Raw genomic sequence first — 72,089 nt, forward strand, 5'->3', positions numbered from 1 at the left:
ACCTAATTCTCTTTTATTGTCTGCTAGTGTTTAGAGTGGTGTGTGGGGTATGGAGGTGGCAGTGTCAAGTCCATCACTCAGGCTTCTGTTTGGGTTCGTTTTATTTTAAGCTCCTCCCCGAGCCTGTGCGACCTCTGCCTCAGGGCATCTGTTCACGTTGCACCTTTGCTAGTGGTTCTTCACGGCATATCATGCACAGAATGCACATGGCCATTTCTTTATTTCCTTGAAAATAGTCTTTTCTTCCATTCTTTTTCTTTTCTTTTGTTCAGAGAATGAAACAGATTGTTTGAAATTCTCTCTTAAAAATATAATATTAAAAAAAGTGTTATGTTAGCTCCACATATCATGGCAAGGTGATTCCTAGGCAGGACTCCTGATTTCCCCTAGAATGGAGTGAGATTATTTCACTGACAATGGATTACGTTGTCCTTCCAGACTCCTCTGATTAAAGAGAGAAAAGTGGCTGTGTGACCATCGGCAGGTAAGAGGGAGCTCTGAGTCCACATGAAGCTGCACGGCATCCTGCCGGAAACTTGCAGACTGTGGGTCAGATACACACCAACACTCTTCATACTGGAGCTCATTTGCTATCAAAATGTGTTTTAATTTCCGCTCTACCCTTTTTGTCTAAGACTGTCAATAATGAATAGAGAAAGAAGATTCGGTTTGTGTGGACAAAGGAAGTCTGCTGGAGCCTATTTGTATTGTCCTTGCTTCCACTGGTGAAAGTAGCATCTGTCTCAAAGTCATTTCAACAAAGCTGCCTTCAAAGCTTAGATCTGTTTAAATTAATGTCGGGGCTGGTTTGCAAAGGAGATTTGCAATGAAAACAAAGACCCATCTAAAGGGTCTACTTTCATTGTCAGAAATTTAAATGCCCTTACATTTTTATAGACTTACCTGCCTTTCTTTGGAAGATGCAAATGTACATCCTCTAATCCATTCCATACCCTGGAACAAGTTAACATGTGTGTAGCTATAGAAATTTGTAACTTATTTTATTTTATTTTATTTTCCTGAGGAAGATTTGCCCTGAGCTAACACCCATGCCAATCTCCCTCCATCTTTTAGTACACATGTTGCCAGCATAGCATGGCTGCTAACAGAGCAGTGTAGGTCCACACCTGGGAACCAAATCCAGGCCACCAAAGTGGATCACACTGAACTTAACCACTAGGCCACGGGGGCTGGCCCTGGAACTTATTTTGTACTTTTCATGGTTGAATAGTAACAAAGAATATCATTAGCATGATCATTTTACCCCTGTATAAATTCCCAACACTCAACAAAAATAATAACAGCAAATAAAGCCAACAAACTTTTCTCTCTAGAATACAGCACTTACATATTTACTCCCTTTCCTGTTAGTATTTTACTTTCTTGGAGGATCACTGTAAAATGGCTTTCTTTAAGGTGGCTTCATCAATGAAAAGCATCAGTGACAGTTACCTGGCTGGTAGGAGTGTCTTCAAGCCCGTGTGTCAGCCATATGATGATTCTTTTGTCCCCAAGCACTTGGCTTTTCCAATACCGGAATGATCAGTGCAGGGCATTTTTGGGAATCCTACACTTCATTGACTCTGGGTCATTCTGAGATGGATCACCAATTGCTGGGCCAGCTGAAGAACCATATCAACTTACAATTACTGACTTCACTCTGTGTAACTCACCCTTGGAACATACTGAATGAGATCCTGGGATTGACCCGTTCCCATCTCAGTACTTGAGATCTAGGGAACTCACTTTAGGCAAAATCTGACATCACTGGCTCTCTCCATTCGAACAGAAATTTTGGAGATTTTTGAGTACTAGGAAAATTTTAGAATATAAGAGAATACTGGGTTGAACCCAGGATCTCAGAAATCTCTCTTACTAACAGGTGTTGGTTTTCCAACATCAATTAGTGTTGCTAACATTTGTGTAGTTGCTATTTGATCAGGAGCCCTCCTATGGTAAGTTTATTAAGTAAATCTTATGAATGGTATAAATTCCTCAAGCATTAATAATGATGTAAGCATTCAATAAAATAAGCTTTAATGAACCTGCCTTTTGTGGCAAATTCTGTTATGTGTGGGGCACAGAATGATCATTTTTGTTCCCTCATCCCTTGACTTACTCAGAGTGTGGTAAATGTTCCATCAACATTGAGGAATCTCAGGGTTGAATAAGTAGCTTCCTTAAACATAACAATGTGGCATCAATATCCTTGTTATAGTTCCTCAGTTTAGGGACTGACATTATCTTGATTCTGGAGAGACAGCAGCATCTAGGAAGTGAAAGCAATCTTGCACTGGGCTGGAATCTGAGGGGTTAGAACTTAAAGAAGGGATGATCCATGAGGATGTGGATCTTGTTCTGAAGACGGTTAGAGCAAAGGAAAGTCAACCTGAAGCCCAGCCAGGAAACATGCGAGAAGGTGTTTAATCACTTGGAGCAGATTTTGTGGAGGTACTATTTTCATTCATTTTATACTAAAACTCTATTGAAAAATCAAAACTGAAAAAGAAGATAAGGGAATTTTTTAGCCAAAGTATTTTCTCTTTTCTATACTCCTTGGTTACTGTCCCCAAAACTGAAAGTGACATGTGACTCCAATAGCCAAGACTGGCCCCTGCCATTGCCTGGAAGTATGATGGAGTTTGTTTTCTGGTGGCAAACAGTTGCAGCTGTGATTCACAAAGGGCTATTTCTATTACCGACAGAGAAAGGAGCAGAGATGGTAGTTAACCATCTTTTATTTCAGTTTGTTTCCTTCATATTTTTATTGAATTAAAATCTACATACAACAAATTACACAACTTGATATATTTGATGAGTTTGGGAAAACGTATACACTCATTTAATCAGCACCACAATCAAGATACATAATGTCTCACTACCCTAAAAAGTTGTGTTTTGGCTTTTCCCAGAAAACACAACTCTCAGTGTTAACCCTTGTTCTCAATGTATCACTGTAGATTCATTTGCCTGCTTTGAGATTTCATATGGATGGAATGTGTTTGCGTGTGTTCATGTCTATGTGCATGCTCGTGGGTGTGCGTGTGAGTGTGTGAGTATGTGTATGTGCGTTTGCATGTTTTAACTTTATAGTATTGGGTACTTTCCTACATGTTTCATGGTTATTGACTCATAGGAATTCCTTTATAGTCAGAGAGCATACAATGTACTTCTCCAGCCTTTTCAAATTTACTGAGACATTTTATTGCCCAGCACATGGTCTATTTGGGGAACATTCCATTTTTACTTTAATAGAATGAGTATTCTACAGTTTTGCATGAGATGTTCTAAATATTTCAATTAGGTCAAGGTGATTGATAGTCTTGTTCATGTATTTTGTGCCCTCACTGAATTTTGTCTGTGTGTTCCATTAATTACTGAGACAGGGCTGTTGGCATTGCCCTCTGTGACATGTATTTGTCTATTTCAACCTTTGTCATGACAGTTTTTGCATCACATATGTTGAAGCTCCATTAGTAGGTGCACACACACGTTTAAGATTTGTATGTTTTCCTGGTGAATTGATGGTTCATCATCATTAGATATGTCTCTGTCTCCAGCAATACTCTTGTGTTGAAGTCTGTTTTGTCTGATATCGACACTGCTGACCAGCTTTCTTGTGCCTACTGTGTGCCCGGTGTATCTGTCCCATTCTCTCTTTTTCAACCTTTGTCTTAGTATTTAAAATGGGTAGGATATAGTTGTGTCTTTCTTTTCTGTTCCTTCTCACAATATAGCTCTTAATTAAAGAGATTATACCATTTACTTTAAATGAATTATTGATATGACTGGACTAGTTTGTTATGTGTTACAATTCAACACATCTAATTTTTTTTCCACTTCTCTTTCTTAGCATTTTGGGTATTTTTTAAAAATTCTGTTTCAGTTCCTCCAAAACCTATTACCTACAACCTTTTAAATTGTGTTTGCTACCTAGAGTTATTAATATACTATTCAATGTAAACTTAAGAATTTTGCAATGGTGAATTCTATTTGTTCTGTGCTATAGTTGTCATCTGTTCTATATATGCATATGTTATAAATCGTGTGATATGATTATATTTGCATAAACAGAAATTTGACTTTAAAGAAATTAAGAGAATGTTTATTTATATGTTTTCTATATTTAACATTTGGGTGCTTCTCTTTCCTACTTGCAGATCCCAGTTTCCACTGGGATTCATTTCCCTTAAGCCTTCTTCTAGAATGCACACAGAATTTTTACTGGATACAGAATTTCACATTTTCAATTTTGCTTTTATTTTCTTTCATCACTTGAACGTGTGCTCCTTTGCCCTCTGCTGTCATCATGGTTCTTGTTTGTGATGGTCTTTTTATTCCAGCAGCTTTCATATGCCCCCTTTTTATCTGATTTTCCACTACTTGACTACCATGTGCCAGGCATGGTGTTCTCTTTATTAAACCTGCATGGGTTTTGCTGAGGAGTTTCTGGAATCTATAAGTTGATATTTTTCACTGAAACTGGAAAATGTTCAAACATTATTTAAAAAAAATTATTTGCCCAAATCTCTCTTCTCTTCTGGAACTCCAAGAATATGCATGGCAACCACATGATAGTGTCCTACAGGTCACTCATGCTCTGCTTGTGATTCTTCCTTGTTCTGTCTTCTTCAGGTTGTATAATTTCTCTTGATCTGCTTCAATTCACTGTCAATTTCACCTGTCACCTCCAAGTGGTTTTTGAGTTTGTAATTTATTTTTAATTTGTTATATGCAACTTTTTTCTAAAATCTCCATTGGGTTGTTTATTAATTTTTTTATTTCTGTGCTGAGATTCCTCATCTGAGCATTCATCATGACATCTTGTCTGTTAAGTCCTTTAAAATACTTCGAATAGCCGCTTAGCCTTAGTACATGCTAACTGCAGATCAGAGACATCTCATGGCTTGTTTTACTTGACCATTTTTTCTCTTGACATGGGCCATTTTTTCCCTGTGTCTATTTATGTCTAACAATTGTTTTTACTGTAAGCTAACCATTGTGGATGGTTTGATGAAGAAACTCAATTGTGTTATCGCCCTCAGAAGAGCGATGAGGCATTGTTTTATTATAGCTGGCACTTAAGTTTCTGTCTGATCACCTTGGACTTAAAAAAGATAAGGATCATTTTTTTCTTGAATTTTAGCTTCATGCTCCTCAGTTCCATCAGTGTTTCATCCAAAGCTGGGTTGTTACTCATCATTCTAACTTGGCAGGATTCAAACTCCAATTTCCACCCTTCTGTGGTGGGCACCAGCTGAAATCTCAGCTCAGATGGCCTAGGCCTCCAGATCTTGCTTTGCACCCAGGTTTCAGACTCAGCCTCATGTGTTTAAAGTTCAGAGGTCAGCTAAGGATTTGTGGGAAGCCTATAGAAAATTTGAAGCCCCCAAATATGGTTTTCCTTTTCCCCCTCAGGTTCCAGCCACTCTAGCAAGTCAAAACTTCATTCTCAGACATCTCCAGGTGAGAAAACTGGGTTTTGCTCATGTTCTGGCTACTCCACACCTTAAAACTTTGGAGGAATCTAAGAGGAAGCCACCTAAAGGGACACCTGCCCCACGTGGCCTTCTTCTTCCGCAGGGTGACACTCTAGCTTCTGCCTGCTTTTGTCCTCATCTGCCTGCAAATTGTTCTCTTAAAAATATTTTCCAGAATTTATAATTATTCTCTTTGGGATGCATGTCATTGCCTGAGCTGCAGTTCAACCTTATTCTAAGCAGTAGCATTGCTTCTCGCCTCTCCTGTGCTTGATAAGGCCTGGTTTCCCAGGCTGATTAACAGCAAGGGAGCATCTCCTGTGTGCTTCCAATTAATGTGAGGAGAGCCTCCACATGCTGGACTATTCGGATGTGCAGATGACCCTTAGGCTACTCTTGGTGTGCTGATTATTAAATAACTGTGGGGTCTTAGTCGAATTTCTCTTCTCACTTCAAATGGCCTAAGCTACAACATTTAAATGATTGAACCAGTACTGCAGTAAGCACTGAGATTTGGCTTCACTGCAGATGCTTCAGCCATGTGTCATGGTGGCTGATGCTCCTTTCACTCTATAAGGTCTCCTCACTCCTCATGTCATCCACTCAGCCCTTAAACATATTTAATGATGGTTTGCATCCCCAGATGGCAATAAATAGACAGGACAAGAAGCAAAGTTCCTGTCCTCCTGCACTCTAGTGAATTCAAGAGGCTGTCAATAAATAAATAAACACAGAAAGACAATAATGGGAAAAATAGTCTGGCTTGATGGAGAGTAACTGGTAGAAGGCCTTGTAGTTTAAAAGAGGGACTTGCAAAGTTTTCTAAACAGAGAGAAAAACAATTTTAAATATCAGCTATTGGAGCTGGCCCCATTTCCTAGTGGTTAGCTTCAGCACACTGCTTCAGTGGCTGGTTTTCGTTTCCCAGCCTGAACCTATACCACTTGTCAGCAGCCATGCTGTGGCAGTGACCCACATACAAACTAGAGGAAGATTGGTACAGATGTTAAGTCAGGGGGAATCTTCCTCAGGAAAAAAAAATCAGCTTTCCATTTTTATTTAAACAAAGTTGTTTAAGTGAGAATGAACTGAAATGGATACCTTCTTAGAATTATTTGAAACATACACAGGAATGAAAAGCTGATGTTGAGACATCAGTTGTGTCACCACCAAACTTGGCAACAAAATAAGAATGTCCATTATTATCCCTGTTATGAAATAGCTTGTGGGAGATCTAGCCAATGACATTAGAAAAAACATTTAAAATGATAATAAACATTGCAAAGGAAGAAGCAAAACTATACTTATTAGCAGAAAATATCACTGTTTACCCAGAAGTTCAGTGAAACTAAAGTGATACAGTGAACTGTCTCTTTCACACATCAGCTCAGCAAAGGCCACACACCTCAACACAGCATTGTGTGGGTGAACCCTATGGGCTGACTTGTGCCCCTCAGTTTCATGTGTGGAAGTCATAGCCCCAAGGACCTCAGAATGTGACCTTATTGGGATGCAAGGTCATTGCAGATGTAATTAGTTAAGATGAGATCATCCAGTCTCATCTAACATGACAGATGTCCTTATAAAAAGGCAAACTTGTGCACAAACGCACAAGGGGAGGGAATGCCACTTGAAGCCAAAGAGCACACTGAGGGTACTCAGCCACTCTGAAACCCACTAGACAGACTTACCCCATGACCCTGAGAATGTGTTCTGGACAGTCCCACAGAGAGACTCGTAAGAGAAGCCAACCTGCACAAGGGTGTTGGGTGTTGGGTCCTTTTGTCTCTCACAGCCTGGGACTCATGTCCTCACACACATGCAGCCTTTGTAGACTCCCCGGTCACTCCATGACCTACAGGCCAACCTCAGACTTCCAAGGGACCCCAAAGCACAAAGTCATCACCACGTTTGTTAGAGGTCAGTTATTGGATACACCACCACACTTCCCTGCCTCACCTGGCCTTTATGCCACAGAAACAGGACCATGATCAGTAATACCTCCTCCTAAATGTTTATGAAACTCAGGAGCCCATGCAACTGACATTCCTCAAAGAAGTCATTCAACCCAAAGTGAATTTAAAGCCGTATCTCTGGTGAGTAGGAACTCCTGGAAACTGTTGAAATACAACTTCCCTTCCCCTCTGTAATCCTAAAGCTTTCTTTCAGCTCACTTAACAGTAGGCCTACATTGTCTGCTTGTTATGGATGATTTTCTATGAATTCATTTTTCATTAGTGCTAAGCTCTGTCTATTTCCGTGAGCATTTGTGCTCTTTAAACTCAAAAGCAAGTTGAGTTTACCAGAAGAGAAAGGTAAGCAGATAGATTGCATACTGTTCAAACTAGTGTTTTTTAATCGACATAATTCTAGTCATCTTGACAAAGAATTGACCCTTCATAAGTTTCTCTTCTGAGTGTAGGATTGGGACATACCCACTGGGAAGGAGGCTGGGTGCTGGGAAGCTGTCTTTCCTTCTTTCTGAAGGGGCATCTCTGGTCAGGCCACAGACTTGCTGCCTCTAACTCTTATTTCCTTCTGTTGTCAAGCAGCATTTGGTGAAAACTGCAAATTCAGAGAACTAGCCTTGTCCCAGGCTGCTGTTGGGTTGGCCTGCTTTTCTATGCAGTGTATCAGATACAAGGATTAACTGGTGGGGGTTGCAACTGATGGCATTTTCAGGAATCTCCAGGAAATACAACTCTACAACATGCAGATAGGGTGTATTTGAGAGGGTTGCTATAATTACAGAATTTTAATGCAACTCTGCTAGGATCCTGAGCTATTTTTCATGCACTTGTGGAGATCAGCCCCATCCAGGGTGTAAATCTTCTCAGAGACACCTCCTCCAAGTCAAGAGACTCTCCAGATGTCCCTTTAAGGATTCATCAGACCTTACATTACACCCCTGATCTGGATTTACTGAAAATCTGCTTCACCTACATGGGGTGCTGCACATCAGTTCATGGACAGGTTGCAAATTTATGGAGCAACTGTGGCCAAGTGGCTGCCTCCTGACTCCTGCGGCTGCTGGAGATTAACTGCTCTCCTCTGTCAGGCAGAAAGGAGTTATGGTCAGTCCACAGGGCCTCAATAATTTTCCCTATATAGGATTGAATCTCAGTTAGGAAAAGTGGCAGCCATACCACCATTTCTTGTAACAAAAGGGGTTGGGAGAACTTTGATGTTGCCATGACAGTTGGATGTGATGCAGAATCCAGAGATGACTGTCACTGTCTGTTCTCTGAACAGACACATCACTTGTCATTTTAGACCTGCTGTCAGTGTGACATGTACCTGGCCTGGCCTCAGGCTGAGTGTAACATCCCACAGAGCCTCCTGGTACCCCATGGATGGGAGCCTCTGCTTCCACGAAGAGGGAGGAGATGGTCATGGTTTATAAATGGAGGCTACCATCGCCTACCAAGTGCCCCAACAAAATCTGGGATGTGGGTGAGCCCACACATGAGCTCATTGTGTGACTTTTACAGTTGCCCTGAGACAGAAAGAAGGATCAGAGCTCAGGGTCTGCTGTTGATGAACCAAAGTTAAACATCAGGTCAATGGAAGCAGCTCTGAAGCTTCTCTGAGACCTGCAGCTGCTGCTAAGGGCAGAGCAGGCACTGGATTTCAGATCACCAGAGACTGCCTTCCTGTTGGAGGACATCTGGATCTTGGGTGAGAGGAAACAAAGCTGAGACACAAGGGGGTGGCAAAGCGGATCTAACACACACATCAGTGAGTGTCCACTGTGCCTGCTGTGTGGGAATAAATGGCTCCTGAAAGAGTGTAGTTTGACAAATGTGCTCCACACAGCCTCACAGTTCACAAGCATCTGGGTGCCTTGTCAGGCCCTAAAGCAGGCCTAGTATATTCTGTTGTAGGTCCCGATTTGCAGAGGAAGGACCTTCACAGAGTGGCCTGCAGAGATCCAGGGTTTTCTAAGAAAATTTAGGTGAGACACTTTTTCTCAGGCATGGTGTCCACCACCACCTTGTCTTCTCTCTGCCACCTGCACTTTGTCAACAAGGAAACTTAGCTAATGAATTTTAAATAGCCTTTTAAACTCCCCCATCCTTTCTCCTTGTGAAATGCGGTATTAATTTTTAGACCTGAAAACCCCTGTAAGCAGATTTGTTTTACGAGTCATCTGTGGTAAAGATTTGACACTGTGAAGTCAGGGGGACTTGAACTGTGAAATATTGATCTGGTTTCCATGACCCTTGGAGCACTGTGCCTGATGCACATGGAGAAGTGAGTAGATGTTTGATTAATTCAGGGAAAGTCATAACTATCGATCTGACCATGGTCAAGACTGCAGGTTCAATTGCTAAATCTCCAAGCTCATCAGAGGAATACACAACATCACCTCCTAGGATTTTAAGGCTGATTCCAAACCTAACCATCATGCAAAGAGAAAGGAGGATAGAGGCCTTTCAGAGGTTGATCATAGCAGAATATATTGCAAGAAAGGCAAAATGCTGAAGCACAGGAAAATAAAGAAGAATGAAAGAATGGGAGGACATGGTAATAAAACCCTAAAATGCGCATTTTTCTTAAATTCTTTATAGCATAATACTTTGGATATAAAAGAAAACAATCTGGACTAGAATCCCCAGATTATTTCAAAATGGTAAATAATGTGGAGTCAAATCATGCAGAAGTGATTCTGTAGCTCAGGGGATATAGTGGCAATTACCCAATCTTGGTTGTGAAAGATATTTGTTTACAATATACCTGGTTTTAGACACTTAGAATAACCAGAGGAAGAAAAAGCCTGGAATGTACACATTTCAACCACAAGAGAAACAGAAACACATGGAACAACACCAAGGAGAAACAAGACCTTGGTCAAGTCACCTCAAGAGGAAAAAGAGAAGCAAAGAGAAGGGACAAACAGACCTAGCAAATGGAACAAGTGTTTGATTAGGAATTAGGACCAAGAAACTGACTGAAGGGACATGGGAACCTTACCCAGGAAATTGAAAGTTAAATTCTTTCTGTTGTTGTTGCTGTTGAGGAAGATTGGCCCTGGGCTAACACCCGGGCCAATCTTCCTCTGTTTTTCATGTGTGCCGCTGCCACAACATGGCTTGATGACTGGTGTGTAGGTGTGTAGGTCTGCACCTGGGATTCAAACCCATGAACCCTGAGCTGCCAAAGCTGAGCATGTGAACTCAACCACTATGCCACCGGGTTGCCCCTTAAATTGTTTTTAAAGAAAAATAAAATAGACACACTTTCACTAAGAAGTGGCACAAAGGATTAATATTTAGATGTTCAAAAAATCTTTGTATTTCAATAAGAAACACACAAGCACTCCAAGAGGAAATTGAATAAAGTATATTTTTGTGTAACTCAGAGTAAAGGGAATAGAAATGTCCAATTAACGTGTGAAGGGGCTCAGCCTCACTAATCAATTTATAAACAATGATAAAAGAGATATAGTTTCTCATTTCATATTAAAACATCACAAATGTATAGGAAATGCATGTGCTCATATTTTTTGACTGGACTATGGATTGTTTTAAACTGTTTTGAAAGACAACTGGTGATATTGGTCAAAATCTGAAGTGGCCTTTTTCATTATACGCCAAAATACGGGCCAGCCTGTGAACTCCCGAGGAAGTCTGTGATGTCCTCCACATTTGTAAAACCTCAGAAAGGCAGGATGGACAGGGATCAGGGCAGTCTTAGACCACAGTGACCTCCAGCTGTATCTACACATGAAATTTAAGAAATGATCCTTAACAAATACAACTTGAAAATGCAGCCAGATATGCACCTCATCGACTGTGACCCCTCCTCGTGCAGGTAGAACATCCTTAAACAGGCACCAGCTGTGATGTCTGGAACATGTCTGAGCAAGTTTCATGGCCCTTGAGAAGAAGACTGAGTTGGTCCTCAGCAGGGAGTGGGGATGACAGACTGGGGGCTGGGAATGTGCCGGGCAGACCCAGGCTGATGTCACACACTCAACACCAGAAGGAGACTGTGTCAAGAGTCTTCACTGAGGAAACAACAGAGCCCAGGGCTCTGTCTTGCATTTTTTCAAACGCAGCTAACCTGGGGGCATCACACCACATGTGTGCTCTCCATCAGCTTTTCTTAGGAAACAAGAAGAATTGTGGTGGAGGAAGCTCTCTGAACCTCTGCTTCTCGCCTCTGGCACACCCTCTCTGCCCCTCCCAGTGATCAAGTGGCCTCAGCTGGGTAGGGCCTCAAATGCAGGCTCATCTCTCTCTGTCGAACAGAGTGGACACATTGTCTGCAGAGGACACTCACTGTCCAGCAAGTCCATCAGCCTCAGGATATGCTGGGTAATGCATCTGTAGTAGTCAGGCCTTTCAACCTTGACCCCGTGACCCTGGGCTGCAGGTACACAATGGGGGTTGTGGGAGGGCCCCAAGGAGGGAACCTGGTGTCAGCTCACATGAGTGCAATGGTCTGTGGTGCAGCAAGATGCTGGGTTGAAGTCTTGCAGAGCCCGTGGTGGCCAAGGCTCTGCAGCAGCTGTGGGCAGCTGTTCCTGGTGTTTTGAGTCTCTGCACTGACACCAGGGAGGGAAACTGAGTCACGGTGGGGCCCAGAGCAGAGGAGGGCCTGGGAGGGTGGCCCCGAGGACAGCAAGGGAAGGATTTTGGAGGACTCCCTGGGCCTCGGTGGCCTCACATTAACACCTGGATTGTGGAGTTGTCTGCTTTACACGGAAATCCTACTGCCTTCTTAGAACTTTCCAGAACCCTCTGGAAGCATCAGATGGCCCCTCCACCAGAGTACTTTCTCTGGAGATGCCTTGATCCTACGTTATCCCCATTTCTGGTTCAGTCCCAGGACCTTCACACTGACCATGACCTCAGGCTCAGAATGAACAATAAACTATTTTTAGAAGTTGCAGATTTTTTAAATAAAAAATAGCATATGCTTATTGCAAGAAAACTGGAAAAATTTTTAAAAATCAACATAATCCTCCCATTACCCACTAGACACATTTTTCCGTGTCTCCCAGAATTTTCTACATTTAAGTAAACATTCATAAATACACATAGACATAGACTTATGTTTAGATAAATACATATTCAAATTTTCTTAATTGAAATATTGATTTTCCTGATCTTACTTTTATCAATTAGGAACAGTCTGAAAAGCTTTTATAATTGATGATTTTTTACTTCAATTCAAGTATTTTAGAGCATGAAGCAGCCATAGACTCCATCAGCAGCCCCAGTGAGTCCCACCACTGGCCCAGACCTACAGGACCGTGAACAGGACCTCCCGTGCCCAGAACCACCTGTGTTCAGGTAAGTGGTTGGGAAACTTGCCCAGGTGCTGATGACGATTTATTAAAAAGAAGTTAAAGTTGAAAACAAGTGTTTCATTTCATGTCCAGTAAACACTAATTGAGAATCTATATATGAAGCTTTACTTCCTAAAGATGCCAACACTTTTATTTAATTTTTACTTTTTACTAAATTTGCCCCAACTATAATACACCAGATTATCTTTTTAATATTCTCAAATGAAACTGTAAATACTGAGTATTAATAGATCTTTTCTTATCACTATCATTAAACACCAATGAATATAACTGCAAATTAATTACCTATTAACTCTTAATTATTTCATTTCTAGAGAAATTAACATAGTTTCAAATTAAGCTGATAGTACTCAGGAGGAACTCAAATTGTATTATTTTGTAAAATCTAGTTTTTGTGAATTGAGGCCTTCCAAATTTTTCATTTTTTACTTATCTAGTCTTGCAGAAATGCACATATATGGCTAAATAAATTAGATGAAACTAAAAGAAGTCAAGTTGTTTAATAAGTTTTTGCAACTATAGAGGTAATTTATACTTGAAAGAATAAAGAATTCAATATACAAATGCACATTTTTGAAGGATGTCAAAGTTCATTTACAAAGCTTGTGCAAAGCTTATGGCAATTCTTCAATCTATATTACAATTGGACAAGGTCTAAAGCAAAAATTTGAAACTGGAAACTTGCTGATCAGGTGTGAGCTTGTGGAAAGTGGCCTCCTGAGAACTGGATAGAACTGGCTTGCGTCTCCTCCAGCCCGTCCTGGGTCAGCCTTGCAGCCTGAGGGTAGCTGCTCTGTGAATCACACGTTTTCTTTTCACACGTTCATCAGCATCAGGATAATAAAGGTCCAGTTCTTGTCCACAGATGTGCAGTGGGGACCGTCACTGCAGCAAAAACCTGGAAAACTGAAATGCACGAGAAATTTCCAGTCTTGCAGCTCCATTTCACCACCAGTGGCCATCTCTGCAGGTGTTGACCCTGGTTTTATTAACCTCCTTCTGTATCCTCTGGTTAATGAATGAAAAGGGAGTCCACAATCAACCCATTAAAGATGAAGCATAATGGGATTTGGGCATGAATCACAGATGCTGAGGAAGGACACACTTCCTCCTTTCCACAAGGCAGGTGCATCATGCCGTGCTTCCTACAGCTCTCTCTGTGGTTAGCAGATGCTGGGGAGATGCCAATGGGCTCATCTTTTACACAAGAAAAGGGATCACTACCACTTTGTGCCCCTAGGTATCCAGGTTGGAAGAGCTTCACATTTTATTTTCTTTTTCTGACTCACCCAGGTTATTCTACTTATGGTAGAAAGTCTGAACATAATTTGAAAAAAGAAATATTTGATGGTTTTGAGAGCTACTTTGGCAGCAAGAGCCTCTAGGTCAGCACCTGGGGAGGAGAACAGCCAAGCCATGGGCCTGGAGATGGATCCACATTTGCCTTTTGGTAGCAGCTAGTTCTGAAAGGACCATCTGAGAAGGCTTCTTGTGAGTTTGGCAGGGGGCGTCCATCAGAGGGAAGGTCTTGAGAGCACCTGAAGCTTTCATGGGGACCCTGACATCCTACAAGTAATTGTCCCAGAAATAAGCCAGTTCCAATAGGGGTGGGACCATTAAGTCACACCATCAGAATACCTTGTTGGTTTAATATTTGCCTACCACAGGCAAGGAAATCCTGGGGGAAGACGAGACTTTCCTGGAGCCTCACATTTTTCCTTACGTTTTCACCACAGTGCCCTGCACTCATCAAAAATAACCAGGTGAACAAAGAAAAAGAATTGTACAAAAACAAAGACAAGAAAAAAAAGCTAGAGTAGATCTAGATATTACATTTACAAGTCGTTATAAGACACTGGTTTTAAAATAATTACAACTTATTTGTTCAAGGAATTAACTTTTTTGAGAATTTTGTCAGACAATTTTGGAAACTATGAAAAATAATTTGGAAACTATGAAAAATTCTAAGAGAATTTAGAACAAAATATATTAACTGGAAATAGGAACATGATAGGTGGATTGTAAAACAAATTCTGTGCATCTGAAGAGATAATTAGTGAACAGGAAAACAGAGCAGAGGAAATACTGAGACTGATGCATGAGAAACCCAAGGATGGGTGGTGATGGAAAGAGCCTCCCACACATAGGGCATGAGGGAATATCAGGGGTGGTGTAACTGGATCCCCAGAAAAAGGAGAGAGAGGAAACAGGCCACATGTCAGAAGAAGCCTTGAATGTTCTCAAACAAGAAAAAAAACACCAAGTGAATGATTTCAGAAGCATTAAGAACATGACACAGGATGGATCCAAAGAAAGGCCCATCAACTACCTCAGTGCTTTGAAACACAAAGATAAATCTTAGAGCATGATGAGAGCAGAGACAGTTCGTGTCAAAGAACAGAAGTTGACGACCCCCAACTTCTTACCAAGTAGAATGAAGCGCAGAAGAAAATGTACACAAAAGTGCTGACACTGGGAACTGCCAACCTGGACTACTGTCTCCACGCAGATAACTAAGAGAATTTGTCACCTGAGTACCAACAACAAAAGGCAGATGTTGACCACAGGTGGCAGCTCAGTGTTGCCAGTAGAGCACAGACTGAAGGAAAAGATAAATATGAGGGCACATCTAAATACCTATTGAAAGTATAAAGCAATATGGTAATGCTTTGGGGGTTTATGCTCATATGAAATTTAAAAAGACATCAATAATAACACCAATGGCAGGAAAAATAAAGGGGCTTCTAAGGTCCACACATTGTCCATGAAGGGGTCCAAGGAAAATGATATGGACTTTATAAAACAAGAGAGCATGCTATAAAGGCTGCATAAACAGTGAAAGAATATTAATCAGATGCTCATGAGGGAGGGGGGAGGAAGAGAATCATTATGGATGAATAAACCCAAAGAAGGCAACAAGGAAGCACAGAACAGGCAGAATAAAGAGCAAACAGTGGCAAACAGTGATAATGGTGCCTAGATGTCCAATATCAGTGATTTTGTGACATGTAAATGGAATAAATACTCCATTAGAAGGCAAAGTTTCTTAGAATAAAAATAAAACCAAAATATGCGCTCTTAGGTTGATCTTAAAGTATCCGTACAAGTTGAAAGGATAATGTATATGTTGTATAAGTAATGCTAAAAAGAAAACTGGAGTAGTACACCAATTTCAGACAACGCTGGCTGACGGGAGAAAAATTCAATGGGAACAAGGACATTGCGGAGTGATAAATGGGCCATTCCACCAGCAGGGTGTAAGGATCCTAAACTTGTGTGCAGAGAACTGGGGAGAGATTCTTGGGAAGTGGCCCAGGACAGGTATTTGTACCTGTGCTATTAGTTAAATAGTCTAATTTAACAAAACATTAGTGATGGTTCCTATCACATGGCTTTACATTCTCAGTCGCCACTATCAAGTGTTAGGGATCTAACATCTTGTATTTTAACTGGGTCCTATTTACATGTGTTCTGGAAATTACTACATGTTTATTTACCCTTGGGAAACTGGCCATCAGTAGATGGTAAAAACTCTGTCCCCAGAGACCTTATTGGTGGTGGCAGGGGTATGTCTACACTTTTAGATAAGGCAGAACGTGACTGACATGTTTACACAACATAAGAATGGTCTTTGGTTCATCTAAAGACACTCACAAACACTGTCTGTATAGGTAAATTTGGTTAAATCATCTTGAAGCCCTTAATTTAGAGAAGCTAACAAGCGAAACATTTGTTCTCCTCTCCAGGTTAAGAGCACACAATTTTCAAGAGTGACTAATTTGTACTTACTATCATGGTTAATGTGTCCCTTCTCCTCATTCTCCCTTAAATGATCATTTCCTTGCAAACTTTGATTTACTTAAAAACAAAATTCTTTAGAGATGAACATGACATTTGAATTGAAACTATGGAAGGATGTTAATGCAATAGCCCAACATATTTTTGTTGAGCAATTAATAATTTCATTAATTGACCAAGTAAACAAATAGTTCTTTGAAGAAAATAGCAATCACAAAAGTTTTTTTTTATAATTTGTTTTATAAACATTGCTGTAATATCAAAGGTAATAATATTAATATCAGGCAGTAAGTAAGCTCATTTCCAGTGTTTAAATATAACAAATGGTTGACAATTATTTATTTATGCTGTTTTCATTGATTCAAGAATCAGTATTTTAAAATAATCTTTATTTACCATTCATTAGGAAAATGTGCAGCACTATCTGTGCAGATGTTACAGAAGAGACTAAGAATATCAATATTAAATAAAAAATAATAACATAGAGATTAGTTGAAATATATAAAGAGAATGTTTCACTATCGTATACACAGTTAAAGTGGACGACTTTAGAGGGATATCTATAGGACTGGCTTCCTTCTTTTCCAATTGTATGTAAAGATGGTTCAGTCTCACTAGCCGAACTTTCTGAATATTGCTCAATGTCTGCTAGTTTGCCATTCCTGATATACTTGAATTATTAATAAAACCCCACAACATTAGCTAACATATTAACCATTTCAAATAAGACACATGTGTGATGGTCAAATATATCAGGTATACTGAACGAGGCTAAATAATGAGTTAAAAAAGATAACAGCTTTAAATTTGTATTCTTTGTGGGGCTGGCCCAGTGGCACAGTAGTTAAGTTCACACGTTCTGTTTTGACGGCCCGGGGTTCGCTGGTTTGAATCCTGGGTGCAGACCCGACGTCGCTTGGCAAGCCGTGTAGTGGTACGCGCCCCACATATAAAAGTAGAGGAAGATGTGCAAGGGTGTAAGTTCAGGGCCAGTCTTCCTCAGCAAAAAGAGGAGGATTGGCAGCAGATGTTGGCTCAGGACTAATCTTCCTCAAAAAAATAAAAATTGTGTTCTTTGATTTCTGCCAACTATCATTTGATTCCAAGGGATAATTGAAATTAAATTCTTAAATTGTTCTATTATAGACCCAAAATAAAGGATTCAAAGTACCTGTGTTTATTGGCATCACCTTTAGATAACTCAATACATTCATCACTTACAGGATATTAATAAAGAGGACACATAGCCTCTAGTATTTAAAGACGAAGGATTTATACATAAAGGTATATACCCAAACTAAAAATAAAGTGCTGGATTATGGGTTATTCTTATAAAAAGTGGCTTGATCATTCTGTCAAGATTGAGCATTAAAGCAGTTAAATATATTGTATGTAAATAGATTAATATGCAATAAATAGTTCCTTAGTAAATAATCAGTGACTGATATTTAAAACAAATTTGTCACAAATGTAGTAATGTTAAATATCACTGTATTTATTAAATATTGCTCACCCATATTTATTTGTCACCTATATTAATAATTTAGCTATCAGCCTTTGCTAAGATTTCTCAATATGTATAGAAAATAGTTTTTACCTTAACGTTTATATAGCTTTTTTACTCATAATTTGTAAGAAATATAATTTACTCTCACTTGAATATTAGTCTGCTCCCTTGCCAATGTAAAAAATGATGTTACTTCTTATGAATCAAATGCTGTCTAACCACACTATGACTAGCAGTTTTGTGTTGTGGCACTGAGCAAATTGAGGAATACAAAATAAATCAATTAATCTTACTTTTTGTTCTAGCATCCTTATTTTTTTAATCCCTTTCGCATTTTTATACCAAACAATAAACACACATGTACCATTTTACTTAGAGTAGTATAGTTATAGAGAGGTGATGAGAGATAGATAGGTAGATAGAGCTATAAATATAAATATAAATATATGAGTATCTGTAATAATTTAAGTACATGCAAATATGAATGTTTAACTTTAGGAAGTAGATTTAGAATTCAATGATATAACTAAGTTTACTTCAACGTTTCCCAAAGGTTTTATAAATAACACTTGGATAACATTTTTAAGGCGTAATATGATTTTGAAAGTAAATTATAATTTGTAATCCCGCAACTAAAACAATTATTTTCAATTTTTAAGAGATGCATATTTTCTTTTTTTAAAACAATTGGCAGCATAATATAAAGTAAGTAACCCACCTATCTTATGAGTCTTTCATTTCTAGTTAATGTTTTATTTGTAATTCCATAATATTTTTCACTTGTAAATTTTCCAATAGGGATTTGTCATATCTTACATCTGAGGTGGTTTGAGATTAGACTCACTCCAAAAATTTTATAGTAAAAACTTTTCAAAAATGTGTCAGCCATATTTATGTGTTCGTTTGTTTTAAAGAACACCTGGGTTTATTCAGAAATAACTTTTCTAAAATTTGCAGAAGCGGTCTTCATTTCTAACTAAGAATCAAGTGGTCTTATCTATGTTTGTTTACTTCCAGTACATGACTGTGGTTTAAACTCCATAATTAAAATTTCCTTATAAGAAAATTGTCTTGTCTTATAAATTCCTTATAAGACTTGTACATTAAGAAAAACAAATTAAAAAAGAAAATTTCAAAATTATAATTTCATCACATAAAGGGAAGAGTCTATTTATCTAGTTCAATCAACACAAACCAGCTAGTGCAAACTTTACTAAGTTATTTTGGAGATACCAAACAAGTAGGTAGTTTAGTATGAAAAAAGATAAGGTGTCTCAAGTGTTAAGACACCTTCTGATTTTTAATACCACGTCTTATCTTTCCATCTAATATTTGGAGAAAGAGATAAGTATTACAGATTTCTCTCTTCTAATTTATTTTAAGACAAATTACTTTCTGGACTCTCTATTTGTTTGTATTTTTATGTAATGAGATGTTTCCTCACTGGAATCAGACACCAAAAAAAGCAATATTGCTTTCTTTCACTAAAACCCCAGTGCCTGGTATAGCTTATGGGTGATTAACTTTTGATGACAATCAGACCAAATGAATTATGATTTGAAAAACTACCATTGGGTATGGTCGTATAATAATGGTAAAAACAATTATGTTCAAGCATTAGAAAAAATGAAATCAAACACCAACTTAAAGATTAAGAAGTAAAAAGATCATTTGTTAGGGAGAAGTAGAGGTGAATAATAAATCAGTTGTGCTTAGCAGGTAAAACTCAGTTTGTTGTCTTCTGGGAGGTAAATTTTTGAGTGTAAACATTTATTTGAAAGATTAAATAAGACTTTAGCACGTACCAGTCACATGTTGGAGAAAGGTAATTTATGACAGAAACAGTGTAGCCAATTTTTTTTCCAGGTAATTTTATTGGGATTATAGTGATTTGTAACTGTGCAATTTCAGGTGTACCTTGTTGTTTATCAATTCCTGAATACTCTCCATCATACTCACGCCCAGTAGTCCAGTTTTTCTCCATCACCACACATATGTGCCCCTTTATCCCTTTCGTCCACCCCCCAACCCCCTTCTACTCTGGTAACCACTAATCTATTCTCTTTATCCATGTATTTCTTATCTTCTACATACTCGTGAAATCATGCAGTGTTTGTCTTTCTCTGTCTGGCTTATTTCCCTTAACATCATACCCTCAAATTCCATCAATGTTGTTGCAAATAGGATGATTTTGTCTTTTTTATGGCTGAGTAGTATACCAGTGTATATATATACCACATTTTCTTTATCCATTCATCTATAGATGGGAAGTTGGGTTGCTTTCACACCTTAGCTATTGTGAATAATGCTTCAATGAATATAGTAGTGTATAAGTCTCTTTGGATCTTTGATTTCCAGTTCTTTGGATAAATACCCAGTAGTAGGATAGATGGATCATATGCTATTTCTATTTTTAATTTTTTGAGAAATCTCCATACTGTTTTCCATAGTAGCTGCACCAGTTTGCATTCCCACCAGCAGTGTATGCAACGTTCCCCTTTCTCCACATGCTCTACAACATTTGCTGTTTTTTACCTTGGTAATTTTAGCCACTCTGATCAGTGGAATGTGATATCTCATTGTAGTTTTGATTTGCATTTCCCTAATAATTAGTGATGTTGAGCATCATTTCATGTGTCTGTTGGCCATCTATCTATCTTCCTTGAAAAAATGTCTGTTCATATCCTCTCTCCATTTTTTGATTGGGTTGTTTGGGGGTTTTTTTTGTTGAGTTGCATGACTTCTTTATATATTTTGGAGACCAACCCCTTGTCTGATAAATTATTTGCAAATATTTTCTCTCAGTTGATGGGTTGTCTTTCCATTTTGTTCCTGATTTTCTTTGCTTTGAAGAAGCTTTTTAGTCTGATGTAGTCCCATTTGTTAACCTCTTCTTTTGTTTCCCTTGGCTGAGTAGACATGGTATTTGAAAAGATGAGTCTAAGACAAATGTCAAAGACTGTTTTGCCTATATTTTATTCTAGGAGTTTTATGGTTTCAGGTCTTACATTCAAACCTTTAATACATTTAGAATTAATTTTTGTGTATGGTGCAAGATAATGGTCTACTTTCATTCTTTTGCATGTAGCTGTCCAGTTTTCCCAAAACCATTTATTGAAGAGACTTTATTTTCTCCATTGTATGTTCTTGGCTCATTTGTCAAAGATTAATTGTCCATAGATGTGTGATTTTATTTCTGGGTTTCCCATTCTTATCCATTGATCTGTTTGTTTGTTTTGAATACTACAGCTTTGTAGTATGTTTTGAAGTCAGGGGTTGTGATGCCTCCAGCTATTTTCTTTTTTCTCAGGATTGCTTTGGCTATTTGGAGTCTTCTGTTGTTCCCTATAAATTTTTGGATTTTTTTGTACTATTTCTGTGAAGAATGTCAATGGGATTTTGATTGGGATTGCATTGAATCTGTAGGTTGCTTTAGGTAGTATGGACATTTAACTATGTTTATTCTTTTGACCCATGGACATGGCATATCTTTCCATTTCTTTATATCTTCTATAATTTCTTCCAATAATGTCTTATAGTTTTCACTGTACAGGTCTTTTACCTCTTTGATTAAGTTTATTCATAGGTCTTTTATTCTTTGTGTTGTAATTTTCAATGGGATTGTATTCTTGATTTCTCTTTCTGCTAGTTCACTGTTAATGTATAGGAATGCAACTGATTTTTTAAAATTGATTTTGTACCTTGCAACTTTGCTGTAGTTATTTATAATAGTTTTCTGGTGGATATTTTAGGGTTTTCTATATATAGGATAATATAATCTGCAAATAACAAAAGTTTCACTTTTTCCTTTCCAATCTGGATTCTTTTTATTTATTTTTCTTGCCTAATTGCTCTGGCCAATACTTCCGGTAGTATGTTGAATAAGAGTGGCAAGAGTGGCACCTTGTCTTGTTCCTGTTCTCAGAGCGGTGGCTTTCAGTTTTTCACCATTAAGGATTATGTTGGCTGTGGGTTTATCATATATGGCCTTTATTATGTTGTACTTTCCTCCTATACTCATTTTATTGATAGTTTTTTTATCATAAATGGATGTTGGATCTTGTCAAATGCTTTCTGTGAATTTATTGCAATGATCATGTGATTCTTATTCCTCATTTTGTTAATGTGGTGTATTACATTGATTGATTTGGAGATGTTGAACCATCCTAGCAGCCCTGGAATAAATCCCACTTGATCATGGTGTACGATCCTTGTTATTTATTGCTGTATTGGGTTTGCCAATATTTTGTTGAGGATTTTTGCATTTATGTTCATCAGCAATATTGGCCTGTAGTTCTCCTTCTTTGTGTTGCCATTGTCTGCTTTTGGTATCAGGGCGATTTTTGCCTCATAGAATGTGTTAGGAAGCATTCCATCTTCTTCAATTTTTTTCTATAGTTTGAGAGGGAGAGATACGAACCTTCTTTGAATGTTTGGTAGCATTCTCCAGAGAAGTCATCTGGCCCTGGACTCCTGTTTTGTGGGAAGTTTTCAATTACTGCTTCAACCTCTGTACTTGTGATCGGTCTACTCAGATACCCTATTTCTTCTTGATTCAGTTTTGGGAGTGTGTATGAGTGTAGGAATTCATCCATTTCTTTTACATTATCGAACTTGTGGGCATATACTTTTTCATAGTATCCTCTTATAATCCTTTGTATTTCTACAATATCTGTTGTAGTTTCCCCTCTTTAATTTCATATTTTATTTATTTGGCCTTCTCTCTTTTTGTTTGGTGTGTCTGGCTAAGAGTTTGTCAATTTTGTTTATCTTCTCAAAGAACCATCTCTTAGTTTCAGTCATCATTTCTATCCTTTTTTTTGGTCTCTATTTCATTTTTTCTGCTCTGATTTTTATTATTTCCCTACTTTTTCTGACATTGACCTTCATCTATTCTTCTTTTTCTAGCTCTGTTAGGCGCATTTTAGATTACTTATTTGAGATTTTTCTTGTTTGTTGTGGTGGGCCTGTACTGGTATGAATTTCCCTCTTATGACTGCATTTATTGCATCCCATAAGAGTTAGTATGTTGTATTTTCATTTTTGTTTGCCTCTAATCATTTTGTAATTTCCCCTTTGACTTATTCAGTGATCCAATAGTTGTTAAATAGCATATTGTTTAGTCTCCAGATATTTCTTACTTTCTCACTTTTGTTCGCATGGTCGATGTCCATCTTCATAGTACTGTGATTGGAAAAGATGGTTAGCATGATTTCAATCTCCTTAAATTTACTGAGGCTTGCCCTTTGTCCAAGCATATACTCTATCTTTGATAATGTTCCATGTGTACTTGAGATGAATGTGTATTCTGCTGTTTGAGGATGGGATGTTCTCTCTATATATATCTATTAAGCCTATCTGCTCAAGTGTTTCATTGAAATCCACTATTTCCTTGTCGACCTTCTGTCTGGATGGTCTATCTATTGATGTAAGTGGGGTGTTGATGTCCCCTACTATGATCGTGTTGCTGTGAATTTCTCCCTTAAGGTCTGTTCATCATTGCTTTATGTACTTTGGCATCTCGGTGTTAAGTGCATATATATTAATGTGTTATGTCCTCTTGGCAGAAAATCCCTTTTATCATTGTCTCCTGCCCCTCTTTGTCTCTCCTTGTCTTTTTTATCTTGAAGTCTGCTTTGTCTGATATAAGTATGGCAACACTTGCTTCCTTTTATTTGCTGTTTGCTTGGAGTATTGTCTTCCATTACTTTTCGCTAAGCCTGTGTTTGTCTTTAGAGCTGAGATGTGTTTCCTGGAGGCAGCATATTGTTGGGTCTTCTTTTTTAATCCACTAAGCTGCTCTGTGTCTTTTGATCGGAGAATTCCATCCATTGACATTTAGAGTTATTATTGATATTTGAAAGCTTAATGCTTTCATTTTATCTCTTGTTTTCCAGCTGTTCTATGTTTCCACTGTTTTCATTCCCTTGTACGTCTGACTGCCATTTCACTTTGGAGGTTTTCTTTGGTGGTTTTGCAGATTTTCTTTTTATTTATGAATTGTGGCTCTGCTCTGATTTTTTGTTTAGTTGTTACTGTTACATTTGCATAAAAGATCTCATAGATGAGATTCTCTATTTTCTCACAGCCTCTTTTCTCCATTAGCCTAAGTAGGTTCCATCCCTTTCCTCCAGCCTATCCTGTTTTTCATACACTATTGTTTCTTAGTTAGTAAGTTCTTTCTTGCATTGAGTGGAAGTGTACTTTCTTACTTCTCCTACCCATCCTGTCTTTTGGAGACACAAGTAGAGTCTGGATCCAAGTTCCATGGAACATCCTTAGAAAAATGGGAAGATGGTCAAGTATTCTCAGACTTTTTGGGTTGAAGCATCTCCAGTTCATCAGCCATCCCTTAAAAAACATGGTTTCATGTCAGGTCACCACATTGGTAGTTTCTTTTGCTTCAATTCATTTTTAAACAGTAGGATTTGGAAGGGAATGCACTACTCTAGGCATGGCTTGATTAGCAAAAGATAGATTCCCATGTCTCATATTAGAGCACTTTTCTGCTATCAGTATAGGTAAGAATATTCCCTTTCATCTTGTACATACTGTATATGATTATCAACTCTATCCTTTTGATGACCACATCATACAGTGATGACTACATCATACATTGAGTTAAAGAAAAAAGAAAACCATTAGATCTGTCTAACTATACATTCATCCTGTTTTTATGCATTAGTTTTGGGGCTAACCCTGGGAAGTTATGTTTATCCTGTTAGGTTTCTTTTGATTGGGTTACTACAATCCTAATTTTGGTTGACTCTAAGGCTTCTAGCTTAAAAAAATGAGTAGATGATTATGCCATCAACTGAGATCAAAAATACAGGAGAAACGTGTGTGTGTACATGCATGCATGCATTAAAGGAGGACTTAGGATGGAAGCCTGAGGAATCCCAATGTTAAGAGGCAGCTGGGAGAAAGGAGGCAACAGAAGACACCAAGAAGGGGTGGGCCATAGTGTGTTATGAAAAGGAGAGGAGTATCTTGGAAGGTGGACTGACTGTGTATTCAAGATATGGTAGACACCTGAATACATAATGAAAAGGACATGATCTCTGCCTCTGCTCCTGTTTTGATTTGCTCCATGGTTCAGCTCTTCATTTAATGGCACTACCTAGTCCATCGTGCCTGAAAACTTGCAGTCATCTTTTATTTGTCCTTCATAATCTCGCATATATTGGGTTAACCACGTTTTGCCGACAAAACATAGTTTTGAATTATAGCATACTTACTAGGAAAAGCACACAAATCTTTAGTATCTAGCTCAATGACTTTCTTTAACAATGTAAATACACTATAATAGCCACCCCCTAGATCAAGACATTCACTATTCTGGCTCTCCAGAAGCCTCTATCATGCCCCTTTGCAGAAATTACTCCCACCCAAGGTAACCACTACTCTGACTTCTATCTCTGTAGCTTAGTTTTTCCAGTTTTTGAATTCATGTAAATAGAATTATACTCTATGTACTCCTTTCTACCAGGCTCCTTTTATTAAACATCCTGTCTGAGATTAATCCATGTTGTTGCAGGTAATTTGTTGGCTTTTATATAGCTCTGTAGATATGATTATTTATTATTGCATAACGCATTAGTTTTGGTTATTGATAACTGTGTAACATGGAACTCCAAATTAGTGGAGTGAAACAGTAAACATTTTATTAGTCAGATTCCGTGGGTTAGAAATTTATTAGGGAGACATTTCCCTGTTCTCTTATGGTTAGGGTCTAGAATCATTTAGAGGCTCTTTCACTCACATGAAGGTACCTTGGCTGGGATGTCTTGAAGACCAAAATCCTCTGGGATCGTTCACAAGGGCACCTACATTTCTTGTTTTGAAAAGTGGCTGTTTTATTTTTCCAATGGTACATCTCAAGTGCAATTTCAATGGAGATGGAAACTTCTACTTGAAAGTTGTTCTCCTTCTTTGCTACTTTTGGGTCCCAAGTGACTTGATCAAATAGTGTTCAGATATTGCTGATACAAAGGCTGTACTGGGGTTGGTGATCATATATGACCAGAGGAAACTTAATGTAGGTATCTAGAAGCAGAGATTCCTTTGAGGAAGGGAGGAGGTTTAGGAAATGCTTGGTGAGCATAGTCTGTCTGGTGTTGGATAAAATCACAAGAATTTGGGGATGAACTCCTGCCTCCTCATCCTGGCCCCTGGTCTTGAGATACCAAGTATAAATGGACATGGTGTGTGTCAGGGCTTGTGTTGGTGGTCTATTTTCTCAGTGCATATGGTTCATCTTCTGTTTGGGAACTAAGTCTTATCACCTGATCGCCAGCATAGCAGTTGCTATGAAGGTGGCTGTGCCCTGGTTGCAGATTCTCCATGAGGAGATTCTCCGTGAGGTCTTAGCTCTTCACAGCTTGTTGGCTGGGTTCCCTGAGCAAGCTTCCTGAGAGTGGCACATCCTTGGGAGTCACATAACACCACTTCCACAGAACAACACTTCTATTCTGTTGATTGAAGTAGATAAACACCTGCTTAGATTCAAGAGGAAGGAACCTAAACCTCACATATTTATGGCATGTGTCTCCAAGAATTTGTGGCCAATTTTTAAAACCACCATGAAGTAGATACCAGAATTGATTTATCCATTCTATTGTAGATCGATATTTGAGTGCTTTCTACTATGGAGGAATAAGGAGAATGATGCTCTAATCATTCTTGCTCCTTTCTCTTGGTTCACATGTTTGCATTTTAGTTGACTGCATATCTAAGAGTACAATTGCTGGTCACCTTGTATGTATATTTCTGCTTCACTAGATAGATCCTGCCAAACAGTTTTCCAAAGTGGTTGTACAAATTCATAGTCTTACCAGCAATGTGTGAGAATTCCACTTGCTCTGCAGCCTCACCTCCTCTTGCTGCCATAGTTCAACTTTTAATACCTGGTTTTAACCCTTCTGTGGTTGTGTATGAGATCTCAGTGTGGTTGTATTGCCCTTTCCCTGATAACTAGTGTTGAGCACCTTTACATAGGCTTGTTAGACTTACATATGCTTGTTAGACATTGGGACACGCTGTGTTGTGATGTGCCTATTCAAGTCTTTTGCCCATTTTTAACAAATTGGGTTGTTTCCCTTTTTTCTTATTGTAATGATGAAGTTTGTATGTATTCTGCATGTGAATCCTGTTTTGACTACTAGAATTGGAAACATCTCTTCCCATCCTGCAACTTGCCAATTGCCTCTTGTAATGTGTCTTTTCACGAACTGCAATTCTAAATTTTAATGAATTCCAGTTTACCAATCTTTTTTTTTTTTAGAGAGAGAGTGTTTGTGTGTGTATGTGTGTGGGGGTCTTCTTTAAGAAGTTTTTGTTACCCTGTCATCCTGAAGATGTTTTCTTATGTTGTCTTCTTGATGCTTTATTATTTTACCTTTCACCTTTAGGTGAAAGTGTCCAGGAATTGAGTTTTGTGTGTTGTGAGGGTAGGGGTCAAAGTTTCTTCTATATCCATAAGCTTATCTCTATGAGTAATAACAGGCAGCATTGGGACAGGGGGACACAAGCCTGGGAGTTAGGGGTCATGTATTCTCAGGCTTAACCAACAGTTAAAGCACCCTCTGAACTTGGGCATGTTATTTTCCCAGTTCTCCCTCCTCTCAGACTCCTTCCTTCCTCCCTTCCTTCCTTCCTCCCTTTCTCGCTCCCTCCATCCATTCTTTCCTTCCTTCCTTCCATCTAGCCATCCAACCATCTGTCCAGATATCAATGTATCCAACTGTCCTTCTGCGTGTTCACCTGTTTATCCTTCTCCTCTCCTTCCATACTCTTTCCTCCCATAGCTCCAACTTCTCTTCCTTGTCTTTATTCTTCCTGCTTTCCCTTTGACCCTCCATTTGTCCACTCTTCCTCTGTCCATCCAAGTATCCTTTCTGTCTGTGTCTCTACCTATCTCTTTTTTCCATCTCTCTCTTCAACCACACTCACTCTCTTAGGTTCATCTCATTCACAGTCTTGCTCTTCCCTCTACTCAGACAATCACTCCTTCTGTCACTCATGTTTATGGCTCACCTGTGAATGATTGTCCTGGAACAGCCACTAGTGGAACACAGAGGAGCCTGGGGGGCTTCTTCACTCTGTGTGGAGCCCTGGCCCCCCACCCTTGATGACAGTTGTTTCCACAGCTTCTGAGCCTGGCACCATGTTCCTGCCTACTTCCTCATGACCAGACCCACCACAAGCCACCACAAGTATATGGGGCCCCTCTTCCTTCCTAAGAGAAGCCCTCTAGCCCCACACATCCACCAGTCAATTATTACTTGGGAGCTGGGAAGCCAAGGTATGGAATTCTGGTTTTAGGGCCGTCCTACTGATCACAAAGATTATACCAATAATTCAATCTGATGCCAGTCTTGAGCCCCTAGTCTTGTCAAATTAAGAAACAAATATAACATAAGGGGGGATGCTTTGAGGAGAGGCACCTGGCAACATTTGAAGGGGATGGACTTTCTGCAGAAAGTTTTGCCTAATTTGGATCTTTAATAATGAGTAAGAGTTACCGAGGAAAATAAGGTATGGCAAGTGTTCCTGGCAGAGGGAATTCCATGAGGAAAGGCCCAGTATCCAAAAACAGCATAGTGTATGGAAGAATTGATAGGAATTTGGTTTGCCTGAAGCACAAAGCCAAACTCAGAGTGAATGAATCAATGAGGCTGAAGAGTCAGCAGGAGCCAGATTTGGAAGGGCCTTGAGTTCCAGGTCAAGAAACGTGAACTTAATTCTGAAGACCTTAGAGAGCATGGGTGTTACTAGAGCAGGAGTGCTCCTAGTGAGATTTTCATTTCAAAAATTTTTTCTAATGTTCAAGGCAGAGAACATCCTTTAGACAGAGCATCCAATGAGTCTGTTAAGGTGTTGTTTCTGGTGAGAAAAGACAAGACAGGGCTGGGACATGGATGGAGAGAAGAAATGTAATGAGGACCATTCTGCAAGTGGAATTGGTGTTACTAGGAAGTGAGGGAGAAGGATCTGAGCAGAAATGCTGGCTTCAACATGGATGACCACATCAGTGGGTGGTGGTACCACTGGGAGAGAGGATAAATGATTATAATGAATGTGGGCCTCTGATCTGGCCGCAGGCCAGCTCTCAGTGATGGCCATATCTCCCCCCCACTTACTGCAGCTGAGGCACGACCTGAAGACCCTCACCCTCAACTTCAGCATCTCCAACCTCCAGTATTCAACAGACATGAGCAAGGGCTCAGGCACGTTCAACTCCACTGGGAGAGTCCTGCAGCACCTGATGAGACCCTGGTGCCTGCAGCTCCTGGTAAGATGAGCCCCAGCCAGCCACTCCCCAAGTACTGTCTCTCCTGCTCCTCCTCCTCCTCCTCCTTTCTCCACAGCTTTGATCCTTGTTCAAGAAGAGTAGCCTGGTCCCCTTGTACATGGATTTTGGACTGATTTACCTCAGGTAATTTTCTTTTCATAGAATTTGCCAGTCATGACCACTTTTGGTGACCACCCCAATTTTCAATCTTCACACTGACTGCCAATTTGCTCCTTCTTCACTCTGGCCCCCATTATCAGAGGTTTCAGGACATCTCTGTACAGTCCCCCTCTCCCTGGGCCTCAGGAGGTTGGGGCAGCCACTGGTGTAGATTCTGTCTGCACCTACCACGCTCACTCCATGGCTCATGACAGAGGCCACGTGTGACCAAGAGCAGCATTCCTGGGAGCTGAAACAGCTGACCCACCATGTCACCCCAAGGGACCTCTACCACCTGATCAGTGACAGCCTTTTTGTCAGTGGTAAGTGTTCATGCAGAGCTTAGAATTACAATGATCATTACTTATACTGTTCTATTTTATTTCCTCTTTAACAATCAGCCCAAGTTCTGGTTGGGGGACACCTTCCTCAAACCTCCAAAGGGAGACTCTCTCTTGTTATTTTAGATCTGATTCATATACTATGTGTTTGCATTTCTTAGGGTTTTCTCTATAAATTATCAAGTCATCTGCAAAAGGAAATAATTTTACATATTCCTTTCGAATTTAGATGCCTTTTTAAAATTTGTCTTGCCTAAGTGCCCTCATTAGAACCTCTAGTTCAAGGTGAATAACACATGAAACGAGGGCCAAGAACATTGTTTCATCCCTGGTCTTAGGGGGAAATTATCAGTCTTTCACCACCGACTGTGATATTACCTGTCGGTTTTCAAGGATTTTACTTATTAGATTGATAAAGTTCCTTTCTGTTCCTAATGTGTTGAGTGTTATTTGTTTTTCTTTTTTAATTATTAAGGATGTTGCATTTTGTGAAATTCTCTTTTGTATGTCTGTATCATGGTCAAGTGGCATTTTTCCTTTATTCTATTAATATGGCCAGTTACATGAATCAATTTTCCAGATAGGAAGCCACACTTTCAGCTAGAGGTGAGAGACTGAGACTTTCTCTAGTCTTTCCTGGGCATGCACAGAGCCCTGCACACTTGTGGCCTTCTAGATCCTCACCAATACATTGGAGCTTTTCAGAGCCCTCATACACATGTCATTCTCCTAATTTTTCTTTTCAGTTTTTTGCTCACCTCTCACTTGCCTCAACTAGTATAGCTCGCTCAGGTAGCTACAATAGCAAATAATTACCACTGATTGTTCTGGTAAGCATGCTAGGGGAGGTTCTCCTCACTGAGCAAGCTCTGAGTCAACTCAAGAGAAGCCCCTAAAATTGGACATTTACAAGGAGCTGACAGGTAGGTCAGATGGTGAAATTCAATGGGGATGGGTCTTTGTGAACTCCAAACTCATTATGCCTTCTAGGCTGCTGGTTTTTACATCTACCATGGTTCTGAGACTGATGGTTTTCCAAGTTACTAAGGCTATGATCAGAGTAGGATGGGAACAGCACAAATTTTAATGCCACTGAGATTATTCCCTTTACCAAGATTCCACTGTCTTTCTTAACTAGACACTCCTCAGATTGTTGCAAGCATTTGGTTAACTTCTAGACTTCTGAAAAAGTTGATTTTTACCATTTTCACCAGTGTCCTCATTGTTTGCATGGATTTTCAGAAGTCCTTACTCCAACATTTCAGAAATGTTCTCCCTGTGGCTATTTATAAATTAATTACATTAAATTACATGACATGAGAAATTTAGTTCTTCGCTCACACACATTAGCCACATTTTAAGTGCTCAAAAACCACATGGGGCTAATAATGATTCTATTGGATAGTGCGGACACAAATGTTAACATCCTTGCTGAAAGTTCTCTTAAACAGGCCCTAGAAGCAGGGCATCTACAATCAGGGTAGAACTCCAGACAATCTTGTTCACCCCTTGTGCCCTTCCAGCTCTGTCCCCTGCAGTAACCACAATAGGGCGGCCTCCCTGTGTAACGTCTCACCATTGGGACACAGAATGGATAGAGTTGTGATCTGTGAGGAATTCTTGTATCTTGCCCAGAATGGTACCCAGCTGCTGAGCCTTTCCCTGGACAAGAACAGTGTCCTCATGGATGGTAAGACTCCCTCCACATTGGGGTGGAGTGTGGTTTCCAACTTCCACACCTGGGGTCCTTGCTGGGAATCTGGATGCCTGGGGATGGGACAGCATTTGACTTTCTCAGACAGGCAGAAGATGACATAGTCCCCCAGGCTTTGCCCACCATTGAGGGAGAGAAAAGGACTCCCAGTGGGATATAGCAGGCGCTTGCCTTCTCTCAGATGGCTCTGTGGCCTCAGGATAGTCACTTCCCCTGTCAGGACACCTGCTACATTATCTCTGCATTGAATACACTTGGTCAGATGATCATTGAGGACCTTCAGCTGTGTGTGAACGAGCCTTGGCAGATGTGACAAGATGGGCCTGTTTTCTTATCCATGGGCTGTATGAAAATAGGTAAGGGCTTGATGGCTCATAGGCTGTATTCTGCCAAGTCCTGCTATAGATCAGAAGGATGCACTAGAACTTTCTGTAATGATGGAAATGTTCTATATCTGTGCTATCCAGTACAAAGCCACATGTGGATACCGAGTAATTGAAGGGTGGCATTGTGACTGGTTTATATCAATACTGTTTTTAATGTTACTAAGGTAACTGACTTTTAATTTTGTTTAATTAAAATTAATTTTTATTTAAAAAGGCACTTGATACTCCATATTGGACAATGCATCACTAAGAAGTTGCCTGGAGAGAGGTTGCACATGCAGTGAGATTTGTAACCCTCCCCAGTGCCCAGTGAGTGCTCTGTGTCCCTAACCTGTGGAGTTGATGGTGTAGCTGGCAATAACAAGAATAGGTGACTGAAATTATAAATGATATGATGTGAACCAGTCCATACTTGGGAGCTGTAATAGAGAAGGTTTCCTAAAGGAAATTCCATTGTAGGTGAATCCTGGCATATGAATATAAAACAACTTGGTAAAGGAGAAGGCAATGAATGTGTTTCTATGCAGAGAAGAAATCATTTGAATGGGAACTTACAAATTTACACAGGTCCCATGGGCTTGCCAACTAATGACGTGTGCTCTGCTCCCCCCCCATCATAAGATGGCTTGGCAGAATTTCAGTCCTCTGTGCCCAGAGGTATAAATTTAATTTAATTTGTTACACTCCTGTAGTGTGATAATGGCCTTGGACTATGTAGCAAAGTGTCCAAATTTTTCAGACATGCAAACTGAAATGGGGTGAAACATCAGGATGTCTACTTGTCTTTAATATTTTAGTGAGGAGTTGGTGTCAAGATAGCAGCATAGGAAGACTCTGAACTCACCTCCTACCATGAAAACAACCAAGCTACAACCATTTTTTGAACAATTACGCCTGAGAGAGAAGTGGAAACTGGATAAAAAGGATCCCCAAAACAGGGGACAGTTCTGACCAAGGTGGAAGAGGGAGGAACTCCTTCTGGATATAAAAATGTCACCTTCATGAACCATGGAGCTTCACATCTGGGTGAGAAAAACCCTAAGTTACACAGCCTTCCCTGGAGGAGTGGGGGATCTGAACTGGGAAGCATTACTGTTATAAGCACCCATCAGACTCCGTATAACTGAAGTGAGTCTCAGAATATCTGGCTTTGCTGGCTAGTAAATGGAATTGGGAACACCCCTAGGAAAGCTATTGGGCATAAGCTGAAAAAGCCCTCTTAAAGGGCCCACACACACATTCACAGGTTTCAGAAAGCAACCTAAAATCAACAGAAAGAAAGGTGCAAAGTCCTTTGATGAAGAAAGACTCACTTGATAAGCTCTGGGTGCATCTCTCTGAGATGTGAGAGCTCTCCAAGGACTGAGAAATTGGTGGGATCTGTTATCATGACCTAGTACAGGAGTGCAGACACAGATGTTGGCTGATGCCATTGGAGTTCTTCCTCTGGCCTGTTAGCCTTGGAGTCTGCCCCACCCATTACAGCAAGTATTTAATCCAACTCAGACAGGGCAGGCAGCCCACCCTAGGGACTGGCCCCAACCAACAGCAAGCCCTCAAGCAACCTTTGACTTGCATAGGCTGTGTGCCAGGATCTGCTGCAGGCAGGAAAGTGGCTCTGCCTCTGCAGGGCAGGACGTGTGAGGATCATTGGAGTGGGTTGGGCATTGGGCACAGCATGTGTGGAGCCTCTGCAGTGTGGTGACTGGGTCTGCTCCAGGGAGCAGGGATGTGTTCACAGGCCAGGACTGTACTGACAGTGTGTGTGGACCTGTGGGCCATGGGGCTTATCAGCAACAGAAGACCTGTGCTTTGCAAAAAGTCACATATGGGATCAGCCCCTCCTTCCCAAGCCTGAAACAATTGGGTGCTCTGGTTCCTGGGGCCAGCCCCACTCAGCTGCAAACCTGAGAGAGCTGACAACAGTCTTGCAGGCTGGAATCCTACAGCAATTGTAACCCCTTGAGCCTAGCAACCAGTCACACTGGAGTCCTTTTCACTTAACAGAAAAACTGCAACAGGAATGTGCTCTTAGATATTACAGCCAGTGGTGCTGCCTGTCCCCAAATGCAACAAAGTGACTGAAGTGTCCAGAACAGCAGCACACAGAGCTGAGAATTACAACCAGCCAACCAGGGGGACAGCATGGACTCCTTGGGAACCTGCAGTAAAAGCAACCTTGCAACAAGGGAAGGACACATGTGGCCAACACAGGAGTCACTCCTTGAACATTTGGAACTAGTGATGAGAGGGAAGCACACTGCTGAGCCTCAAAAGGCATGTCCTACATAAAGCCACTTCTCCATGATCAGGAGACGTAGCTGACCCACCTAATACATAGATATAAGGACAGAGAAAGTGGCAAAATGAGGAGGCAAAGGAATACATTCCAAGCAAGGGAACAGGAAAAACCCCAGAAAAAGAACTAAATGAAGTGGAAATAAGCAATCTACGTGACAAAGACTTCAAAGAAAAAGTCATAACGATGCTCACTGATGTTGGGATAAGATTTGATGAACCCAGTGAGAACGTCAACCAAGAATTGGAAAATATAAAACAAAAATGAAAGGAAGAATACAGTAGTGGAAATGAAAAATTCACTAGAGGAACTCAATAGCAGAGTAGATGATACAGAAGAATGGATCAGCCAGCTGGACAAAAGAGTAGGGGAAATCACCCAAGCTGAACAGATAAAAGAAAAAGGAACTAAAAATAACCAACAATCTAAGTTAATTCTGGGACATCATTAAGCCCATTATCATTCATATTATAGGTGTCCCAGAAGGAGAAGAGAAAGACAAAGGGGTGAGAGAATCTATTCAAAGAAATGATAGCTGAAAACTTTCCTAACCTAAGGAAAGAGACATCCAAGCACAGCAAGCACAGAGATCACCAAACAAGATAATCCCAAAGAGGCCCACACCAAGACACATTATAATTGAAACATCAAAAATTAAAGATAAAGAGAGAATCCTAAAAGCCACAAGAGAAAGGCAACAAGTGACATACAAAGGAAAGCCCATAAGGCTGTCAGCTGACTTCTCAGCTGAAACCTTGCAGGTTAGAAGAGAGTGGCAGGATATATTTCAAGTGCTGAAAGGAAAAAACCTACAGCCAAAAATACTCTACACAGCAAGGTTTTCACTCAGAATGGAAGGAGAGAGAAAGAGTTCCCCAGACGAGCAAAAATTAAAGGAGTTTATCCCCAAGAAGCCAGTTTTACAGGAAATGCTAAAGGAACTTATTTAAGTGGGAAAGAGAAGATAAAAAGAAGGGATAAGAAATTACAATAAAATAAAAAGACAATAAAATCACTGTTAAAGGTAAAAATACAGTAAATGTAGCAGATCAACCACACATGAAGATAATATGGAAGTCAAAATACAAAAGAACTAAAATTACCTATTTCAATGATAATAGGATAATGGATACTCACACACAAAATTAGAGGTTAGATTTGATATCAAAAGCACAAAATGTGGGAGGAGGGGTGTAAAAGAGTCAAGTTTTTAACAAGAAGTCAAACTAGAGAGATCAGCAACTCAATGTAGATTGCTATATATGTAGATTATTACATACGAACCTCATAGTATTCACAAACCAGAAACCTGTAATAAATATATAAATAATTCAGAGAAAGGAACCCAAACATGATATTAAAGAAAGTCCCCAAACACAAGAGAATAGAGCAAGAGAAGAAGGAAGGAATAGAGAAGAACTATTAAAACACCCAGAAAAAATAACAAAATAGGAGTAAATACATATTTACCAATAGCTACTTTAAACGTCAATGGACTAAATGCTCCCATCAAAAGGCATAGGGTGGAAGATTGGATTAAAAAAAAACAAGACTCATGCATATGTTGTATACAAGAGACACACTTCAGACCTAAAGACACTCACAACCTGAAAGTTAAGGGATGGGAAAAAATACTCCATGCAAATGACAAAGAAAAGAAAGCTAGGGTGGCAATACTTATATCAGACAAAATACACTTTAAAACAAAAACTGTAACAAGAGACAAAAAGGGCACTACATAATGATAAAGGGAACAATCCAACAAGAGGATATAGCACTTGTAAATATCTTTGCACCTCACATAGGAGCACCCTTATATATAAAGCAATTATTAACAGACATAAGAGGAGAAATAGAGACTAACACAATAATAGTAAGGGACTTTAACACTCCACTTACACCAATGGATAGATCATGCAAATGGAAAATCAAAAAGGAAATATCAGCCTTAAATGACACTTTAGATCAGATGGACTTAGTAGATATATAGAGAAAATTCCATCCAGAAACCATAGAATACAGATTCTTTTCAAATGCACATGGAACATTCTCCAGGATTGCTCACATATTAGGCCACAAAAGAAGTCTTATTAAATTTAATAAGATTGAAACAATACCAGGCATCTTCTCTGACCACAAAGGTATGAAACTAAAAATCAACTACAGGAAGAAAATCAGAAAAGCCACAAATATGTGGAGATTAAACAAAATGCAACTGTACGACAATCGGGTCAATGAAGAAATCAAAGGAGAAATAAAAAATTGCCTGGAAACAAATAAAAATGAAAATATGACATGCCAAAATCTATGGGATACAGCAAAAGCAATTCTAAGAAGGAAGTTTATAGCAATTCAGGTCTATGTCAACAAACAAGAAAAACAAATAAAGCCCAATATCAGTAGAAGGAGGGAAATAAAAATCAGAGCAAAAGTAAATGAAATAGAGACTAAAATACAACAGAAAAAAATCAATGGATCCAAGAGCTGATTCTTTGAAAGGATAAACAAAATTGGCAAACCTTTACTTAGACTCACAAAGGAAAAAGAGAGCAGGCTCAAATAACATCAGAAATGAAAAAGGAGAAATTGCAATGGACACCTCACACATGCAAAATATTACAAGAGAATACCATGAAAAGCTATATGCCAACAAATTGGATAATATAGAAGAACTGGATAAATCCTTAGAAACATACCACCTTCAAACTGAATCAAGAAGAACTAGAGAATTTTAATAGAGCAATCACCAGTATGTAGAACGAAACAGTAATGAAAAACTTCCCAAAAAATAAAAGCCCAAGACCAGACGGCTTCCCTGGTGAATTCTACCAAACATTCAAAGACTTAATACCTATCCTTCTCGAAATTTTACAAAACCTTGAAGAGGTGGAGAAGCTACCTAACTCATTCTACAAAACCAATAGAACCCTGATACCAAAACCAGACAAGGATATCACAGAAAAGGAAAATTATAGGCCGGTATCACTGATGAACATCGATGCAAAACTCTGCAACAAAATACTAGCAAATGAAATACAACAATACATTAAAAAGATCATACACCATGGCCAAGTGGGATTCACTCCAGGGATGCAGGGATAGTTCAACATCTGCAAATCAATCAACGTGATACACCACATTAATAAAGTGAAGAATAAAAAGCACACGATCATCTCAATATATGCAGAAACAGCATTTGGCATGATATAGCATCCATTTCTGATAAAAACTCTGAAGAAAAATGGGTAGAAAAAGAAAGTACCTCAAAATAATAAAGGCCATATATGACAAACTCACAGCTAATATAATTCTCGATGGAGAAAAATTGCATGCTGTCCCTCTAAGAACAGGAACCAGACAAGAATACCCACGTTCACCACTCTTATTACCATAGTATTGGTAGTCTTAACCTGAGTAATCAAGCAAGATAAAGGAATAAAAAGGATCCGAATTGGAAAGGAAGAAGTGAAACTGTCACTATTTGAAGATGACATGATTTCATATGTAGAAAACCCTAAGGAATCCACCCAAAAACTTTTAGAAATAATAAATGAATATGGCCAAGTTGCAGGATGCAAAATCAACATCCAAAAATTAGTTGACTTTGTATACACTAACAACGAAGTAGCCAAAAGAGAAATTAAGAATGCAATCTCATTTACAGTTGCATCACAAAGAATAAAATATCTAGGATTAAACTTAATAAAAGAGGAGGAAGGTCAGTATGATGAAAAATATAAAACATTGTTGAAAGAAATTGAAGATGACACAAGAAGTGGAAAGATATTCCGTGCTCTGGGATTGGAAGAATTAACATAGTTAAAATGTTCATACTTCCTCAAGCAATCTACAGATTCACTGAAATCTCTATCAAAGTTCCAACAACATTTTTCAGATAAATAGAATGGAGAATCCTAATGCTTATATGGAACAACAAAAGACCCCGAATAGCCACAAGAATCCTGAAAAAAAGAGAACAAAAACGGACGTATCAGACTCCGTGATGTCAAAATATACTACAAAGCTATAGTAAGCTAAATGGCATGGTACTGGCACAAAAACAGATATACAGTTCAATGGAAGAGGATCGAGAGCCAAGAAATAAATCCACACATCTGTGGACAGCTAATTTTCAAGAAGGGTGCCAAGAACATACAATGGAGAAAGGAAAGTCTCTTCAATAAGTGGTGTTTGGAAAATTGGACAGCCACATGCAAATGAATGAATGTAGGTCATTATCTTACACCACATAGAAAAATTAACTCAAAGTCAAGTAAAGACTTGAAGGTAAGTCCCAGAACCATTAAACTTCTAGAAGAAAACATAGGCAGTCCACTCTTTGACATCAGTCTTAGCAGCATATTTTGAAGTACCATGTCTGACAGGGCAAGGGAAACAATAGAAAAAATAAACAAACGGGACTATATGAAACTAAAAATCTTCTGCACAGCAAAGGAAACCATCAACAAGACGAAAAGACATTCTAACAATTGGAAGAAGATATTTGCAAATCATATATCTGATAAGGGGTTAATATCCAAAATATACACAGAACTCATATATCTCAACAACAAAAAACTAACAACCTAATTTAAAAAATGGGCAAAAGATCTGAACAGGCAATTCTCCAAAGAAAATATAAATATGTCCAACCTGCACATGAAAAGGTGTTCAACATCATCAACCATCAGGGAAATGTAAATCAAAACTACAAAGAGATATCACCTCACTCCCATCCCAATGGCTATAATTAAGAAGACAGGAAACGATAAGTGTTGGAGAAGATGTGGAGAGAAGGGAACCATCATACACTGCTGGTGGGAGTGCAAACTAGTGCAGTCACTATGGAAAACAGTATGGAGATTCCTCAAAAAATTATGAACAGATCTACCATATGATTCAGCTATTCCATTTCTCGGTATTTATCCAAAAAGCATGAAAAGACAAATGCAGAAAGGTACATACATCTCCATGTTCATCACAGCGCTATTCACAATAGCCAAGACTTGGAAGCAACTGAGATGACATCAAGAGACGAATGGATAAAGAAGATATAGTATATATATATATATATATATATGTATATATATGTATATATATATATACGCAATGGAATACTAGTTGGCCACAAGAAATGGTGAAACCCTGCCATTTGTGACATCATGGTTGGAACTTAAGGGTATTACACTAAGTGAAATATTTCAGAGGGAGAAAGTCAAATACAGTATGATTTTACTCATAAGTGGAATGTAAAACCAATGACAAACAAACACATAGAGGCAGAGATTGGATTGGTAGTTACCAGAGGCGAAGGGGGGAGGCAGGAGGAGGAAAGGAGTGATTAGGCACATGTGTGTGGTAATGGATTGTAATTAGTCTTTGGGTGCTGAACATGATGAATCTACACAGAAATGGAAACACCTAAAGTGGTGAACCTGAAATTTACATAATGTTATAAACCAATGTGACCAAAATAAAAGAAAATGATAAAAACAAAGGCTGGCAGAGGATATGAACACACATTTTTCCAAAGAAGATATATAGATGGCCAATAGGCACATGAAAAGATGTTCAGTGTCACGAATTATTAGGGAATTGCAAATCAAAACTACGAGATATCATCTTACACCTGTCAGAATGGCCACAATTAACAAGACAAAAATAGCAAATGTTGGAGAGGATGGGGAGAAAAGAGAACCCTCAGACACTGCTGCTGGGAATGGAAACTGATGCAGCCACTATGGAAAACAGTAGGCGATTTCCCCAAAAGTTAAAAATAGAAATACCACATAGAGCTATCCCACTACTGAATATTTATCCAAGGAACATAAAATAACAATTCAGAGATTTATTAATTATTCACAATTGCCAACATGTGGAAGCAACCCAAATGCCCATCAACAGATGAATGGATAAAGACGATGTTGTAGATACATAGATAGATAGATAGATAGATAGATAGATGCCCACACTATGGTGTACAACTCAGCCATAAAAAGAGACAAAATTGTGCTTTTGTGACAACATGGATGGAGCTTGAGTGTATTATGCTAAGTGAAATAAGCCAGAGAAAGACATACACGTTATGATTTCACCAATATGTGGAATATAAACACATAGAAAAGGAAAACAGATTGGTGGTTACCAGAGGGGAAGGACTTGGAAGAGGCAAAAAGGGGCAAAGGAGTACATATCTATGGTGATGGAAAAAAACTAGACTATTAGTGGTATTATGGTATCTATACAGAAACTGATATATAACAATGTACACCTGAAATTACACGATGTTATAAGCTAATATGACCTCAATAAAATAATTAAATAAAAAACATTTTTAAAGGAAAATATGGGAGAAAGAAAAGGTGGCAAGTGTGGGTAATTTACACATTGGATGGAATACTGTTTTAATTGGATAAAGTTTACATTGTTAAATCTAGTCAATCGATGTTTCCAATACTGTTCTACTTTCCTGTGTTTTTGCAAACTTTTATTTAAAAAAGTAAAGCACGTTCACATGTATTCCATTTTATTGATTTCCAGGGTACTCTCCCAACAGAAACAATGCCTTGACTGATAACTCTGGTAAGCGTCAAGGAAGCCCTAGTCCAGGGTGGGGAGGGAATATCTTGATGCTGTGCCTCAAAGAGAACCGTGCACACTGGGTCTTGGATGATGATGAAAGCTGGCCAACGCATGTCAAGGACCGTGAGACAGTGTGGGGACAGCAGAAGCCTTGGGGAAATGACAGGAGCTGGGTCAGCCCAGCGCTTATCTCCCTAGACTTCCCCTTCTGGGCCATCATCCTCATCTACTTGGCAGGGCTCCTGGTGCTCATCACACGCCTGCTCTGCGGTCTCCTGGTAAGCAGGGTAGTGTCGTTTGGCGTCTTTCTGTTGGGTTGTAAGAGCTCTTGCTATATTATAAATATATGTGCTTTACTAGGGATATGTTTTGCAAATAGTGTCTCTCATTGGCGACTTGATGTTGGTAGCTCCTTTAGAGCTTGAATCAGTAGTGGCATTATCATCCGTCCAACTCTGAGGGGCTGACTCCCCTGTCCCAGGTGTTTCCATCAACCCAAAGGATCATGTTCAATAATGAATAATTCAGAAACATATTAACCCGCCAAAAATCTCTGATGACTAGATTTTACCCACACTCTCATACCATAGATACCCATTCCTCAAGATCGGAAGTGATGCCACATCACCATGCCCTCAGCTTAATTTCTCTTCTCCTATCCTACCATTCCTGGAATCCATGGTCGGTGACCTCAGTAATTCCCTTGGAACCATCCAAATATTCTTACTGCTCATCATAGCTGCCTTGTAAAACTTCAACCTGAGAAGATCTGATTATTTCCCATGCCATAGCTGCTGATGGTATTATGATTTTATGACAAAACAGGATATTTTGGGGGCTGGCCCTGTGGCAGAGTGGTTAAGTTCATGTGCTCCACTTCGGCGGCCCGGGGTTTCACTGCTTCAGATCCCAGGCATGGACATGGCACTGCTCGTCAGGCCATGCTGAGGCGGTGTCCCACACAGCACGACCAGAGGTGCTCAAAACTAGAGTATACACCTAGGTACTGTGGGTCTTTGGTGAGGAGGAAAAAAACCCAGGATATTTTGGCACCACTGTAAATCTAAAATCAGGATCAGACTGCAGACCCTGTGAGCTGCAGCCATTAGGACAAGCACTTGGGTTTGCTGACAGAGAGAAGAGAACCTTTAGTGGGTGTGGGTACTAGGGTTCAAGAAGCCTCCATGACTCCTGGATAGAATCAAAGAAGGGGCCAGCCCGATGGAGCAGCGGTTAAGTTCACACGTTCCACTTCTCAGTGTCCCGGTGTTCACTGGTTCAGATTTCGGGTGCGGACATGGCACCGCTTGGCACGCCATGCTGTGGTAGGGGTCCCACATATAAAGGAGAAGAAGATGGGCACAGATGTTAGCTCAGGGCCAGTCTTCCTCAGCAAAAAGAGGAGGGCTGGCAGTAGTTAGCTGAGGGCTAATCTTCCTCAAAAAAAAAAAAAAAAGAATCAAAGAAGACGATGCAGGACAGAGGAGTGATGCTTGGGTGTGACTATGCTTGGGAATGTCCGTAGGAAGATGTATGTGTCATTGGTAATGCCTTCAACAGTGCTGTTCATTCATTGATTCATCCTATATCATGGACTGCTTTCTACGTCCACCCAGGCACTATTCTCCCCTCTGGATCTTACACTGTCAGAAGAATTAATTTTCATTTATAATATATAGGTACAGTGCTTGTAATGTGCTACGTGTTCCAAGCATTTTTCAAACATCAAGTCCTTTAATTCTCTCCACGTCCTTACAAATTAGGTACACTTATCATTCTTGCCAACAACAGATAAAGAAACTGAGGCCCCGACGAGATAAGTATCCTGCCAACTACCAATATCTACGAAGTGATTGAGCTGGAATCGGAACATAAGATGTTGGCTTCATATTCTCTGCTCTTAACCATGATATTTCCTCTCTAAGTCTTCACACCATGAAAACATTGGATCAGTGTATCCATTTCCTTGTTACACCCAGTAGCCCCACTCTTTGATCTCTGTCTGAAAAAGATATTATTTACATCAAAACTGTTGCATATATACACCAAAATGACTTCTACCAATATCCCATGTCCTGGAAAATACATAGAGAACATTTCAGAACCTTTCTTGCCCAGGCTGGGAGTGCTTCTGGGAAATCCCACTAAGAAAATCCTAAGAAATCCCACTAAGGAAATCCTCTAAGAAGCCAAGGGCAGGCTGGGAGCTGGGTCTCAGGGGAAAGGTGAGCTCAGGAGTTACCGTGGAATTACAGAATGGATGGGAGGCCTCAGCAGGAACTGACTTCAGGATCTGGTGGTGTTTGAAACTGGGTGCTAATTTTCTGGCAGTGGGAGTAGGGGCTGATGCTGCATTACAGGAATAGGGAATGGCTCCTGGTGTTCTTGGGGAAACTAGACTCAGGAAATAGGGAATGAAGTTTCCTTTCACAATGGATTTGTGACGGGAGGCACTCTGTACCTGATTTGTGGTGGGAATTTCCCTATAGCCAAGTCTAGGCAGGCCCCCGAGACCTTCTGTCCTGTCCCTGGGGCAATGTCTTTGCAGAGCTGCACACAGGAGATGGCCAAAGAGATGGCAGATGGCTTCAGTTTCTCCATCTCCCTGGACAGAGAGCAGATGCAACAGGCCACCAACAATGACCAGGGCTGGTCTGAGGTGACTGGGCACAGAAGGGTCTCTTAATCCAGGACCCTGAGATGGTGCCACTGACAGTATGTCCCTTCTGGTCCCAGTCAGCCTGAAGATGAGTCCACTTTTTATCCAAACGAGGCCTGCAGGATGCATTCTCTCCAGGTAGCTGTGATAGAGAAGCTGTCAGAGTCCATGGTCCCACCCTTCCTGGGTAGAATCACCTGCAACATCACCAACTTTGTGTGCAACTACTCGGCCTTCAGCACATTCCACCAGGTCCTGGACCAGCTGTTTACTAAGTGAGTGCCTGCCTCATCCTCAGCACTGTGGTGACTCTGCCCATTGCCAGCTGTAAGTTTTGGGAATGTCAGCACATCTCTCTGAGCCTCAGTTTGGTCTTGTGAAAAGTGGGGTGGGAGACAATGAACATCATACGGTTCTCCCAGGAATGAATGAAATCAGCCATGGCAAGTTGTTCCTGGTGCCTGGCTTTACAGAGAGGGCTGTGGGACAGGCTGTGGTTGCTCATGGTGATTAACTTCTCTGTCTCTCATAAAACTTACTCTTCCTCTTTCATCACTGACGTGTGGCCTTTCTGAGTTTGGAAAAGTACCTGGAGAGCACACTGTCAAGGAGTTTGAGATTCCATCCAGCTGGTCCTGGTCCTTGCCCTTCACATAGCCAATGAGGGATTTCTGAGGCAGCAAAGGGGCCCCAGGACCACTCAGATACCTGGGATGGTTACAGTTGGAGTTCACTCAACAATGTGCATTAAACACATACTCCATATTAAACTTCTGGAGACACTAAGCGTAACTCAGTGAATGAAGCAGACACCCTGTCTGGGCCTCAATTCTAGTCAGAGAGAGTCACTCTTGACATCATTAATAGGTCCCTTCCACCATACATCCTGTGTGACGTCCTCATATGCTCTTGGGCATCTGGAGGCATCTTCCCCCATTGTGAGTGGGATGGACCACAGACCCACCTAAATAAGTGAGTGGTCTATGGGTCCAGAAGGAGGGTTTCCTGTCTCTAGCAGAGAGGGTAGGGGAAGAACATGGGGGCCATGGCTCTGCCAGGCCTGGAAGAACACTGTGTCTCAATTATATTTTGATTCCCCTGGGAGGGTTAAGTTCTGGTAGCTTCTTCTCAAAGAGGACAGGAGTATAAGAGAGCTTTGTATGGGTCTCAGGCCTCCTGAGAACCAGAAGGGAGTCTGGGCTGAGTTGTCCCCTAGAGACCCATCACCACCAGAGTCCCAGCTCCTTTGGCCACCCTTTCTCCAAATCCACCCCTTGTGACCACCACCATCAGGTCCAGAGCAGGAGGTGCGTGAGCAAGCTGCTCACAAATCTGCCTGAGTCTTCATTCCATTAACCCACATGCATGGAGAGCTGGGGTGGACGTTGGGCCCTTTGGGAGAAGAGTATCAGTGGGAACAAGAGACTGCCACAGACTCTGTGTTAAGCCTGCTGCAGGAGAAGGCCTGCCACTGCCAGAACAGCCAGGCAGGGTTCAAGGCTGGGATGGGGCTTTCCCCTGGAAGGGATGGAGCAGGCACAAGCGTCCCAGTCCAAATGAGAGTGCCTTAGGACAGCAATGTGGAAGGAAAGGTCAGGCCTCTGACCCTATGGCCCATCTGCCTTCCCCCAGTGCTATCTATTTGATGTGGGGAAGCTGGCTGGACCAAGGGCAAGATTGCAGGGAGACCCTGCAGTTTCCCTGTTTGACGGTGAAGCTGGCCACTGTTTACATCATATTTGGTGGCTCAGACCTGGAGGGCCATGCTTGCCTTCTGCCAGACCACCTGGAGCATCTCAAGGTCATTGAGGCAGAACAGAAAGGTGAGGGGGCTGCTTTCTGGGAAAACTGTCTGTGCTGAGGTTCATGGGCTGGAGTTCTCTTAAAGGCAGTAGAGTCTTTCCTGTTTTGGGAAAGGCACAGGAGCTTTCAAGTGTGTGGGTGAAACTTACTCTTTATCCTGCTCCAGAGCCAGCTCCAAAGCTCCTGTCACTTCCAGAGCCAGAGCCAGTGCCGGTCCCCGGGCTAGAGCCAGCTGCATCTCCAGTCTCACCACCCGTGGTAGAGCTGGAGCCAGCATCCCCTGAATTGGCTGCTCCAGGACGAGAGCAAGGGCCACCATTAAAGGCAGCCCCAGCACCAGCTCCTGCACTGGAGCCCACTGGACGCTGCGCTCTACTGAGACTTCCAGTTCCATCTGCACCAGTCACAAGCCTACCAGATCCAGCCCCAGAGCCCACCTGCCCCTGGGCCATGACCACCAAGGACCAGCTGTGGGAAGAGAAGCCGAACCTCTTGGACCACCTTCCTCAGCTTGTGGCAGAGCAGCTGACAAGGATGGCTGCAGTGAGCAGTGGGGCTCACAGGGAGGGTGGTCCCTGCCTTCCTGGTGCCTTGAGCCACCCCATACCTGCCATTCCCTGCTCACGATTCTGATGATCTGGGTCCAAATCACTGCTCCCTCCCTTACCAACAATGTGACCTCGGCAGCTTTCTTTCCCCCCAAGCCTTCGCTGTCCCCTAGCGAACAGGGAACAGTAGAGATGGGCACTCAGAGCACCTGCTGCACAGGGTGGCTGTGCCAATGAATGAGGTGGGAGAGAGTGGAAGGTGGGAAGAGTTTCGCCCTTTGGTGGGGGATGGGAACTCAGTGAGGTGCTGCCAGGTCCTTGGGTGGATCCCCCATCTGCGCAGGTGGCCTGGACAACCTCAGCACTTAGGCAGGTGATGTGTATTGACTCCTGTAGAGACAGTCTAACAAAGCTGCTGGTTGTCCCTGCCTCGGGGGAATGTGCATGGGAATGGGGAGTGGGACCCGAGGGGGCTGAGATGGGTGGATGATGGCCCTTCTGGTGGTCATGTGTGGGCTGCGTTCTGGAGCTTAGAGGAAGTGAGACAAGGCTGGGAGCAAACGTCCCCTCCCTTCCCCACAGTACTGTGTCTGGGGTCATCCTGGACTGGGTGCATTCAGTGGACACAGCCAAACCCAGGGACTCCCATAAGCCTCAGGCCACATGTTCTGCTTCCTGAGATCCAGCTCTGATCTCACCCTGCCTGGGCCTAGGGGGACTGTGGACGCCAAGCTGGGGTGCAGCAGGGCTGGGTGATACTCTGAATCTTCTTCAGGAGCTGTTTAAAACGTTGGTGCCCGCCCACTGCCTCGGTTCCATCTGGTCTGAGTGCGACAACAGGGAACTCGAGTACCTCGCACCCACCGTCCGTGACACTGTGATGCATGACAACACCATGGCCAATTGCATCCTCGTCACTTGCCTTGGGGACCTGAGCATGACAGCGCAGGACAGGGCCAGGGTGGTGGAGCTCTGGGTCTGGGTGGCTGAGGTAAGTCATGGCAGGCCATGTCTGGAGGTGTGGGAATTGCCTCTTGTTTCTCAGCTCTCAGGATTGAAGCCTGGGGTCTGAGTCCCTGGACTGTCCCTTGGCTCTCCTCCAAGGGCCACACTGACTTTGACTTGAGGTCCCAGTGTGGACAAGCTCACTTCCTTCCTTGTGTTGAGCTGCAAATCCTTGTGCCTGGCAGTGTTACTCATCGGGTGCCACATGTGCCTGCCCTGGCTTCCCTGGGCATCTGTCTCCTCCAGGACAGGAGAAGTCCGTGAGGGGACAGAAGCCAGAGGTAGCAGAGCTCCAGCTCCCCCTCATGGCTCTATCTCTTCCCTTTCCCAGGAGTGCCGAGACCTGGGAAACTTCTCTTCCCTCCACACCATCCTTTCTGCCCTGCAGAGCCCTGCCATTACCCATCTCCAAGAGACCTGGGGACAAGTTTCCAGGTGGCTAGGCTGCTGTCCAGCCAGGCACCATGAGGGCGAGGTGGACCAGGAAGCCTGCTTTGGGCTGGCATGTCCCCCAAACTCAGCTGAGACCACCTGGGAGCCAGTGAACACCGGGCACAGGGACTGACCTGGGTGCTGGGTCTCTGAGTCTCTCAGGGCCCTTAGGCCATCAGTTCTGCCCCAAAGATTCATTTCCTTCAAGACCACATCCTGGCTTGAGCCCAGGTAGAGATTTTCAAGTGTTTCATTTGCAGAAACAGAAGTCTCTATGCAGCTGAAACCAACATTGTTCCAAAGAGATCTGTTTGGGACATATGGGAATGCAGGCCTCAGGGGACAAGAGGAGAGGCCCCTCCGCAGTCCCATGGGGACCTTAGAGCTCAGAGATCCCCAGTGAATTCCTCATCCAGGCCCCAGGCAGTTTGGATATGCTGGGTTCTCAAATAAAAGGGATTACCCTTCAACCATCCCACAGTTTTTCTTGCTTTCTTTCTTTCTTTCCCAACCCCACAAGGAGAGTTCTCAAACCTGGAAGAAGTGGTGCAGAGAAGCATGTGAGCAGGGAGCTGCTCCTGCAGGTAACCTGGAGGCTGGAGATCTGGAAGGAGGCCAGAAGGAGAGGGGAGGGGAACATCCTGAGGGGATCCTAGGAGGTGAGGCTATGGCAAGGCTCCACCCAGGCTGGGGGTCAGAGAGCCCTGTGAGGGTGGGGCAAGCCAGAGCCACTTGGCCAGGCCCCTCAAGACACCCTGGCCTCTCCCTCCCTGTCTGTTCAGCTGGGGTCTGGACAAACCCTGGGAGTCCAGAGGTCGGGGTCTTCATCAGATTTGGAGTCGGGGGTGGGGTGAAGGCAGCGGGGACAGGGCCTCTGGCTGGGATGGGGGCAGCCTCTCCTCAGTGGGTCCTTGAGCCAGTCACTGCCCCTCTGGGGGCCTGGGTCTCCTCCTCTGGGAAGTGGAGGGAAATGATCAGTGGTGTGGGCCTCCCAGCGGGGAGATACTGTCCAAGGGAGGACAGGAATGTGAGGAGATTTGTGCTGGCTCCTCCTTAAGAGGTGAGGGGAGAGCAGAGATGACACACAGATGACCCTGAGTCCTCAGGAGACTCCTGGAAGCAGGTGACATTCTCCTCACACTTTTCAGATGAGGAAAGATGTCCAGGGAGGCCTGGGCAGGCCCAAGGTCACACAGGAGTGAGTCCTGGAGCCGGAACTGGTCTAGAATCAGAGCACCCTGGAGGAGGGAGCAGCAGAGGCAGCAGGGCACTGGAGCTGATGGCCAAGGTCTGAGGTCAGGGACCTTGGGGGACATGTGGAGGGGAGTATGGGCACACTGACCATGTCCTCTGCCCCAACAGGAGGCGACCTCCATGTTAGTGACTGCAGAGAGGGCCCGCCAGGGAGTCCAGGAGAGGCAGGGGCAGTAGGTGAGGGTGCCTGTGGGGGAGGGTCCCAGGAGTCAGAGGAGAGGGGGCTCCCCCTCCAGCTGGAGACCTCCCTCAGGAGAGGGGTCTTCCTCCTCCAGTGCATCTGCTGTGGCCACGGAGCATGATCTTCCTGCAATAGCAGTGAGCAGGAGGAGGCCTGGAAGCACTGGCAACAGGACAGATTTGGGGTGGGGAGGGGCAGGGACCACACCCCCTGGGATGGGCCAACAGCCAGCCCTGGGACTAGACTGGTGGAGTTTGGTGCTCCTGGAGGGGAGGGGAGGAGGGAATTGTGTGTGTTGGGGTGTCCCGAGGATCCTAGGCTGCTTTGTGTGGGAGTGTGGGGTGGGCAGGGGGCTGGGGTGTGGGGTTTCGGAGGAGGGTTCATGGGGGCACCTGAGAGCTGGAGCTCATCACCATGCCCACCCCGATGGCTGCACAGGGTGTTGTCCCCTCCCTGGTGACATTCTTCAGTTCCCTGGAGCTGCTGGACGCTATGATGCAGGATTATGTGGAGATGAGTGAGCCTGGACGTGGGTCCGGGGGCTCAGTCTCCTGAGGGTTGGGAGTAGAGAGTCCTTCCCTGAGCCCTGAGCTCTCTGCATTTGGCAAAGGTCCTCTCAGCAGAGCCTCCAACCTTGTGTGGGAGTCGGGGCGTCAGGCCCATCTCCCCAGTGAGTGATGCAGGCTCTGCAGAAGCCACCGTCCAGGTTCCCTGGGCTGCTGAGGCTCAGAGCTGCCTGACTGAGTGGCCGCAGAAGGTGGTGTCTGAGCTGGACTCAGCCTCTCCCTCTGGCTCTGCCAATTAGGGAAGAGAAGTTGGGCCCCTCCCAGTCAGGAAACACATCAGTGGCTAAGCTGTCCCTTCCTGCCTGAGGCCTCAGTCACCCCATGTCTCATCAGAGAGGGTTGGGTTACAAGGTCTCATGCCTCAGTTGTTCTGTGCCCCTGCTCTGGAGCCCAGAGACTGGCCCAGGTCCAAGTCCTGTCTCTGGAAGTGCCTGCCCACTGGCAGCAGTGCAACATTGGAAGAGGTGTGGACAGGGGCTAGTGCTGGTGTAAGGGGGCTGTTTCTGATGGACTGTGGCTGTCTGCTTTCCAGGGGATGTGCTGAACTGTCAGAAATGGAATGAGGTAAGTGGCTGCAGCCTCACAGTGGGGAGGCTGGGGGTGTGTAAATCAGAGACACCCCCCCGTGGGCAGGACCCCCTCTGGCCCAATCCGCAGGGTCAGACATTTATTTGTAGAGTTTGATATACAGAGCTGGGGATCCTATGGCATTGGTGGGTAGGGGTAGGGCTGGCATCAAAGACACCTTCCTGGATGAGGAGCTATTTCGGGCCAAGTGTGAGAGCAGGCAAGTCCTGACTTGAATTGCAGGGAGGCAGGGTTCCCAAGTGGGCAAAGGCCCCAGACTGGCTCTTTGTCCCCCTAGTCACCCCCTCCAAGAGCCCTGCAGGGTCCCCGACTCAGGTCCTGTGTGCATCCTGTGCTTGCTTTGTCCTAGCAATTCAAACTGATGGAGGAGATCGAGCTGCTCCAGGAGGCTGCAAATCTGTACACAGTGCAGCCTGACAAGCACTTTGGGGCCTGGTTCCAGGCCATGGAGCCCCTGAGTGAGGAGGAGAGGTGAGGGAGGTCAGGAGTTGGGAGAGGGCAGGGCAGACTCTCTCTGCTGACCAGCTCCAGAGCCCATGGCCCTGGCTCCCTGGTCAGCCCCAGATCTGGTTGCATGGCGAACCCTGGGACCCTTGGACTCCAGCTGCTGGCAGGTTCCAGGATGCACATGTGATGTGTGGCTCCTGAGAGCTTCCAGCTCTACTCTGTCTTGTAGCTACAGCCTGTCCTGCCAGCTGGAGCCCAGATACCACTGGGCCAGAAAGATTTGACTCTTCTTCAAAGACAAGAAGAACAGCTCAGGGAAGAGTGTGTGTCTGCACTGGCAGTGGCTGAATCCACAGGCTCAGGAAACATTCAGGCTGAGCATGGGCCTGGGGAGGCAGACAGCTGGCCCTGGGTCCCAACTCCACTGCTGAGCAGTCCTGTCCTGGGCAATTGCACTCATGTTTCTCTGACTGGTTTCCTCCTCTGTGAAATGGGTGATGTTAAATATCAGCCCCTGTGTCAGGGACAGATGGGGTCCTGTTGGCTGTCTGACGACTCAGCACAGGGCTGGAGCACAGAGCACAGTGGGGGCAGGGAGGGGGTGTGTGCTGTGGGTCCAGGGCAGGCCCCTCAGGAAATGCCTCTCTTTCTCCAGACACCAGACCCCCAACCAAGGGCCCAGTGGTGGTGGTCCATGACCCTCCTGAGACCAGCTGAGCTACAATGGGGACACAGTGGGGACACTCAGGGTGCACAGGGTCATCTCCTCAGATTCTGATGAGAACTTTGTGATCCGTTTCCTGGGGTCCCCTGGAGGCCACGATGGAAGGCACCAACCCCTCTTCTCCCTCCCCCCTTTTCCCCAGCACCTATCTCCCTATTTGGAGGGTCCATGTTTTGTTGTCAATGGTAAATGCTGCATTTGAGTATAACATTAAATTGTTGCTTCTTTCTAATCCTGGGAGTGGAGGTGTGCGTCTTTCACTCCCTGTGCTCATGGAAACCAGATCCAGAAACTCACATTCCTTCTCGAATTTAGAAACCTCACAGAGTCATCAGCTCAGTTTATGTGGAGAAGGAAGAAGTGCCAGTCCCCTCCCTGGCTACTGAAGGACATGCCCAAGTCCCCCTTCCTCCAAGGACAGGATCATTGCAGTGGGGCTCACCCTGTCCAGGAGCAGAGACAGCCCCTCCTACCTCTTGGGACTAAGAGGTTGGAGGCATTTTCTCAGGCAGAACGACAACCACTGAGCTGGGCGTGTCTTTCAAACTAGCACATGCCTGTCCCTAGCACATGTCCTGCCCAGGACAGTGGCTGCCTTTCTACACTCTGCCAGAAGAGGGAACATTTTCCTGGTTTCTCTGGAACACAGATTAGGATCTTGTTTTCTGATTCAGTCTCTGGAATGTCTTCAGCTCAAACTGGGGAAAATACTGTCAAAAGCTCAAAATGTGCCTGTGAAGAGGACAAGGCCAGAGGAAGGTCCTGTGCAGATGGACCATGGGCAGGCAGGACTCTGCCTTCTCGGGCCCACTGAGGGGCTCCCTGTTCACCGTTGACCTAGGCTGGATCTTCCTGGGCTTCTGGTCCCTAACCCTGAATACCATTTCCTGCTTGTTGTCTATCTAAGGGGAAAGCTGTGGGATGCAGCTTTTAGGGCCTCAGCCAGGTCTCCCTCCATAAACCCAGTGCTCCCTGTGAGCTAGGATTTTCAGTGTCTCTGCACTCCTGCATACAATTGTATCTTAGGGCAGAAATTCCCTAGATGCCCCCAGCCTTTCTGCCAGGTCCATCATGGCCACTCCTCCCAGACTGGGCCTGATGGATCCCAGGTGAGCTCTGCTTTCCCAGGAGGATAGATGATCATCCTGACCAGGAATGACCCCACAGTCTCCCTACTGCCGAGGGTGACTTCTGGGCCTATGTGCTTCTCAGGCCCGTGGTGTCGGACAGTCCCAAATTTACACAATCTGGAGTATTTTTAGTGACTTTTCCTAAAGTCATTGCTGTGCCTAAGCCCAGCAAGCGTGTAGCCCCTCGGCTGGCTGTGTTCTTTCCACAGTCTTGTGCTGTGGTTCTGTCATGGGGATGTGTGCCTTTCCTGTGGGGGGTGTGAAAGAGGAGGCCTAAGAAGGGTGTGAGTCAGGGGTACTGCAGGGAATGAGAGCAACCTGATGATCTGTGGATGTGCGTGGACACAGCCTTACCGAGGGAAATGTTGACATGCTTCCCATCTGGGTGCTAAACAGACACTGCTCTGAGCTCAACCAGAGCACCAGCTCCAGAACTAGGAGGGAAAGCCTGACCACCCAGCCTTTGCAATCTCGTCCCTTGGAAACAGCCTGAAACACAAGGGCTGGGTGAATCGCTTGGCACTTCTGACTCATCCTCTCCTTCCTGGTGGCTGCAAGTGTCACTCAGACACATGGCAGGCTGGGCTCTGCCAGGGAGGCCATCTCAGCACAGCCGGAAGCTGAGGATCAATCCGGGTCCCCGGCAGCCCAGGCCCTCCCTGATGCGGCACAGCCACCCAGGAAAGAGACTTGCCAGAGGAAGGTGGGGAAGGCTGTGCTGTCCCTCCAAGGAGAAAGAGTTGTGGCAGGTCCCAGGGCTAGTCCAGGGCCAGTATGAAGTCATGGGTGTCCCAAGAGTGTCTCCTCCAGGACTGGGGTGCTCCTGAGAGCCGACCCGGCACGTAGAAACATTTAGTTTGTTGCGGGAGTACAGCTGTGGACACAGGAGGCATATTTATCCCATCTTTGGGTTTCCAAATTCGACATAGATTGTGGAAGTTCACGAGGAAAGAAATTAGCAAATCTGGATGAAATGTTTCTTGTTCAAGGCACACAGAAGTTACCAAAACTGGCTTCCTAAGAGCTGACTTAGGAGAAGAGAATCTAATAATGTGAGTCCCTTGAAATGCCTCAGGTGAATATGGTGTTGGAAGGAAATGCTCAAAATGTTTGAGGAACTGGTAAGTCGGGTGCCATTTAAACTATTCCAGGTCCAAGGTGGGGACGGATGCTTGCATCTTGGCTTCCAGTGCAAGCGAAAACAAGATCATGGTGGAATTCAACTCAGTCTCTCCAAAGTGGTCGATGAGACGGCGTTTGTACTCCTCACTCATGGACCTCGAAAATATCTTGCTGTGTGGTCCATGCACGGATGCATCTTCCATTTGTGGAAGCTAAGAAAAAATCTGTCCAGTTGACAGCCACACCATCCAGTTCAATGCCATCTCCTCCCACTCACAGTGCCCTGCAAACCCATCTTGCTGATTTGGATACGATTTGCCTCATCACAGTGAGAGAGCCATACCAGGGTGTCCCAGAGCGCTGGGAACCATGTTCACACCACCTCCATCTGCCAAGACAGGAGCATCTCTGGACGGGTAACCTGAGTCCAGAACCCGACCTTTCCCTTGGCCTGGCTTAGGATTTGTCCCTGAATGACATGACTCGACCATTCTCCCGAATGCTGCCCCTGGGCTTAGGTGTGTCTGGAAGAATTACCAGCATGGGCTGGCCTCTCCTTCACCCTTAAGGAGACCAACGAGAATGCCCCTCGACTCGCCAACCTGCCCCTGGGTTTCGATGTCTACCAGGCCTGTCCCCATGACCCCAAGACTTTGGAGAGCACCTGTTCTGGCTCTCTGGAGGGAATCAGATTCTCCCTAACTACAAGTGCCCGACTACGCAAATCTGCGGCCACCATTACAGGAACCACTTCAGCACGGTCAGCTGAGGTCGGAATCCTTCTGGGGCTCACCAGAAGCCCCCAGGTAAGAGGGTCTGAATCCTGGAGAGAGAGACTCTGGTCTTCCCCAATGCCTTTCTCTCATCCAATCACAGGGAAAGGCAGAGCTCTACGTAAGTCCTCCCGGGGACTTCCTCAGATCGGGAGATTATTAGCTGGGTTGGGATGGAAGAGCATGGTGAAGGAGCAGTGCCGTTGAAACATTGAGACTCAGCCCAGACTCATGCTCAAGGCCAAGGCATCCACCCCACAGCTCCTGGGAATATTGGCTGAGGACAGCTCACAGCTCTTTCCCTCACAGGACATCCCCACAGCATAGGGAACCACCTAACCCGAGGATACAGCCCTCTCCAGGGACAGCCAGGGCCCCATGTCTGGCAGATAAGGGAGTAAGAAGCCTGGTTCCCTTGTCTCAATTTTGGACAATACCAAAGGGCCGTCCCAGCTCCAGAGATCCCTGAGGGTTGGCTGAGACCCAGTGGCAACGGGCTTGTGCTTCAGCTTCTCCTGCTACCATCTCTGCTTTGCTAACTTCCCATAGGGATATCTCTCCAGAACACTTCCATACACTTTCCACATGCAATACTCCCTATCAGACTCAGAGTCTCTTGGTGGGGCCCCGATCTGTGACAAGCAGCCGTCAGGAGACATGACTTCTGACCATAGCAACATGAGATTTGGCCAATTCTGCTCTGGGAGAATCAGCTTTTAGACAATCTGAGAGGGTAGGTCATCCTAATCTTCAGGACAACCTTAGGTAACACTCTGGTAAGAAATTAAATGCAACAATTAAGAAATCCATGACAAAAGATATATTTCTCCTCAGATTTACATCAAACATTGGTTGCTGGGGTGAAGGGACCCCTGCTTCCCAAGTCTTGTTGGGCAAGGCTGATGGAGACCCCATGACCTTGTTGCTACACCATCTGAAACTCACACCTTCTTCCATTGCTGCTGAAGGACACAAAGAGCACCTGGGGCCTTTACACACCCTCATTTCTCCTTTGGCCGAAAAGTGATGCTGTTGGGCAGAAGTAGCCATACGTCCATTTGAAAACCAAGAGGGCTAGGAAATCTAGTCTTCTGTGTGCCAGAATGAAAGGAGAACTGGATGCAGTGCGCCATGCTCTTTCTCTACACCAAAGCAGACAGTTGCTCTCCCTGTCACATACAGAGTTCCCTCGCCCTCTTTCCCCAGGAGGACACCCTAAGATCCACTAAACTCAGGATCTCTAGCTGATCCTTAGGTTAACAGATCAAAGTGTTCAGTGGCCACACATGACAAAGAATACAGAACTTTCAGGATTGGATCAGAATATCCCCTAAAGAAACTAACACCATCTATTGCAGTCAGCATCCCCCAGAAATGCTGGGGAGTGGGAGAATCTGATTTCCCTAGTTGTCATGTCATAATATTGCAAATGGTAAGTTTTCTGCCAAAAGTTCAAAGGCATACAAAGAGACAAAGAAAGATGGCTCCTACCTGGGAAAAATCCAAAAACAGAATGGGCCCCTGAGGAAGTTCTCAGGGGTGAGCACACAAAGCCTTCTCTGGTTGTTGCTGTTCAGATTCCTGTGTCGAGCCTCTGTCTTCGTAAGCAGCAATATGCTGAAAACCTCTGTTTCAGGGTCAAGACAGAGTCAGAGGCCATGGATGACAGAAATGGATTTGTGTCTTTTCTTCAGTCTTTGCCCATGACTATATCTACTGCCTCATCTCGATTTACAGGGAAAACCTGGGAAACCTACCCAAACAAGTGTGTTTTGGTTCCTTTTGGAAGAATAGGGAAAATATGCAGTTATTTTTGTGACAAAACTCAAGTTCATGGAGTCACTTTCCACCTCAAGGTGAATTTTGTGTAGAAAAAAAAATTAAACATAGAATTATCATATGACCCAGAATGTTTATTTCAGATTTTCTGGCCTGACGGCTGCAGCATCTGATCTGAAGGTGCAACTGTGGACCACATTTCCCAAAGGCCTAAGGTCAGACTCACAGCTCATAGGTTTCCAGTAAAAAAAGACTCCATTTCCCATCAGGCAGTGGGCGGGAGGAGCATGGCTCCTGGCTTTTCTCACCAGGCAGGTGGCCGGTGTGGGCCCCGCCCCCATGGGGGTGATCCTGTTGGCCAGGAATCCTCACACGCTCAGCCAGCGCACTTGCCTGACTCTCTTGGGGACTGCGTGGGGACTCCCGCTCCCGCTGTTTCCCCACGCAGGGCTGCTTTCCGCTGCCCCGCCTCCTCTGTGGCCCCGCCCCTCCCTGCTCACCACGCCCCAACTTGCCCCGCCTCCCTCTTAGGCCTGTCACTCAGACTCATGCTCTCTGGCCTCCCCACACTGTGGGGGCGCACTGCAGCCCTGGCTTCTCTGTCTCCCGGCGTCCCTGCTTGCCCTGCCTCCTCGCTAGCCCAGCACGTCACTGGCCCACCCCTGGGCTCCCTACATCCCTCCCGCTGGACCTGCCTCCTCTCTCACTCCGCCCCCCTGCTCGCCCCAGCCAATAGGGAGGCGTCAGACATCCTCAGGCGGGGCGTGCCCTGGCGTGGAGCTGGGGGAAAGTGGGGTCAGGCAGGTTCTGACCCACGTGCGGCTCGCCTGAGACGACCGGCGGGGAACCCTGGGCCGCGCAGCTGTCCCCTCCTACCCGGTCCCCTTTAGCCCAGTGCACCTGGGGGCTGCCCTGGCCAGACCTCATCTATGCAAGGACAGCGGGCAGGGCCGCAGCTGAGCGGGAGGGCGGCTCGGAGGGGAGACGTGCCCTGAGCCCGCGCTCGGGTCCCAGACAGCCTTCCGGGAGGTGGCGCGGCCCTGGCCCGCCTTGTCCGCTGAGCCCTGCGGGGTGCTGTCCTGGAGGGCTGGGGCGCGGGGCTCGCTGGCTGGACGGGGCTCCTCGGTGCCTCCGTCCCCTCTATCCCCGCTCCCCAGCAACGCGGGCCATCCTGGCGGCTGTCTCAGGCTCAGAGAGGCTGCTTGCTGTGCACACCACGTGCGTCTGAGCTACCCGCTGTCAGGGGTTCGGTTCGGGAGAGGAACAGCCGGCCGGTCCCGGGTCAGAGGGAGGGGGAGGGACAGCCGGCAGAGTTCCCGGTCGGATGGAGGGGGGAGGCCGCTCCGTTGTCTACCTGCCTCCTCTCAACTCCCCTGTTTTTGTCTTGCCTGGTGTGGACGCCTCCTGTCTCTCCCCATCTCCCTTTCCTGGAACAGCCTGGACTTACCCGTTTGCTGTGGGAGGATGGTGGGTTTGGGGGACTGTCGAAGAGCCTCTTGAGTTCTTTTTCCTTTTCTCCTTTGTACTGGAATCGCCTATCTGTAGAGCCTGAAATTTGCAAGCATCAAAGGAAATGCAGGGCAGCATTTCTTTGTAAGAGTTCTGAACAAAGGCATCTTACTTTTTATGACATGCAGAGCAGGATCATTTGGGGAAGAATTTGATCTACAATCCTAAAGTAATTTCAGAGAGAAGCTAGGGTGTTTCTGCTCCTGTTTATTGCTGTTGCAACCACCGTGTTGTGATTGGCATTAAGTTTCTGGGTAGATAAGGTGATGTTCATCTGCTCCCTGTAGAAGGGAAGTTCGCTTAAGAGGTCATTTAATGGCTTTCTCTGCCAAAGCGTCCACTGATGGTGTTCTCTGCCTCGTGATGGTGCCGATCAGATTCTGGGTTGGCAAAGTGACCAAACTTTTGGACTTAATGACAGTACACTGTGTGAGGCGTTACTGTCACGTTAGCGCTATCGTCTGTATTGATGATCTGCACTAATATTTACAGGATGACGGCTTGCTGTTGCGTTCAGTGCTGCAGCAGTTAAGCCTATGAGCTGATGCGGGGACGTGTCAAGCATAGAACCTGGTGGACAGCAAGTGAGAAAGTGCCCAGGAGGTGGGCAGACAGAAAGCTTATGCTCAGTTGTCTGGCAGGATGCAAGTATGTGTTCTGAAAGTCACAGTAACGCTTTCAAAATGTTGGGAGGCCTTCAAATTAGATTTCTTGAATAGGCCAGCTTTTTCTTCTTCTTTTTTGTATTGAAGAACTAGTGTGAAATAATAATTATAAAAATGACTGTCGCAGATATCTAGAAAAGAAAAAATATTTTTGACAGCTGTATATATTTTTTCTTAAAGTCGTCTTTAATAAACTATAATGTACTTTGAATGGAATTTTGATTTGAAAAATGAAACTTACTGGAAATGAAGCCAGACCTTCAGGCAGCAGCTTTTAAAGTATGCAAATGTATACAGTCATGTGGTACCATAATAAAAAACATTACTGTTGTCCAGAGCAGTTGATCTGGAAGTGTCCCTTTGGTTACAGTTCAAAAAATCAGGGTTCCAGATGAGTGTATATGCTCCATTATGGGAACTGTGATGAGCTATAGCAAGAACAAAGAGCATAAAAATTGTGTCCCCCAAGAGCACCTCTGTAGCATCTATGTGTCTGAAACCTGAAACCTGCCTCTCAGGCCAATGCTCCAGAACAAATAAATAGGTCTTTTTCCCAGGAAGACTGGGGACTTTTTTCAGTCTGCTGCCTATGAAGTGCCCTGGGAATGGTAGCCTTCCAAGAACTGTCTGTCTATTTATTTCAGTCCTGTGGGCCCAGAAAGGCAAGCCACCAGAGCCAGGAGCTCAAGAGGCATCCCCTGTATGGACTGCATGCACCTGCTGGCTTTAGCAAGACCATGGGAGAACATGAGGGTGGTGTGTGCCCACTCACTTTATCAAGGCCATGGGAGAGCGCAAGAGTGGAGTATGTCTGCCAGCTTTAGAGGAGTCATGAGAGAGTATGGGGGCAGGTTGCATCCAATGAATTTACAAGACTGTAGAGAGCAAGGGTGTGGAGTGTGCCTGCCAGCTTGATCATGGCAGCAAGAGACTGTTGTGACTGAATGTGCCTACTGGCACTAATAAGGTACTGTGAGAGTGTAAAAATGTCACTCACCAGTGTCTGTGCTAGAAATTTAGAAGGAGTAAAAAAATGGTGTTCACCAGTGCTTCTGTCCCTGGAGAGAGTCCAAAGTGGCCCCTGATCCTCTAGCAAATGCTGTAAGATAAACAAATGAATCTCCTTCACATATGGTCTAGGTACTATTCAAACTACTGCTTTCGTGCTGGGTCCTTGGATGACAGAGTCTATGCATGGACCTTTAAGAGTGGATTCGCAGTTCCCTATGGCCCTTAGGGTCTCCTGGACATAAGCCCCACTGGTTTTCCAAAATGTGATGTTTTGGGAGCTCATCACTTTAGGGCAGGTCCAAAGGTTTGGGGGGCCCACTGTAGGGCACAAAGCCCTTGCTCCTCAGGGAGAGGATTTGGAGATGTGAGATATATCCCAATTATGGGTTGCTGTGCTGAGGATGGGGGTTTTGGCAAGACCACATCTCTGCCTCACCTACTCATCTCAATGTAGCCCTTTCATCCTTTGTTGTGGAGGTGCTATTTAGCTAATTTTCAGGTCTTTTTAACAGGAAATTGTTTTATATGTAATTTTTTTTCTGTGTGAGGAGTTGAGTTCAGGGTCTTCCTATGCCACCATCTTGAGTTGCCTCTCCCATCTCTTTCTTTCATTCTTCTTTCTTTTTGAGGAAGATTAGCCCTGAGGTAACATCTGCTGCCAATCCTCCTCTTTTTTGCTGAGGAAGACTGGCCATGAGCTAACATCTGTCCCCATCTTCCTCTACTTTTTATATGTGGGACACCTACCACAGCATGGCTTGCCAAGCAGTGCCATGTCCTCATCCAGCATCCAAACCAGCGAAGCAAGGGCCGCCAAAGTGGAATGTGTGAACTTAACCACTGCACCACTGTGCCAGCCCTGAAGATCTGTTATTTTAAGTGACTCATAGTTGACCCAATATTTCAAATTGCCTTCATTCACTTTTTATCAGTGTCTTTGAAATGATCCAAGTGATTTTTGATGACTTTTATATACAGTGTCCATCAACCTAATTTCAAGATAAAATTGAATGCTAGTCAATTTTATTGACTAAATAGCATAATCTCACCTCATTTCTCAGAAAATGGCTCAGTTGACATCTAAAAATTGTGTAAATCATTGTGTTGATAATTGTAAACATATTCCATTTTCTCATGCTTTACTGAAATCATATTAAATTCCTGATGTTCTTCTTTCCTGTGGAATTTGACAGTGTTGATAGACTTAGTAATATTTCACAGTTATCTCCAATCATGTATTTCCTTACCCTGAATCCTTTTTCTGTGATGAAAATCCCACTGGAGATGATTCAAAATGATTCAATGATCAAGAAAAAATTAAATTCGCATGTTTACACACCCTCTAGTTTAAATTATTTTGTTTAGTGTTTATTTCCTGCCATTTCCAAGCAAATACATGCAGAAAATATCCCTTATTTAAAGGTATTACTATGTATTTATCTTAAACATTCCACTTGTGACCCAGTGACGCAGACCAAGATTGTACTTAGTTAGTTTCCTAGTCTTTGTGAACAAACCATTAATCACGAGGAAAACAAGTAACTAGAAAAAATGATATTTCTGCACACATGATTTCAAATTTATGATTATGGAACATCTCAATGTGTAAATTCTAGACATTCATCACAGACTGAGGTGTGAGTGAATCTTCTGCTACTAATATCTTGCAGATAATTCTATTTTGTTACATGAACAAAGCATCTTTCTAACTTGACTGTAGCTACAAAAGGCTACAAAATAATTACTTTAACGGCATTACCACAATTTCAGTGAAGAAATAAATTCAGCATTATTTCTAATTTTTATTTGTTTTCTGCTTTTTACATTTTTTATAAATGAGTAATTTCCAACAAATAATAACACAGTGATAGCATCTTGACTGTGAAAGGCTAATCATAAATAAGGAAAGTTGTTATCTAGAAATTCCCATAAAACAATCATTGTATGAACGGTAATGCCAAATTACTGTCAAATCAAATATACATTGTTTTATTTTATATATACTTGTGAAAGAAACCTATTATGCACTCTTTCTGTTAACAGTTTGCATTTTGCTTAGTTTTTATCTTTCTAAGTTCAATCATTTTCTTTTGAAATCCTCAGCTGCACTTCATAAAGTCTCTTTTTTATATCTTCTTACATTAATACCAAAATACTACCATCTGCATTCATAGTTAATCATTTCAATATACCAGGGAAAGTATCTTGGTATTCAGTAGATAAATCAGCAAGAAACTTTTTACAGTTTTCTTATCTTAAATTTTCTCACACCATGTGAAGAAGGCAGGATAAGGAGTGTCTTTATTTTAAGTTTATAAAGGCTGCTTTGCTTATGTAAAAGCATATTCCTAGAAATATGTAAATATTTAAATTCAATCTAGCACTGTTGAAGACACAATGAAATGGAAAGAGAGAGGAAATAAGTTAGAGTGAAAGAAAGAAAAGAAGGAAGGAAAGAGTGGGAGAGAGGGAAGAGAAAAGTAAAAAACAAAGAAAATAGTACTGAAAAAACTAGCCAGAAGTTTGGAATGGGTAAAGAAGGCAGCTGGGAAGAATATCAATATTTATTAGTATTAGCTTTGTTCTATCCATTTTCCTAAAAAAACTTCATATATAAATGTGTTTTTTTTTTATTTCCAAGTGAGGATCATAATCCCATTTTGTGGATAAGTAAAGCAAGCCTCCAGAACATTAACTTGCCTAAAATCATCAGCCTATAACTGGCAGAGTGAGATTACAAACATAAATCTCTCTAACCAAAAACCCAATATTCTGTTAATGATTTTCTCTTTACACTTATAGTAGCTAACACTTTATGCCTATAATGCAAACATCCTGAACAATAAAGAACATGTATTCTAACCCTACATATTCCTAGTGGCATAGAAAGATGATGATGATGAAAGTGATGGGAACATTAAAATATTCACCACCTCTACAAAGACATTGCTCATTAGAGCAAATAATATGAAATGGAATGGGTTTGATCTCAAGAAGTAAGAAGTATTAGAAAGAAAAGATAATTCAAATCTATTGGTCATACAATTATTTGCAAAGAGTAATCATCCACTCTTGATAGCATCATAATGGCCATTCAGAGGAAGAAGTTCAATTATAGAATTTGCAAAATGTGGGGAAACCTAATGCTCAGTTTTTTTCAAAGCAATTTAATTTTCCCAGTTACAGTTGGAACTGATCAATTTGCCTGTTTTATCACAAGAAAAAATTGAATTTTAATAACATTGATGGATGAAGTTGTATCCAATTTAAAAAGTATATATTGCTATATAACACATTTCATGTGTAAAAGAACTTTGAGAGAGATTATAATCTCAGCTTTGAAAATGATGAAAGTGAGACAAAGTGAGTTAAGTATTTCATCCCAAGATATTCAGCTAATAAATGCAGGACATAAAACCTAGGTACTGAATGTGAACGCCAATTCCTATTCACTCTGCACAAAAATTCAATTATCAATATGTTTAACCATGTCTGATTTCTATGAGTGAATAAATAGAAATATTACAAAAATTCACTTTTACAGATTTTGTACTACAGAAAGAAATCAGCAGTTAATAATAATCAAGGAATAAAATGCAATAAGGCAGTAAATATTTTAAGGGCCATCATAATAAGAGACCATATTGCTATGAATATAAAGAAGGATGACTTTACAGGGACTTGAGTGGCCAGCATGGCATAAGAAAGTGGTTGAACTAGAACTTGTGCTTACAGCTTTAGAAGGATTTGCATAAATTTTTTTTTGGCAAATAAAGCAGGAAAAACTCAGGGATCCAAGTGGGAAAATGTGAGCAAAGATATATTTATGAAAATATTCAGACATTTGTCCTACAACACGAAACTTGTAACATGAATTATTTACTTAAAAGTACTGTTTGTGTCATGTGAACTATTTATTTTAATTCCAATTAAGCAGAAATTGCAATACTCACTAAGGAAGAAGCTGTTGGATATGAATAAAGGGACATCTCACTGTTTTATTTTGAGTAGATACTTAGCTGTTTTGCATAATATTAATAAACAGCTATTTTTATTTTTCTGTTTATAGTAATGATGATGATATCTAATAATCTATTCTACTGTTCAATAGTGTTTTTATTTGCTTTTGTCTGTTTTGATCACCCAGTGTATTTTGTTAACTGTTTTAATGCAAATACGCTTAAATTATGAAACACATATTGTTGAAACTTTGACATGAAAATATACTTGTAATTCAGTATCCACTAACAACTATCATCGTTCCCACTATATAAACATGAGAACATAGTTTTGTAATGTGAGTTTTATGATATACAAATAACTGAAAACCTGATTATTGCGTTAAGCCACAAAGTAATGTAAACATTATGTAAGAGACAATAATCTCACTAATTTAACTAAATGATGCCTTGCCCTAATAATAAGGGATTTAATGCTTTGATAGGATTTTTTTTGTTTTACTATACTTTTCAAGAGAAAGATTGAGACTATTACTTGAAGGAATGTTCTTGTGAGACTGAAGAATTTGGAACTTATTAGAGGATGAGGTGTTGTTGCATATTTGAACAAAGCCTTTCCTGTGTTGAAATGATGATGACATTGCTATGTGAGACTGTATCAGGCAGAAGATTTCTAAAGTGAACATTTGCTACTGGGATCCAGTGAGTACTTTCTTCATCACCAAGATTAAATAACTACATGAATATTCTCCATATCCATTTTTGTCCTTGAAAGTTGGGTGAATGGTCCAAAGAATGAATGATAATATTTGAGGGGAAACTATGTGTGAAACGCTCATTATATCTAGAAAACTCTAGCTATCTGAAGTGAGGAAAAATATACCAAATCAATTTAGGAGAATTAGATTCTACCAACCAACGTAGAATCCGTGTGTATTTATGTCTGTAGTGTTTGATATTTCCATGCACAGTGCTTTTCATTTCTAACAGACATGCTTACAGAACTTTGCTTTGTTCTAGAGATCAGAGTTCTGAAGCCAAGGTGTACTTACAGTGGTGGGACAAAGGAAGTCAATCTGATTAATTGTATTCTCCTGGAGAGCCATCACTAAAAGTGCAGGTAAACCATTAATAAAAAAACCTTTTAATTCAACATATTTTAGACTGAAAAAGCCTGGATCCAAATATATTTAAAAGATGAAAGTATCCATCTAACTTAATGTTTCACATCATGTAGCACCAAATCAAACAAGACAAATGCCATTAGACCAATTTAGGTCTACTGAATTTACCAGTTTTTTCCAGATTCCTTAGGTAATATTAACAATGTTTTTGCTGGGTTAATTTCTATGTATCCCATTATTGATTGTGAAATACTTTCCACATTATTTGCTTTACCTTTTATCTCTATGGAGATTCAAAGGTTGACATATTTGGAGAACCACACAATCACTGAATTTATTCTGCTGGCTCTGCTGCACTGCACTTCAACTCACTTCTGTCTCTTGCACTTGTCACCATGATATCCCCACACTAACTGGAAAGAGCATACTAATTCTGCTGATCTGGATACGCCCGCATCTTCACATTCCTGTGTGTTTTTTCTTTGGCAGTTCTCTTATTGATGTCTTCACATTTTCTCTTGCCCTCAAGATGATAACTGACTAGCTTCTGCATAAGACAGTCATCTCTCTTTTGGACTGAGGCACCCAGATCTTCTTGCTGTTGGCCCTGGGTGGAACTGAATGCATTCTCTTGGGCCTCATGTCCTATAACCAACAGTTTGCCCTCTACAAGCCTCTATACTATCTATTCCTCATGAACTGGCCCCTCTGTAGGCATATGGCTGTTAGCTTATGAACCAGTGGTGTTTTCAGTGTCTTGCTATATCCTCTTTTCACCATGAGATTCCCCCTCTATGGATCCAGGAAAAAACATTTCTACTGTAAACTTCCAGGTCTTGCATGTCTCCTGTGAGGCTATCTTGATCTGCCAGGTTTTGATCAGCACTACTATTCCTCTTATTCCATTCAGTCATCCTTGCCTCCTCCACACTCAGCCTGGTCACCATCATCCAAATGGCCTCCACTGATGGCCAGAGGAAAGCATTCTCCACCTGTTCATCTCACCTGACCATGGTCAGCCTATAGTATAGTACCATTATTTTTATGTATATTTGGCCAGTCTCTTCCCATACTTCAGACAAAGATAAGGTAGTATCTGTCTTCTTCACCATTCTGACACCCATATTCAACCCTGTGAGGCATAGTCTAAATAAAAATTCTAAATAAGGATGTGATGGGAACCCTGGGAAGAATTTTATGGAAGTTTTCATTATATTCTAAAATGTAAATATAAAGGCTCAGTGGACATTGTCTGTTATTGGGTATAAATGTTTACATTGTGTGATGCACTTTAGACTTTCTGACAACAATCATCTATCAGTCTATTGGATATAGAGTTGCATTCTATCTATTAGTATAAACAATATATTCTCAGATAGATCTAAATACAGAGCCATACTATAAGATGAACATGCTTGCTAATTGCATTGACAATGCAATTCAAAATAATAAGTTCCTAAGCTAGAACACCAACTGAGGAAGAGGTCTGGAAGCCATAATAATTCACCAGGCAATGATCAGAAACATGAACTCTGGATTCTTGTGCAAAGAGGCAGAAAACAGGGCAGAATGGTTAGAAGGCTTGCCCTGCCATCTTAGGCCTCATGTTGGTATCATCTAGAGGTATATTATGCCTCTAAAACTCAACTTTTGAGGTATTACAGGAGAAATCAGGTGCCTCCTGCTTTCCCGACTCTGCTGTCTTAGAAATCATCCTTTTAGAACCTGCTAACAAGAAGAGAATCCCTGAGACTTGATGCCTCCTTCAGTGTATCAGAGCCCTGAGTAGCTCTCTCATTACTGGTATTGGATTGTTGCTAAATGAATAATGTGAATTGAAAAATGACCACCAGTTGGCCTTGTAACTGTTTGATTGAAAATTCTGCATAAACCAACATCTGTCATGTTTCTGTCTTAGTTTAATACCATTTTAGCATCTAAAGGCAGATGACGGGATACTGAAAAGCCATGGTATTTAAGGCAAGCAAGAAATAAAGAATTCCACATTCCTTCTCCAAGCTACATGTTAGGAATGCAAGATCTGAAATAAATATTAATTAGTCTCAAGGATATTTGGACTGGAGAGCAGCCAGCAACTCAAGTGGAAAGACTTGAAAGCCATGCCTCTAACCCTGCATTCTTTGTCTGAGACTTTCAAGTTCATGACACAAAGCCTTTACCATCGCAGGTCAAACAGGACCTAGGACAGAAATGTCAATATTCTTAAGTCCCTGCTGTCCCTGATTATTGCCTCTACTGGAAGTTCCAATAGATTTAGTGACTATGAAGAAGCAAGTTCAAAGAGTATTAGGTCAGTAGTGTAAAACCTTCTGGGTGGATGATAGTGGTATCAGTCAGCAGAAGTTTGCAATCAATAAAAATAACTTAGTCTAAAAGTGGATATTTGTGACTTCTCTCACACTCTTCACTCTCTCTGTGAACCCAACTTTATATTTTTATTGACATTTACAGATGCATTTGACTCTCACCTGGAGACAAGTCATTCTACACCTAAACAAAGGAACAAAATTGAATAAAAGAAACACCTAGATTCAGTGCCACCCCTCCTTTTACTTACATACAACATCATTTTTTACTATTAGCAACTCTGTTCATTTAGTCTATTTGTTTTTATTATATGAAGAATATGCACCAAAGACAGTGCTTAAGAAATATCCATGTGATCTTCCATATTTGCTAACCTGTGGAATTTCACTCGTAGCCACATGATTATTTCTGTGCAAAAGATAATGAGCGTGAGTAAAATGTGTCATTTCTAGCCATCCATCTCTGACTTCTCCAGCCATGGAGATATTGGCCATCACATGATCCAGAAGGGCATGGCGGTGAAAGAAGGTAACCCCACTCTCATCAGACTGCAGCATCAAAGACAGTCCAACTCTGCAATCTTAACATACTGAAGTTGCTTATTTCGATAGCCAACATTGATTGTCCTAATACAATGTAACATACTATCAGAATTTCTCCTAATAATTTATTAAATTATTATAGGAGTGATTCACCATAGTGCCAAGTTCTATGATACACTTAAAGAAAATGTTTGCAGTTGTTAATGTTTGCTTCCTCTTCTACTTGTAAAAATCTTATATGTAGCATCCTACATATATGTTTAGAAAATCGTGAAAAATTGATCAAATCAAGTTCTTTCTAGAATATATATATATAACTTCCTAAGTAATTTGAATTCTATTTACAATTAAGTACTTAATATGTATAATAATTATATAATTCTAATATAATAATTCCAATATATAATATAACAGAATAAGTAAATAATTTTAATACTTAAAAACTAATGTGATTTGTACAGATTTCCTGTGAAAATATAACGTGGAATTTGAAAATTATGAAAGAATGACTAAAATTACACATCTGTGAAGAGATGCAATATTTTTATATTTTGATTCTACTATCTGGAAATTACAGAGGCAGTCAAAGGCTTAGTGAGTGTTATGATTATCCAGGTTTTATCTTGCATTTTCTTCATTCTGATTTTACTTGTATTTCATTTCTTGTGTTTCACTGCTCTCATATACTGAAATACTAGTTGACTTTTCTATAATTAAATTCACCTAAGCTTATGAGAACCTATTTTTTTATTTACTGAAGAAAAAACTAAAACAATAAATTTGCCCTTAAGGGACTGGAGCATGAGTAGATTTACTATTGGTCAGTCCGAGGTTTATACTCTGCTGAATCAAGATTCTTCTGCCTTCTCTTTTCCCCCTTTCTTCCTGTGTGGATTCAGGCGTGGACTGTGTGAAGGATGTCATGATTATAACTGCATTTTCTCTTCTTGGAGAAAGGTTTTCTGGTCTAAGGCCTTCCCCTGGTTCTCATCAGCTTCCTTAGGTGTATTTATCCTAACTGTGAACATGAGTCTGACTTTGATGCATCCCTGTTTTGTTCTCATGTAACTCATAGTTAGATCTCCAGGCACAGGCCACATACTGTGGGGAATATGGAGGAAGGTCTTGCCTTCCCCCTCCCATTTGCTGGCTTGGTTCCATCTAGCCCTTCACTGGCACCAAGTGCCTTCCAAGCTCAGCCTCATCCTCCATCCACTGGCTGCTCCAGCTGCAGCCCAGACCTGTGCCGTGCCCTGTGCCATGCTTAAGGCTGTGGTGATAACTGAGGACACACAGCCATCCTGGCCTGTACATTCTCCTGAGGCTGCCCCATGCACTGGCCACTGTTGTCCTTTGAGAATGATTCTGCCCTGAATCCAGACCACAGCCTTCCTCAGTTATTCATACCCAAATCCATCCAGGGGATGGTACTTACTGAAGACCCTCCATACCTACATTTGTGACCACCAAGAGATATTGTGAAGCAGAGTCTAAGATGTCTTACTTCCCAGTGGAAATTCTTTTTAACTTCCCTTCAAGGGTCAAATAAAGATTCTTGACAATTCTTTCATCACAGACATCTCCATGTCCTTAAAGAAGATAAAATAAACATTGTGCTCTGCAGTTTCAAGGCTTTGCTTTTAATGTGGAAAACCAAGTGCTTAATTTCCACATAAGAATGTTTTTTCCCAAGAACTTGGAATTGCAAATTCAATGCACTTTGTCACTAGGATAATTTACTTCACTAGGAAATTTTAAACATTTTCTTCTAAAATCTCTTTGTGCTGGATCCATATTTGTCATTAGTTATCTTATTGGAGACATGTAAACATTGAGAAGAAGTAGGTATTATCAGGAGTAAGAATCGTATTAATGCACATTTTCAAAATATCACAAACTACAATGAGTAATACTTCACCTGTGGTAATATCTAGCATTTCCAACAGTGGAAAAGAATGTAGAAATGTGTAATCCTTTTACTAAAATTTTGAAAACTATATCATCCAAGCTGTGTAGAAGATTAGCAATTAAAAGAGTAAACTTTCAGCCAAATAAATTATACATATAGCATAATATAAAACAATACATTTAATACAATTAGGTATATACATATATATGTATATATAATTTCATATATATGTAAAACTGTGTCTCTCTAATTGAATACATTCCATTTTATTTTAATAGATGTGTTGGTCAATTTTGTAAAAACTATCAAATTAATTAGTATGTGTAAGCACATTATAACTATGTACTTACTGGGTCTTAGTATATAAAATATAGAAAACTTCAATAAAATTATTTTTGGAGTCCAATTAAATAATAATAATTGTTTTTTTTCTTCCCATGAACTGGCAGAGACAAAGTTTCTGAAACTACCTGGGAGGTTTTTATGAGCTCTTTCTCCTGGCAGGCCTGAGCCTGTCCTGCATTCTTGGTTTCTCTCTCTACATTGTCCTAGTTTCAGGGACATTGCTAAATGAACACAAACAAAACAACACATGTTAGAATTAACCTCTAAGTAGAGAAGACTAAAGTCATGGTTGCACATGTGTCTCTTATCCCGATCCTGAAGTGAGTTCACTGACCCGTTGCACAGCAAGCCAATCTCTGACACCGGGTATGGTGGAAGAAAGTAGGAATTTTATTGCACAGCGCTGAGCGAAGAGAGAGGTCAGCTAACACTGAAATCCAAACTCCCCAAAAGCTAAAAGGAAGGGTCTTTTCGGGGGGTTTTAGGTAGAGGAGGGGGAGCATATGGCCCTGCTGGTCAGAGCTTTCCCACCAGCCTGTGTTGGGCCTTGAGACACTTGCAGAGAGGAGGGAGCACCTGACCTTGCTGGTCAGCAGCTTTCCCACCAGCCTATGTCTCCTTGGCAGGGAAGAGATAGTGAATCCAGGTGCTTGTCCTTGGCTGTGTCTGTCTCCAGGGAGGATAGTGGATTCTGGAGCCAGGAAGACAGAGAATAAGCAGGGAATGTGTGTTTTGGTTTTAAACCATATGCTGGGTTTAATGTAGGGAAACTGTTATCAGGGTTGGTACCAATTCCCCCCTATTTTATGTCCATCCTTCAATCTTGAGGGATTTGGGATGGTGACACATCGAGCTACTTCCTGCTGAAATGGGGCATAGGTTGTTTCATCTCATTGAACTAGTATTTTAATAAAGTGGTGATGCAGGTGGGCTCCCAAAGTTAGGCCTGTATCATGTAAGTAAGTAACCAGATATTTAATAAGAAGTTTTTCTAGAGAAACAAAAAGAGAAAAATAAGGTTAATGCTGGGAGCAAAGTATAAACCAGTTCCTGAGCTCAAGGGGCAGCCAATCAAGATTCCTAGAAGTCAAGGTTGAAGCATCTTTTGCAGTTTCAAATATCTCTGATGGCGTCATCAAGCACTCAGGTAGCTTTTTGAGACAGCAGTAGACATGAATCTCTCTTAAGTTTATATTAAGTCCTCCAGCCTCAGTTTCCAAGGCTTTAGAAAAAAGGGCAGATATAGTTGTCAATGACTCCAAATGAAAATGATGGAGAAAAATCCTGAAAATGTTAATTTGGAGGTTTGTAGCCAGATATTTCAGGAGACTAAAAGAATTCAATATCCAATCCAGTTAGCTGATGTAACAAAAATCTTAAATACAACTGACACAACAAAAATCCAATATCCACAAATGTGTATTATAGTTTCTATTGAAACACAATCTTTCTCTCTAAAATAACACTAAATTCCACTAGATACTGCCAAATTAAGGCTAACTGGTTTGTAAAATAAGTCTAGATTTAATAAATTTGGCATAATTGTTTACATAAGTGCAGTAAGAATAATAATTGATTATATAGGCCCTTTTAAATCTTCTTTACTGGAACCTTATAGGGAATCTCACGTTGAACTTTAAAGGCCTCTCAAGGAAAGCCAAGCAAAGGACCTGTCCTCAGATTCTGCCTGCAGTATCTACAGATTTGGGTGAATACCTCTCTTTGTGAGGTTCCCCAAAATATTGAGGTTCCTTGTGTCTGCCAGAGGGAGTGACATTCTTTGCTCAAACTTACCAGGTAACTGAACCTATAAGCAAGATACCAGGCCAATATTTCAAAGTGGCTTTATTCCAGAATGTCAACCTTTGTTCCTCAAAAGCTGTCTTGTTATATCCAAGCCCATATTTTTTTTCAAATATGATGTTCTAGTCAAAGCCTTGGTAATATAACCAGTGTTTCTAATTGTGTCCTGTTATAAGAAGAACAGATTCTTCTTGGACTCATTCAAACAGTCATATTCCCATGAGAATAAGAATACGTACTCATCAGGAGATTTTACATTTTGGAGGGCTCAGATAGGGATAAAAAGATGAATGCTTCAATTTTGTTTACATTTGCTATAAATCATAGTTCCTTAAGAGAACAGAGAAAAAGGTTTTCTTAAAACCAGAAAAAACAAAACATCAAAAATAAGCAGTGTCTCAATGAAAAAGGCATAAAAATTATAATCATCCCTATTGGTTTATTCAGTCCTGTATGATTGGCTCTTGATCTTAATCTTGTTAGCAGTTTGCAAAGTCATCAGTTTCTCTGGTAGAGTTCTGTAATTTTTACCTAGTTTAGTTTTATAATCTCAAATTTTATTGGAAACCTGTATTCTAGAGTGTCAGAGTCCTTTCTATGAATTTCACTGAAGATGAAACATATTTGTAAAAACATCAAAGTAAAACAGCAACTGACTGTAAATAACAAAACCTTTAAAAATGGTAATTGACAAAGGCATTTGACCACCTCTGTGATATACAACATTTTGGAATAATAACCAGAATTATGGCTGACAATAAAAACATATCAGGTAATTTTTAAGATATTTATGTCAATAACACTCATTCACATAATGCCATTTAAGAAAGTTTATTGTTACTTATTTGACAATGCTTCTCATGTAATTTAACATACAAAATGAGCCTAATTAGTTTAGCATGTTTGTTATAGAAAGAGAGCAAATCTCTCTGAGAATTACCAGGGGCCCTCTGAAAATCCCCAGAGAAACTCTCTCTCCTCTTCTAGGTCAAACGACAGCTGTTAG

General features: G+C 42.1%; 1 protein-coding gene across 6 annotated transcripts; it reads left to right on the forward strand.

Moving 5' to 3' along the window:
- The first annotated feature begins 29,255 nt into the window (after positions 1 to 29,255).
- On the forward strand, positions 29,256 to 51,316 carry LOC106781318 (ral guanine nucleotide dissociation stimulator-like). 6 transcript variants are annotated; one of them, XM_070246019.1, is made up of 13 exons: positions 29,256 to 29,396; positions 29,473 to 29,540; positions 29,771 to 29,878; positions 32,794 to 33,022; positions 40,836 to 41,155; positions 43,614 to 43,811; positions 45,169 to 45,359; positions 45,506 to 45,882; positions 46,663 to 46,878; positions 47,845 to 47,908; positions 49,858 to 49,889; positions 50,263 to 50,384; positions 50,590 to 51,316. In XM_070246019.1, exons 6-13 carry the CDS (start codon positions 43,660 to 43,662, stop codon positions 50,642 to 50,644), a joined length of 1,209 nt encoding a protein of 402 aa, XP_070102120.1. In that variant the 5' UTR covers positions 29,256 to 29,396; positions 29,473 to 29,540; positions 29,771 to 29,878; positions 32,794 to 33,022; positions 40,836 to 41,155; positions 43,614 to 43,659; the 3' UTR covers positions 50,645 to 51,316. The 6 variants fall into 6 exon arrangements, with proteins under 6 accessions (XP_070102120.1, XP_070102119.1, XP_070102122.1 ...); XM_070246018.1 differs by lacking the exon at positions 50,263 to 50,384; XM_070246021.1 differs by lacking the exon at positions 50,263 to 50,384 and having other exon boundaries at positions 51,016 to 51,316.
- Positions 51,317 to 72,089: the final 20,773 nt, after the last annotated feature.

The sequence above is a fragment of the Equus caballus genome, chromosome 21 (assembly GCF_041296265.1).
Source record: "Equus caballus isolate H_3958 breed thoroughbred chromosome 21, TB-T2T, whole genome shotgun sequence".
In the NCBI taxonomy this organism is placed as follows: domain Eukaryota; kingdom Metazoa; phylum Chordata; class Mammalia; order Perissodactyla; family Equidae; genus Equus; species Equus caballus.

Bases quoted from the DNA above. Each gene is read 5' to 3' on its own strand.
- LOC106781318 (XM_070246018.1), top strand. From the start codon at position 43,660: ATGCATTCTCTCCAGGTAGCTGTGATAGAGAAGCTGTCAGAGTCCATG. The intron at 46,879-47,844 runs GTAAGTCATGGC...CAACCCCACAAG, and splicing joins TCTGGGTCTGGGTGGCTGAG to GAGAGTTCTCAAACCTGGAA. The intron at 47,909-49,857 runs GTAACCTGGAGG...TCTGCTTTCCAG, and splicing joins GCAGGGAGCTGCTCCTGCAG to GGGATGTGCTGAACTGTCAG.